General features: G+C 43.4%; 1 protein-coding gene across 1 annotated transcript; it reads left to right on the plus strand.

Annotated features, from left to right (window-relative positions):
* The first annotated feature begins 5,658 nt into the window (after window positions 1–5,658).
* On the plus strand, window positions 5,659–43,344 carry LOC120998974 (cysteine-rich secretory protein 2-like). The gene is made up of 5 exons (XM_040429850.1): window positions 5,659–5,721; window positions 6,389–6,505; window positions 9,503–9,593; window positions 10,274–10,419; window positions 43,246–43,344. The coding sequence occupies exons 1-5, from the start codon at window positions 5,659–5,661 to the stop codon at window positions 43,342–43,344; spliced, it is 516 nt and encodes a 171-aa protein (XP_040285784.1).
* Window positions 43,345–72,089: the final 28,745 nt, after the last annotated feature.

The raw sequence follows: 72,089 nt of genomic DNA on the forward strand, positions 1-72,089 counted from the left end.
TAGAGCTTTCATTGAGTGGTATTTCATTGCTACTGACATTTTTACTTTTTTTGTTATTAATCGAAATTAACCGAAATTTTTGCAAAAAAATGAAATTTTTCCCTTTCTGTTGTAAAATTTTTCAAACAAAACTACATTTCTATATAAATTTTTCTCTAAATTTATTGTTCTACATGTCTTTGATAAAAAAAATGCAATAAGTGTATATTTATTGGTTTGCGCAAAAGGTATAGCGTTTACAAACTATGGTACAAAAATGTGAATTTCCGCTTTTTGAAGCAGCTCTGACTTTCTGAGCACCTGTCATGTTTCCTGAGCTTCTACAATGCCCAGACAGTAGAAACACCCCACAAATAACCCCATTTCGGAAAGTAGACACCCGAAGGAATTCGCTGATGGGCATAGTGAGTTCATGGAAGTTTTTATTTTTTGTCACAAGTTAGCGGAAAATGATTTATTTATTTTTATTTTTATTATTTTCTTACAAAGTCTCATATTCCACTAACTTGTGACAAAAAATAAAATTTTACATGAACTCACCATACCCCTCACGGAATACCTTGGGTTGTCTTCTTTCCAAAATGGGGTCACTTGTGGGGTATTTATATTGCCCTGGCATTTTAGGGGCCCTAAAGCGTGAGAAGAAGTCTGGAATCCAAATGCGTAAAAAATGCCCTGTGAAATCGCAAAGATGCTCTTTGGAAATTGGGCCCCTTTGCGCACCTAGGCTGCAAAAAAGTGTCACACATGTGGTATTGCCGTACTCAGGAGAAGTAGGGCAATGTGTTTTGGGGTGTCTTTTTACATATACCCATGCTGGGTGAGATAAATATCTCTGTAAAAGACAACTTTTCCCATTTTTTTATACAAAGTTGTCATTTTACAGAGATATTTCTCTCACCCAGCATGGGTATATGTAAAAAGACACCCCAAAACACATTGCCCTACTTCTCCTGAGTACGGAGATACCACATGTGTGACACTTTTTTGCAGCCTAGGTGCGCAAAGGGGCCCAAATTCCAAAGAGCATCTTTGCGATTTCACAGGGCATTTTTTATGCATTTGGATTCCAGACTTCTTCTCACGCTTTAGGGCCCCTAAAATGCCAGGGCAGCATAAATACCCCACAAGTGACCCCATTTTGGAAAGAAGGCACCCCAAGGTATTCCATGAGGGGCATGGCGAGTTCATAGTTAGCGGAAATAGTTTTTTTTTTTTTTTCTCACAAAGTCTCCCTTTCCGCTAACTTGTGACAAAAATGTTCAATCTTTCATGGACTCAATATGCCCCTCAGCGAATACCTTGGGGTGTCTACTTTCCGAAATGGGGTCATTTGTGGAATGTTTATACTGCCCTGGCATTTTGGGCGGGGCTAAATTGTGAGCAACCCTGTAAAGCCTAAAGGTACTCGTTGGACTTTCGGCCCCTTTACGCACCTAGTCTGCAAAAAAGTGTCACACATGTGGTATCGCCGTACTCAGGAGAAGTAGGGAAATGTGTTTTGGGGTGTCGTTTTTCATATACCCATGCTGGGTGAGAGAAATATCTCAGTAAATTGACAACTTTGTATAATTTTTTTTTTTTAAGTTGTAATTTACAGAGATATTTCTCACACACAGTATGGGTATATGTAAAAATACACCACAAAACACATTTCCCTACTTCTCCTGAGTGCGGCCATCCCACATGTGTGACACTTTTTTGCAGCCTAGGTGTGCAAAGGGGCCCAAATTCCAAAGAGTATCTTTACGATTTCACAGGGCATTTTTTTTACGCATTTGGATTCCAAACTACTTCTCACGCTTTAGGGCCCCTAAAATGCCAGGGCAGCATAAATACCCCACAAGTGACCCCATTTTGGAAAGAAGGCACCCCAAGGTATTCCATGAGGGGCATGGCGAGTTCATAGTTAGCGGAAATAGTTTTTTTTTTTTTTCTCACAAAGTCTCCCTTTCCGCTAACTTGTGACAAAAATGTTCAATCTTTCATGGACTCAATATGCCCCTCAGCGAATACCTTGGGGTGTCTACTTTCCGAAATGGGGTCATTTGTGGAATGTTTATACTGCCCTGGCATTTTGGGCGGGGCTAAATTGTGAGCAACCCTGTAAAGCCTAAAGGTATTCGTTGGACTTTCGGCCCCTTTACGCACCTAGTCTGCAAAAAAGTGTCACACATGTGGTATCGCCGTACTCAGGAGAAGTAGGGAAATGTGTTTTGGGGTGTCGTTTTACATATACCCATGCTGGGTGAGAGAAATATCTCAGTAAATTGACAACTTTGTATAATTTTTTTTTTTTAAGTTGTAATTTACAGAGATATTTCTCACACACAGTATGGGTATATGTAAAAATACACCACAAAACACATTTCCCTACTTCTCCTGAGTGCGGCCATCCCACATGTGTGACACTTTTTTGCAGCCTAGGTGTGCAAAGGGGCCCAAATTCCAAAGAGTATCTTTACGATTTCACAGGGCATTTTTTTTACGCATTTGGATTCCAAACTACTTCTCACGCTTTAGGTCCCCTAAAATGCCAGGGCAGTATAAATACCCCACAAGTGACCCCATTTTGGAAAGGAGACACCCCAAGGTATTCCGTGAGGGGCATGGCGAGTTCCTAGAATATTTTTTTTTTTTGGCACAAGTTAGCGGAAAATGATTTTTATATATTTTTTTCTTATACAAAGTCTCATATTCCACTAACTTGTGACAAAAAATAAAATTTTACATGAACTCGCAATGCCCCTCACCAAATACCTTGGGGTGTCTTCTTTCCAAAATGGGGTCACATGTGGGGTATTTATATTTCTCTGGCATTTTAGGGGCCCTAAAGCGTGAGAAGAAGTCTGGAATATAAATTTTTTACGCATTTGGATTCCGTGAGGGGTATGGTGAGTTCATGTGAGATTTTATTTTTTGTCACAAGTTAGTGGAATATGAGACTTGTGACAAAAAAAAAATAATCTTCTATGAACTCGCCATGCCCCTCAAAAGTGATCTTTATAGCGCCGCAGCAATTTTACGGTGTTTTTGCAGTGATCAGAAAAAAAATAATTCTGTCACTGCGGTGGGGCGGACTGAACGCAAGTGTGCGCACAAGATCAGGCCTGATCGGGCGAACACTGCGTTTTTGTAGAGCCTATAGAACATGTCCTATTCTTGTCCGCAATTGCGGACAAGAAAAGGCATTTTCTATATACTTCTGGCAATGTGCGGATCCGCAAAATGCGGAAAGCACATTGCCGGTGTCCGTGTTTTGCGGATCCGCGGTGTCCGTGTTTTGCGGATCCGCAAAACACATACGGACGTCTGAATGGAGCCTTACAGGGGGGTGATCAATGACAGGGGGGTGATCAGGGAGTCTGTATGGGGTGATCACCCCCTGTAAGGCTCCATTCAGACGTCCATATGTGTTTTGCGGATCCGCGATCCGTGGATCCGCGGATCCGCAAAATACATACGGACGTCTGAATGGAGCCTTACAGGGGGGTGATCAATGACAGGGGGGTGATCAGGGAGTCTATATGGGGTGATCAGGGGTTAATAAGGGGTTAATAAGTGACAGGGGGTGTAGTGTAGTGGTGTTTGGTGCTACTTGCAGAGCTGCCTGTGTCCTCTGGTTGTCGATCCAAGCAAAAGGGACCACCAGAGGACCAGGTAGCAGGTATATTAGACGCTGTTAACAAAACAGAGTCTAATATACCTTTTTGGGGTTAAAAAAAATCGCATCTACAGCCTGCCAGCGAATGATCGCCGCTGGCAGGCTGCTGATCCACTCATTTACCTCCCGATCCTGTGAACGCGCGCTCCTGTGTGCGCGCGTTCACAGGAAATCTCGCGTCTCGCGAGATGACGCGCCAGCGCGTCAAGGAAGAACGAATTGACCACCTCCGGAACGCAATCCTGCGTTAGGCGGTCCGGAGGCGGTTAATTGGCCCTTTTATTCGATCCTTCTGCTTTAATAACTTGTCCCACATTTCCGCTCCATCCAATTGCAGCCATTGACCTCCCTTGGATGAGGTCTCCTTTTCTCATGCTCAGACTTCACATTCATGGAGGAGGAACAGAGATTGTCCATTCTGCTGGGGGAAATGGAGAACACAGTGGCCAAAGCCAGCACAATATATTACTGCCTGCCATAGACTGAGAGAAGCCTGGCATGTAACAGACTCTTATACCCCCAATCCTGGATGTGCCCCATCCCTAACCCCCAAACCTTTTTATTTCCCACTTGCTTAGGCAATACTAAAATGTATTTAGTCCTGCCAATAAATCTGATTTGAATTAGATAGATAGATAGATAGATAGATAGATAGATATGAGATAGATAAACAGATAGTGTATTTTTTTCTTTACTATCCATGCAAGTAATTTAGGCAATTAGGGATTTATTCTTATTCAGCTTATATGTAACTAATTGTACTTTTTCAGCTAATTTAAGCTCCTAATTGGTGAGGGTTAGAGATGAGCGAATTTTAAAAAAATTCAATTCGCCGGTTCGCCGATTTTTTGGGGAAAAATGTGTCTCGATCCGAATATATTCGCAGTGAATTTTGTTAAAACACAGCTATTACCTGGCTGCAGAGAGCCTTTATAGTGGTGTAGAACTTTGTAGCTTGCATTAACACGCATAGTGAGTCTGCTGTGGTGAAACAATACTGTGAGTCAGTATGACATGCAGATGACAGGTGTCGCTCTTAGAATCACTGCACATTTCACTTTTATTTGGGCAGTCACGGGGGAAAAAATGACCAATTAACTCAAGTATGAACTCAGCTTTACAGGTCGATATTAGCGCCAAGAAGAAGCGCACTCTTTTTACACCGTCGTCAGCTGATTCCACACAGATGTTTACAGAACCTTTTCTATTGAACGCTTATACAAGTAGAGTCCACCGACAGAGTTGAGAAGATGTCAGCAGTAAGTTTGTATTGACGTCACTCTTTTGCCCCGTCCTCTGATCTGTCAGAACAATAACCCACAAAAAACGGATCCTGTCTGTGAAGCATCCGCCTTCACTCGGTCAGAATTTGGTCAATAATCCATTAGTATTGCTAATGCCAAAAAATACAGGAGTGGATCCAAAACAGAGATGACACGTGAACTGAATATTTGCAAGTCTTCTGTGTTTTGTAGCCACTCCTGCTTTTGGCTACTAAATCATAAGCCAATTCTGATGGGACCATACAGGCCTTAAAGCTGCTACACAGAGAGGATCCATTGTGCGTCTCATTTTTCCTTCCTTCTGACAGATCAGAAGAAGGGTCAAATAAATGATGATGTCAGCCAAGCCAAAAAGGCAAAATAGTGGCCCAGTCATGAAGTGGGGAGGGTGAAAACAGCATGAAAGGTCCACAGAGTGGCCCTATGGCATAGTGGTGAGGTGGAAGCATCATCAGGAGACCACAGAGTGTCCCAATGACAGAATCTGGAGGTGGTGGCAGCATCAGGAGGCCACAGAGTGGCACAATGACAGAGTGTGGTGGTGGCGACAGCATAAGGAGTTCACTAACAGTTCACTAACCCCTAGTCCAAAATACAATCATATCAGATCCGCCAACAATAGTGTGCTTATAGCTTCCAGACAGGGAACTGGAAATGGCTGAGATTATTAATGTAACAAGTGATTTTCTTGATTCTGTTCCAGCTTAAGAGATGAATTTGGTGACGTTCCTGATACCATGTCTGACGATATTATTTCAACAAGCTATTGGTCAGGTAATTCTATAAAATTTATTCCGAAGTGGACTTCATGTAACGCAGTGTAGTGAATAGAGCTGATTAGTGCAGGACTGCTGTCGTTTACTTTAAAAGAAGCAACTCTGCAGTAACCAGCTCATTCCACTACATAACTGTGCACTAGAGATACCACAAAATGATGGATCTGTTGAGGTGCCATTCAGATAGTGATGGCCTATGCTGAGGAGAGACCATCAACTGTAAAGTCCTGGACCATCGCTTTAAAAATAACCCTCTATTATCCTTCATGGAAATGTGTTGATAAACAGGGCAGTACCATTCTACCTTGTCAAGGAAGCCATGCTAAACATGCCAAGGCCAAGTAGGAGTACCGTAGATGCCAGGGATGACCACTAATCACACTGTTCACATTAAAATGATTGGTTAAACCCATTTAAGGAGAGATATGAACAATACAAGAAAAAAAAATAGCATTTCTCTAATAATTTTTCCCAAATCCATCCTGATGGGCAGATGAAGCAGATTTTGAATAGCTTTCTTAACTCTACACGTCTAAATACCAAGTTGACTTTGCTTAGCATAGGACTGTAGATCATACCAGAGTATTCCTAGATATCATCTACTATTTACACCTGGTACACCTGGTACAAATCTACTATTTACACCTGGTTGCGATTTTCTGCAGGATGAAGCCTATCGAAAACATTCATGTGACAATGAAGACATAAAAAAAATCATTATCAACACGCACAATGAGCTAAGAGCAAAAGTGGACCCTTCTCCAAGCAACATGCTGAAATTGGTAAAGCTTTATGTCATTCCAACTGGTTTATTCTTCATAACAGACAATTGTAATTGTGCAAAGTATCCAGGAAAGTGTGCTCCCTTGGGTTCTTGAAGGACCAGGCGTTTGCACCTTAGTCTTCATCAACTAATGGCTGGCCACCTTGAGGTACTTAAGGCACCTTGCCTTAGTGGAAGGTGCCTGAGAAATAGGTTCTAATCTGCTAGTATCCTGCTAAGATGTGCTTTTATAAGTTCGTCTGCCTGTTTACTGACTTCCGCCTGTTTTCCAGATTTGACCATTCGCTGCCCGATCCGACCTCTGTGTAATCTGTTCAGACCCTGAGCTCCTTGCTCTCATCTTTGACTGTTTATCATATTGCACATACTCTGCCTGTTCTGACCTTGGGTTTTCCCTGACAACAGTTTTACCTGATACCTTGGTGCTCTGCATCAGTGTCTCGACCCTATGGGTTAGCAGAAACTTTAACAGAGACTATTCCAAGCGGTTTTGGCCTGGTATTTCCCCTGTAGCAAAGAATGAGTCCCTGTACAGGGGTTAAAGGGTGAAAATCATTGATAAGCCCCAAGACAAATCTGTTCAAGTGATGCAATGGGTGGTAGTCCAGCACCCACAAAAGTAGTTAAAGGGATTGTCTAGTTGGAAAGACTCATTTTCAGAACGCTAGTAGAAAAACCTTTCTTAAAAGACCTAGGGGGTCATTTACAATCAGAAATATGCAGATTGCAGAGCAAAGGTTATTTGCGACCCAATCTGTGACTTTTCCCCGGTAACCCCAGGTCTAAAAATGTGGACATGGTGGGTAAGGGGACGGGCAGGCAGCTCCATCTCATTCATCATTTTCTACGTCTGTTTGGTCTAAATGTAAGCCAGCAAGGAAGCTGGCTTATGTTTCGACTGGCGCTGGATATGAGGTCGGCGTCTCTACATAGCTTATGTGGATCCACCGCCAGCGCAGGGGCTTATTAAGACTGGCGTCCTCTGCTCATGATCCTCATCCCATGGCCAGAATGGTAAGTAATTACAAGGAGTGTCTGTTGCTCTGTAGGACCAGTCCTGTCCTGCATTACACAGACAACTTATTGATTTGAATAAACACTGTGTAATGCTTTAATTCTCTTGTGGAGGTGCTGCAGGGAAACTGAACACTTAATAACAGATTACAGTGGAAGGTTCCAGCATGGGGGCACCTTGTAAATAGCTTATTGTCAATGGAATTTTCTAAAAAGATAACACCTAGAAAGACAGGGCCTAATACAGTTTGGATCTCTTAATTAATGCTCAAGCCCTAATATTCTCAAGAATGGTTGAGGTCCCAGAGGTTGGACCCCAATCAATCATAAAGATATGGCAAATACAGTAGGCTCTGCCACTGAGGACTGTTAAAAACTATGATCATTAAGATTAAGTCACGTGGTAACACAATTAGGGATGAGCGAATCGAATTCGCATGAAACATCCGAAGTCGATTCGCATAAAGCTTCGTTCTAATAGTGTATGGAGCAGGAGCTCCATACAGTATTACAATATATTGGCTCCAATGAGCCGAAATGATTGCTTTGAGAAGTCTCGCGAGACGTCACGCAATAAATTCATAAATTAATTTGTACTGTAAATAAACATTTCCCAAACTCAGGTTTTGTTCCAAGGTACCACTTGGAACCGAACCCGAGTTCGGGAAATGTTTTTTTACAAAAATTAATTTATGAAGTTATTGCGCGAAGTCTCGCTCATTGAAGCCAATACATTCTAATATTGTACAGCATTGAAACGAAGTATTATGCGAATCGACTTCGGATGTTTTCCTCATCATCCCTAACCACAATCATACATCAGGGTATCACTCCTTCATCCTATGTCTTTTAAGGTAAGCCTTGTATTGTAGTATAATATTTAGGTGGTTATGGGTTCAAACATTGGAAAGTGCAGTCCTACATTGAGGAATACAGTTTGCTGAGGTCAATTATTTGGGGCCTTGGGTTGATTTAATGGTTTCAAAGCAGCCAAATCTGAGTGCCAAAATTAAATTACTGAGAGCAGTAGGAGTTGTGGCCATAATTCAAGTTTGGCTTCCCAGTAGTCCATGGGATTTTGGATCTGGGGTAACAGGATACAGTCCAAGTATGTCATTACCTGCTGGTTCTGCTCCATGTCCTGCTGCTGCTGGGTGGTTTCTTCTGTAGGCTGGTGAAGAAAAATGCTCATCGGAGACTCAAGACTTAAAGAGGACCTTTCACTAGAATAGAAAATCTAAACTAAGTATACAGACATGGAGATCGGCGCCCGGGGATCTCACTGCACTTACTATTATCCCTGGGCGCCGCTCCGTTCTCCCGCTATGCCCTCCGGTATCTTCGGTCACTAAGTTATGGTAGGCGGAGTCTGCCCTTGTTCTGCTGTAGCACTGGCCAATCGCAGAGCAGAGCTCACAGCCTGGGAGGTTCTTTTCTCCCAGGCTGTGAGCTCTGTGCTGCGATTGGCCAGCGCTACAGCAGAACAAGGGCAGACTCCGCCTACCATAACTTAGTGACCGAAGACACCGGAGGGCATAGCGGGAGAACGGAGCGGCGCCCAGGGATAATAGTAAGTGCAGTGAGATCCCCGGGCGCCGCTCTCCATGTCTGTATACTTAGTTTAGATTTTCTATTCTAGTGAAAGGTCCTCTTTAAGTTGCTGCTGATGGAGCTGGTGCTTCTCTTGAACCACCCACCCCTACTCAAATATCATCCCATAGCAGAGAATGAGTGACCATATACAAATATCATCTAACAGTAGAGAAAAAGTTATGGACACAGTTGAAGTAGGTAAGTCACACTGGACAGAAGTGATACGAATAGGCACCAAACCAGCAGAGTGAGACATGCCACCATAGTTGAAGATAGAAGTAGGAATGGAACATGAGCAACTGTCTGCTATATCTGTCCCATGGGAAGTCTTTCACCTTTATTTTTTGCCTGGTGGTTGATGGTTTACAGTTCTGTTTTTTTCTTTAAGGTATGGGATGACGAAGCAGCAGCAAATGCATTAAAGTGGGCAAAGAAGTGTAAACATTGTCACAGCTCACCAGATGAAAGAGAGATCTCCGGTACGTACTGAATATATCTGTTCTCGAATTTAGACTAGACGAGCGTTTATAGGAGATCACAAAATCATTAATATCTTACTCCCAGAAAACCCCATTAACGTTGTCTTAATAATTGTGCCATGAAGCACCCAAATAACAGTATTGTGCATAAATAAAACTGCCAGATAGTACATCTAAACATCAGGCACAAACATCAGTCATCAAAACAAAACTGCCATACGAAGTGCAAATCACAAAAAAAGGCGCCATACAGTACATAAAATGGAAGTGCCACACTGTATATTGCACACAAACAGTACCAGCCATGGCCTAAATATTAGTCCCAAATAATATCAACATAATGGTCACATATAATATGTAAATTAGAGTACCAATAAAGCCCACATAATACAGCCAAACCGTGCACACATAACATGGTCATACGATATCTAAATAGCAGTTGTATGCAGGGTGCAAATAACAATGCTAGTGTCAAAATAATAGGGCCAAGCAGGGTACATATCTGTGAAAATATAGTCTATACACCCATTATGCAGCATACTTTAGGGGATCACAACTGTATGCAGTGGCTCATGATCGCCACACGCTACTCCATTAACACCTACTGTCAGCCGCTTTTAGTCTTCCTTTAAGTGGCATAACAATCAGAAATCTACTACAGGTTATGATTTTGCTTTCAGAGTGTGATTGCGGGGAAAACCTATACATGACCAACAGGCTGTACAACTGGACTAAGATTATCCAAGGCTGGTTTGATGAGAAAAAAGACTTTAAACATGGAACTGGTGCAACATCAAAAGGCGCTTGCATTGGCCATTATACCCAGGTAGGTTGTAGGATCTATACTGGTGCATGTGCCTACCTAAACTGTGTATTAATCTGTGTTTGCTACTACTACCAATACCACTAATACTACCACTAATACTACTACTACTACCACTACTACTACTACAACTACCACTACTATTACTACTACTACTACTACTACCACTAATACTACTACTACCACCACTTCTACTACTACAACTACTACTACTACCACTACTATTACTACTACTACTACTACTACTACTACTACTAGAGATGAGCGAATCGAAGTCGGCGAAGTGGAATTCGATCCGCATTTCAGGAAAAATTAAATTTGCACCGAATCCGAATTTCCTCACGCCTCGTGGTAATAAATCACATTTGGCTGCTGCACATGTTAGGACATGTAGCAAGGAACTCTGGGAAAGTGTTATCACCCACAATGACATGCATGCAGCCAATCAGCAGCCAGTCAGCCCTGTGATGTCACAGCTAGTGGCGTATCGTGGGTTGACAGCACCCGGGGCAAGCAAAGTATTGTGACCCCCCAACCTGTGGCCACACCCCTTTTTACAGATAATGTAGTAGATATCACCTGCAGTCCTATGTAACACCACAGATAACACAGTGATAACTCTCTGAGTACAGATAATGTAGTAGATGGGTGCGAGCCCCCAGAATTCAGAACACGCACAATGGGACCTGAAGTCTGGGGACAGGCTACTACAGTGTGGGCCAAATTCTATATTCACCCCCCATCACTACAGAATATACAGGGTAATAGTGCCCCATACCTCTTACATCCAGTGATGTCTCCTTTGATGTAGATGTTCTCTTTCATCATCTTCTCCTTTCAGACCAGACCACCATTTTTCAGCCATTTCTCGTCTCTGCAGTTTGACAAAAAAAAAAATTAGTTTTCTACTTTTCCATCATCCTCCCATCTTCTGGACAAATTATCCTACCACCCCCAATACTGTGCCACTGTGCTCCCCAATATTATACTGCAGAAAACGATCAACTCCCTGATAATACTAGTACTACACAGATAATGCCCCCTTCAATAATTATTGGCACACGGTGCCCTAAAATAACTGTGCCCAGTAAATAGTGCCCCTAAACACTAATAGTGTAAACATAACGTCCCCCAAAAATAATTGTGGTAAGCTGATACTGTGCCAAGGTGCCCCCACAGTAATAGTGTTCCCAAAAGTCCCACCAATAGTAATAATTCTCTGCTAGAGCACACATTGTAGTAATAGTCCCCAACATGTCCCCACTGTGCCCCAGAAGTAATAATGTTACCATTGTGCCCATACTAGTAATCAGGTTCCCCATAGATCCCCAGTAGTAATAAAGCCCATCATAATGCCCCCCAGAAGTAATAATTATCCTTATAATGTGCCCAAAAATACCCCCTTTTAATGCCCCCAGTTGAGCTAATGTCCCCATAGTGTACCCATAGTGTGCCAGTATAAAATACCCCTAAATAGTGCCCCCAGTAAATGCCCCCATAGTGCTCCTCTCCCCCTCCTTCCTCCTAGTGCCCCCCATAATGTACCAGTATAAAATGCCCCATATATAGTGCCCCAGTAGATGCCCTTAGTGTCCCTCATAATTTGCAAGTATAAAATACCCCTTCTTAGTGCCCCCCATAGATGAGCCCATAGTACTCCTCTCTCCCCTTCCCCATGGTACACACCATGTGTCCCAGTATGAAATGCCCCTATACAGAGCCCTCCATATAAAATACCTCTTCGTTGTGACCTCAGTAGAAGCCCCCATAGTGCCCCCCAAATGAAATACCCTTTCTTTGAGGCCCTGGTAGATGTGGAATTCCCCCCACAGTTCCCCCAGTGCCCCCAATAATGTGAAAGTAGAAGTGCCCCCATAGATGCCCCCATAGTGCCACCCAATAATGTGCCAGTAAAAAGTGCCACCAAGTGCCTCTCAGTAGAAGCCCCCATAGTGATCTTCTCCCCCCTTCCCCCATAGTGCCCCCCATATAAAATACATCTTCTTTGTGGCCTCAGTAGATGCCCCCATAGTGTCCCAATAATGTGCCAGTAAGAAGTGCCCCCAGAGATGCCCCCATAGTGCCACCAATAATGTGCCAGCAAGAAGTGCCCCCATAGATGCTCCCACAGTGCCCCCCAATGATGTGCCAGTAAGATGTGCCCCCATAGATGCCCTACAATAATGTGCCAGTAAGAAGTGCCCCCATAGATGCCCCCACAGTGCCACCCAATAATGTGTCAGTAAAAAATGCCACCAATAATGTGCCAATAAGAAGTGCCCCCATAAATCCCCCCACAGTGCCCCCCAATAATGTGCCAGTAAGAAGTTACTCCATAGATGCCCCCCAATAATATGTCAGTAAGAAGTGCCCTATAGATGTCCCCAATCATGTGCCAGTAACTAGTACCATATAAAAAATAAACACTTATACTTACCTTCATCAGGCTGGCAGCGATGCGATGCAGGCCTCTTCCGGCCTGTGTCCCACGCTGTACGGCTCAGGCAGCGCACTGACGTCATTGCGCTGCCTGCCCCGGCCTCTGATAGGCTGCAGGCCACAATAGAAGCGCTCATCTCCCTGTGCCCTGCCACCACCGCCCCCCACTTGTCACCATGGCCGTGCCGCCTGAGCCAATCGCCTCACTTTGCCTAATTGGCATTGCAGCCCTGCTAGTGCCCCCTGGAATTTTGCGACCGGGGCAATGGCCCCCCAGCCACCCCCTATGCTGCACCACTGGTCACAGCCCTATAAATAGCCTCAGCCATCTTGGATTCTGTAATTTTCCAGTGTACTTAGTGCAGGGAGAGACGTCAGCAGGCGCTAGGGACAGTGCTAGGAAAGACTTTATTGTGCTAAAAAAACTATTTAGAAGTTCAGGAAAAGGATAGTGAGGCATCATCTACACTATAAAAGGAGAACAGGGTGCAATAGGAGAGTGTACAGCCTGGGTAATAGGAGCAATTCTATTACACCTTGCTGCACTTATTGAGGATCCAAATTGCTATTATACTGCTGCTTTTAGGTTTGCACTATATGATACATCAGTAATTCCAGCAAACATTGCTTGTTATTGGGATGCAAGTGCTGTGTTGCAGGGTTTATTTATAGGAAATATACATACGTCATATTAACCGTTCTGGGGTGCATTTAAATTGTTCTACAGTTTCTTTTGGGGTGTATTAGTGTAAAAAAAGGACGTCTTATTTGAGGTTCTGCGGTGCAGTTTCATTGTATTACACACTTTTTTAGAGTGTTTTAATAGTATAAAAAGTACGTATTATTTGCCGTCCTATGGTGTAGTTACAGTGTTATTTTTAAATTATTTTTATTAGTTTTCAGTTAAGAACAACAAATGAAATCCATCACGTTTGCATGAATGTGTAAGAAGTTACAGAGTAAGGTACAGATGACACCTGCAGATAACCTGTTACATAGAATCAAAAACACTGCCAAGTCATGTGATTCGAGACAGAAACAGAAATCGAAAAAGACATTTGCAGTTTGATAAATTGATAAATGAGGAGTGTAATAAGTCTAAAAGCGAATATTAGTACTAACATAATCCACCCTTGCGCTGCTTTCCGTGCCACCTATTAATTGAGATCACCATAATTATTAATGGATTTTCACAATTACGTCACTAGTAGAGATCATTCACAGTATATTTGAGGAAGCTAAAAATAAAAATAACAAACCAACTTTATTGGAAAAATACAACACAGGTTAAAGAGACGCACAGGACTGGAGAAAAAATTAGGACGAGGTGCTGCCAGTAAAAGAGGATCCGCCCTTCCTCTAAAGTGAATAAATAATGGTAAAAGATATACTGGGCACACTCACTTATGTAGAATCATATATTTATTTATGGACATATAAGGTAAAATACAGTCAATAATTCTAAAAACACATATAAAATATAGTCAGGCAATATAAGAACACATTAGTACAATAAATAATAAAACACATAGATATAGAATAAATAGTTGGATTGAATGATACCAGCCGTGGATAGGCTGGGGATGATAAGGATCAGTCCATATAATGAAAAAAGTGAAGAAGAATAAATATGGATAAATAATAACCCAACTGATGGCTTGAGCTAGTAAGGTGACTAGCTTCACAATGTCCTGTAAGGTTCACAGTCCTGATTCGCTAGAAGAGGATAATATAACTGAGATCAAAAGCACTTCACCTGAGTGAGTACACTTGCGGCGTCCCGCTGAATACTCACTGTGCTGTGCAGTTCTTTGTGCTGATACACATGGAGACAAATGTCGTTTTCGGCTACTCCTGTAGCAACTAAAGGATACTGTGTCTTCTCTCCGTGCCCTTGCGATCCTCTGGCTACCGCTCCGTAGTGGCAGGAAGCCGGTCAGCGCTGGGACTCACAAGTACTTTTCCCCTCGTCAATTCAAGCACGTACTTCTTAGGGTTGCTCCGGGGGGCTCCTCACCAAACGCGTTTCGGGGTACTTGCCCCTTCTTCACCACTGAAGAAGGGGCAAGTACCCCGAAACGCGTTTGATGAGGAGCCCCCCGGAGCAACCCTAAGAAGTACGTGCTTGAATTATCCAGAGCCGTGCAGTAATGAAAAGCCTTTGAGAACTCCGTTCTTACCAACCCCTGACACGCCGGGATTTACAAGCGCAAACATACGAGGAGTGTGTCGCATATCAAATCGACGAGGGGAAAAGTACTTGTGAGTCCCAGCGCTGACCGGCTTCCTGCCACTACGGAGCGGTAGCCAGAGGATCGCAAGGGCACGGAGAGAAGACACAGTATCCTTTAGTTGCTACAGGAGTAGCCGAAAACGACATTTGTCTCCAAGTGTATCAGCACAAAGAACTGCACAGCACAGTGAGTATTCAGCGGGACGCCGCAAGTGTACTCACTCAGGTGAAGTGCTTTTGATCTCAGTTATATTATCCTCTTCTAGCGAATCAGGACTGTGAACCTTACAGGACTTTGTGAAGCTAGTCACCTTACTAGCTCAAGCCATCAGTTGGGTTATTATTTATCCATATTTATTCTTCTTCACTTTTTTCATTATATGGACTGATCCTTATCATCCCCAGCCTATTCACGGCTGGTATCATTCAATCCAACTATTTATTCTATATCTATGTGTTTTATTATTTATTGTACTAATGTGTTCTTATATTGCCTGACTATATTTTATATGTGTTTTTAGAATTATTGACTGTATTTTACTTTATTGGAAAAATGCTTATAAAATAACTCGGGGAACCACACTTATATATCTCTCTGGAGAAATGATACCATAAATCAGAACAATACAGAGTATTACCAATTACTTCACCTGAATATCTCTCTTCAAACCCTGCTGTTCCTAAGACCTATTGGTATCACTGGTGAGGGTACCTATGGAGGTATCTTGTCTCATATCAGTGGACCCTGCTATTATGGTCAGTGCCCTACAATCTGTCACGGGGTTCCGAAGGTGCACTCGGTCCCCCATTGCCCGCAGAACTGTTGCTTAGCTTTTGGAATGAGGTTCTGTGTTTGACCTCATTCCCAGGGCGGCTTTACTAGCTGGGTGGCTCCCTGCTCCTAGTCTGCCTTGAGCGCCGAGCTGATCACTCGGTGCTCGACTGGTTGGTCTGTCGGTCATGTGACGCTGGCCACGTCACATGACCCTCACTCCCCACTATAAATACAGGCAGCCTGCTGGCTACAGGTTGCCTGTTCATTTCTAGGTTCCTGGCTATTTGTTGGACTGCTGAATACTTACCTGATCCTGTTCCCTGACCATCCTTTTGCCTGCTCCTCCTGTACTGCGCTTCCGTCCTGGTATTGTGACCTCGGCTCCCATCTGACTACTCTCTTAGGACTCCTCTTGTACTTCTCTGCTCTCCTGGTATTTATGACCCCGGCTTCTCCTGACAATTCTCTGCTTGCTCCATTTGTACTTTGCAGCTTTCCTGGTATTGACTCGGTCCGTTCACGTCCTGTTGTTTGTCTGTCTGTCATCCCTGCACTTACTCCAAGTTAGGGATTGCCGTCCAGTTGTCCCCTGTCATTAGGACTCGCGAGGCAAGTAGGCAGGGCCAGGGGTAAGGGTGGAGCGCAGTGGTCACTTCCCTCCCCCCCTGTGTGTGTGTGTACGCGACCGTTACACAATCACCCCTTCCTTTTAGTTTTTTATTGATCCTCCCTAAGCAGTAGTGACGATGATAATTGCTAAGGTGGAAATGGTATATCCCTCACCAAAAAAAATATTAAAATAGAAGCTATTTAGCTGCCTGTAAAATGTTCATCGCGTCTGTTAATGCTGGCAGTAGCTAACTCCGACTCTACGCGTTTCTGCTTATTGCCTCAACCTCATCAGGAGACATTTAACTAAATTGCCTAGCACTACTTCATACATTACAGACAAACAAACAAACACAAACACATGCGCGCCACCTCTACATGCGGCTGCGCATTCGGCACTATTGCAGTAAAGCGGCAGTGATTTATCGGTATGGCTCCACTTCTAAACTCCGGTTAGGCCAATTAACTGCCTCTGTATCTGGGAGGTAGGAAAACTAATATAATCCACCCTTGCGCTGCTTTCCGTTCCACCTATTAATTGAGAAAGAACGAGTAACAGAACAAGGAAAGTTAAATAATACAAGGGGGAAGACAAGGGACAGATGGGGGGAAGGAGGGAAGGGGGGGGGGAGCTGTTAGTGTGGCACCAAGATCCTCAAATAGCCAAAGGAAGACAGCTTAAAAGACTGATTAGTATCCGTTAGTAGGATATACTATCAGTATAGCCTGGCTAGGAGACAATGAGTAAATTTTCCAGCGATTGGTAACCCAACCAAAAGTATAGATGAATAATGAGAAATGAAATATAGAGACAAAAAAGAAAGGAAAAGTAGAAGTCTTGTAACAGAGAATATTCTTTTGTAGCCCTCCATTCCACCCATGGCGCCCATATAAAAGTATATTTGTGATGAGTCCTTTGCACCCAGTAAGAAAGTTCTTCTTGTCTGGAAAGGGCTTCAATCTTATCGAGCCAGAGTGGGATGGAAGGGGTAATACTAGACTTCCAATTGGAGGCAATCAATCGCGCTGCCGCCAACTAAACTCTCATTAAGGACTTCTTTGGGTTTGTGAGCTTATCAAGTAATGAAGTTAATAGAGCAGTTTTGGGGCATACAGGTAGTTGAGTTTTACCTAACCTGAAAATTTCATAAATTTTGTCAAAAACTGATTTCCAAAAAATCAGTGAGCAAAGGGCAGGACCACCATATATGCAAAAATGTGCCTTTATCAGCTTGGCATCTGCAGTATAACTCGGAAGAGGAACCATACATCATTTTTAACCTAGCAGGCATCAAGTACCACCTAGTGAGAACTTTATAGGCGTTTTCTTGCATGGTAAGGCATCTAGAGGTAAGTTTGGGTGCCGCTACTATATTCTGTAGGTCTTTGTTTAAGAATTTCTCGTCTAGGTCCCTCTCCCCTTCTCTTATAAAATAAAGAGAAGCTGGAGAATCTATTTTGAGTAAGTTCTGACATATAGCGGAAATTATTTTAGTAGGGTGTTGAGTCTAGGATAGGAACTTCTCAAACCAAGTGAGCGTGGATGCCTGTTGGCTATGAGATAAAGCTTTCTTAACCCCTTAGTGACCACCCATGCCCTTTTTTACGATGGTCAAATGTGATCGCGGGGTGTTCGATGTGTGTGAAGGCTGGCTGGGGTCTCGTGTGGGTCCCAGACCAGCCTTGAGTAATTTACAGCAGGCTGCAGCTCTCTGGCGCAGCCTGCTGGTCAATGTCAGAATAGCACTGACATTAAAATACAATGCACTATAGGGATAATGCATTGCATTTTAAAATCAGTCAAAAAGCTGTCTGTTATAGTCCCCTTGTGGGACTATTAAATGGTTAAAAAAAAACAAAAAAAAAACATTTATTCAATTAAATAAATCCCATAAAAAAATGATGCTCTTTTTTCCATTGAAAGTATGCTTTACAATGAAAAAAAAAAAAAATTAAAAAAACATCTCCCCCATATGTTTGGTATTGCCGCATCCGTAATGACTACATAAATATAACATAAATAATCCCCTATGGTGAACGCCTTAAAAAAAATAAAAAAACAGACAGAATTGCTCATTTATTCTTAGTTGCCACTGAAAAAATGTAATAACAAACAATTAAAAAGAGACATTTACTCCAAAATTATACCAACGAAAAATACAAGTCATCCTGCAAAAAGCAAGCGCTCACACAACTCCATAAAAATAAAAATAAAAAAGTTATGGGTCTTAGGAAGTAGCAATGCAAAAACATTTTTTTCTTAAAAAAAAAAATGGGATTTCATTGCACAAAAGTGGTAAAACGTAAAAAAAAGATATGTAGTTGGTATCACTGTAATCGTACTGACCCAGAGAATCAAGAAATTATATTTATACCGAAAAATGAATGCCATAAAATTTGTAATGTAAAAATGCAGTGGCAGTATTGCTGTTTTTCCCATCTCCCTCCCAGAAAGAATTAATAAAAGTTCATCAGAAAGTTATGTGTAACCCAAAATGGAGCCATTAAAAACTACAACTTGTCCCACAAAAAACAAGCCCTCATTAAGCTATATAGATGGAAAAATAAAAAAAATTATAGCTTTTGGAACTCGACGATGAAAAAAAAAGAAAAACGCTTGGTCAGTAAGGCCCAAAACAGGCTGGTCACTAAGAGGTTAATAGAGGATCTAATGTATTCATATTGTAGAGAATTGAGGTTTGTTAGTTGGAACTTAGTTATTATAGTGGGCTGATCTAAAATTGCTCCGTCTTGGTCTAATAGCTCCTCTGTTAGAGCCACTGAGTTACGTATTTGGGGTTGTAAAGAAAAATAACCTCTGCCCGAGAAAAGTAAACAGTCTCCTATAGTTAGTAGAGGTGAGGGGAATCTGGAACATACGGTAGCTCTCTTATCTCTGGATTTTTCCATATCACTAGTGTTGCTAATAATAGAGTGTTATCTTTTGGAATCTGTTGGATGTCTGAGGAGTTGTAGAAAACATGGGCTCTTAACGGGTATGTGGCAAGACATTCATCCAATAATATCCAATGTTTGTGAATTGGTCTTCTGACCCAATCAATCACTCTGCCAAGGTGGACTGCCCGATTGTATCTTTTTATAGAGGGGAAACCAATCCCTCCTTTATTGAATGGGAGTAGAAGAATCTTATTAGATATCCTGGGTTTCACCTTAAACCAAATGTAGGAGGAGCATAGATTGCGAAAGGAGTCAAAGAAACTACAAGGAAGTTTTATTGGCAGAACTTGTAGTCAGTATGATATTTTGGGGACTATTAAAAAGTTAAACATGTTTCGACGTCCCAGCCATGAGATGAATGACGGAGACCAGGAGCTAAGTACTGTATGTCTGGTATAGATTTTAGCAATGGGATATAGTTGAGGTCATATAATCTGTTTGGCTCTGGAGAGATATTAATTCCCAAAAATTTGATGGAAGAAGTTGTCCATTGAAAAGGGGAATCTACACATAACTCACATAGCTTTTTGGATGGTAAATTTATTCCCATAGTTTGAGATTTTGATATATTTATTTTAAAGCTCGAAATGTAACCGAAGGAGCTAAAAATCTCGACAATGTCCGGAAAATCCTGTAAGGGGTTGGAAACCATTAGTAACAGGTCATCTGTAGTGATGGACGAACATCGGCCGGGATGATTCGTGAACGCGATCAAATGTTCGCGAAATGCAAGTTTGTGGCGGGCCCCATTCACTTTAATGGCAGGCAAACTTGAAAAAACTTCAGGTCATATTTGCAGCCACAAAATACTTAGTAGAAGTGCACAAATAGTCCTACAACATGGACAGTGACATACTACACTGCGTGCAGAATTATTAGGCAAATGAGTATTTTGACCACATCATCCTCTTTATGCATGTTGTCTTACTCCAAGCTGTATAGGCTCAAAAGCCTACTACCAATTAAGCATATTTGGTGATGTGCATCTCTGTAATGAGAAGGGGTGTGGTCTAATGACATCAACACCCTATATCAGGTGTGCATAATTATTAGGCAACTTCCTTTCCTTTGGCAAAATGGGTCAAAAGAAGGACTTGACAGGCTCAGAAAAGTCAAAAATAGTGAGATATCTTGCAGAGGGATGCAGCACTCTTAAAATTGCAAAGCTTCTGAAGCGTGATCATCGAACAATCAAGCGTTTCATTCAAAATAGCCAACAGGGTCGCAAGAAGCGTGTGGAAAAACCAAGGCGCAAAATAACTGCCCATGAACTGAGAAAAGTCAAGCGTGCAGCTGCCAAGATGCCACTTGCCACCAGTTTGGCCATATTTCAGAGCTGCAACATCACTGGAGTGCCCAAAAGCACAAGGTGTGCAATACTCAGAGACATGGCCAAGGTAAGAAAGGCTGAAAGACGACCACCACTGAACAAGACACACAAGCTGAAACGTCAAGACTGGGCCAAGAAATCTCAAGACTGATTTTTCTAAGGTTTTATGGACTGATGAAATGAGAGTGAGTCTTGATGGGCCAGATGGATGGGCCCGTGGCTGGATTGGTAAAGGGCAGAGAGCTCCAGTCCGACTCAGACGCCAGCAAGGTGGAGGTGGAGTACTGGTTTGGGCTGGTATCATCAAAGATGAGCTTGTGGGGCCTTTTCGGGTTGAGGATGGAGTCAAGCTCAACTCCCAGTCCTACTGCCAATTTCTGGAAGACACCTTCTTCAAGCAGTGGTACAGGAAGAAGTCTGCATCCTTCAAGAAAAACATGATTTTCATGCAGGACAATGCTCCATCACACGCGTCCAAGTACTCCACAGCGTGGCTGGCAAGAAAGGGTATAAAAGAAGAAAATCTAATGACATGGCCTCCTTGTTCACCTGATCTGAACCCGATTGAGAACCTGTGGTCCATCATCAAATGTGAGATTTACAAGAAGGGAAAACAGTACACCTCTCTGAACAGTGTCTGGGAGGCTGTGGTTGCTGCTGCACGCAATGTTGATGGTGAACAGATCAAAACACTGACAGAATCCATGGATGGCAGGCTTTTGAGTGTCCTTGCAAAGAAAGGTGGCTATATTGGTCACTGATTTGTTTTTGTTTCGTTTTTGAATGTCAGAAATGTATATTTGTGAATGTTGAGCAGTGTCACTTTAAGTGCTCATAACTTTAAAACGCTTTGACTTATCCAGGCCATTCTGAGATTGTTTTTTTGTCACATATTGTACTTCATGACACTGGTAAAATGAAGTCAAAAAAATTATTTTTTTTGCACAAAAAAATACCTAATTTACCAAAAATTTGAAAAAAATTAGCAAATTTCAAAGTTTCAGTTTCTCTACTTCTGTAATACATAGTAATACCCCAAAAAATTGTGATGACTTTACATTCCCCATATGTCTACTTCATGTTTGAATTGTTTTGGGAATGATATTTTATTTTTTGGGGATGTTATAAGGCTTAGAAGTTTAGAAGCAAATCTTGAAATTTTTCAGAAATTTACAAAAACTCAATTTTTAGCGACCAGTTCAGGTCTGAAGTCACTTTGCGAGGCTTACATATTAGAAACCACCCAAAAATGACCCCATCTAAGAAACTAAACCCCTCAAGGTATTCAAAACATACCTTTTACATACATTGTTAACCCTTTAGGTGTTGCACAAGAGTTATTGGCAAATGGGGAGGAAATTTGAGAATTTCATATTTTTGTCAAATTTTTCATTTTAACCCATTTTTTCCACTAACAAAGCAAGGGTTAACAGCCAAACAAGATTGTATCTTTATTGCCCTGACTCTGCCGTTTACAGAAACACCCAATATGTGACCGTAAACTACTGTACAGCCACACAGCGGGGCGTAGAGTGAAAGGTGCGCCGTTTGGTTTTTGGAAGGCTGATTTTTATGGACTGGTTTTTTGACACCATGTCCCATTTGAAGCCCCCTGATGCACCCCTAGAGGAGAAACTCCCTAAAAGTGACCCCATCTAAGAAACTACACCCCTCAAGGTATTCAAAACTGATTTTACATATGTCGTTAACCCTTTAGGTGTTGCACAAGAGTTATTGGCAAATGGGGATGAAATTTGAAAATTTCATTTTTTTGCCTAATTTTCAATTTTAACCCATTTTTTCCACTAACAAAGCAAGGGTTAACAGCCAAACAAGATTGTATCTTTATTGCCCTGACTCTGCCGTTTACAGAAACACCCCATATGTGGCCGTAAACTACTGTACGGGCACACAGTAGGGCGTAGAGTGAAAAGTGCGCGGTTTGGTTTTTGGAAGCCAGATTTTGCTGGACTGGTTTTTTGACACCATGTCCCATTTGAAGCCCCCTGATGCACCCCTAGATTAGAAATTCCATAAAAGTGACCCCATCTAAGAAACTACACCCCTCAAGCTATTCAAAACTGATTTTACAAACTTTGTTAACCCTTTAGGTGTTGCACAAGATTTAATGGAAAATAGAGACACAATTTCAAAATTTCACATTTTTGGCAGATTTTCCATTTTAATATTTTTTTTCCAGTTACAAAGCAAGGGTTAACAGCCAAACAAAACTCAATATTTATGGCCCTTATTCTGTAGTTTACAGAAACACCCCATATGTGGTCGTAAACTGCTGTACGGGCACACGGCAGGGTGCAGAAGGAAAGGAATTCCATACGGTTTTTGGAAGGCAGGTTTTGCTGGACTGTTTTTTTTGACACCATGTCCCATTTGAAGCCCCCCTGATGCACCCCTAGAGTAAAAACTCCAAAAAAGTGACTCCATTTTAGAAACTACGGGATAGGGTGGCAGTTTTGTTGGTACTAGTTTAGGGTACATATGATTTTTGGTTGCTCTATATTACACTTTTTGTGCAGCAAGGTAACAAGAAATAGCTTTTTTGGCACGTTTTTTTTTTTTGTTATTTACAACATTCATCTGACAGGTTAGATCATGTGGTATTTTTATAGAGCAGGTTGTCGCGGACGCGGCGATACCTAATATGTATACATTTTTTTTTATTTATGTAAGTTTTATACAATAACTTCATTTGTAAAACCAAAAAAATGTTTTAGTGTCTCCATAGTCTAAGAGCCATAGTTTTTTCAGTTTTTGGGCGATTATCTTGAGTAGGGTCTCATTTTTTGCGGGATGAGATGACGGTTTGATTGGCACTATTTTGGGGTGCATATAACTTTTTGATCGCTTGCTATTACACTTTTTGTGACGTAAGATGGCAAAAAATGGCTTTTTTTACACTGTTTTTATTTTTATTTTTTTACGGTGGTCATCTGAGGGGTTAGGTCATGTGATATTTTTATAGAGCCGGTCGATACGGACGCGGCGATACCTAATATGTATACTTTTTTTTTATTTATGTAAGTTTTACAGAATGAGTTCATTTTTGAAAAAAAAAAAATCATGTTTTAGTGTCTCCATAGTCTAAGAGCCATAGTTTTTTCAGCTTTTGGGCGATTATCTTGAGTAGGGTCTCATTTTTTGCGGGATGAGATGACGGTTTGATTGGTACTATTTTGGCGTACATGCGACTTTTTTGATCACTTTTATTACCTTTTTTGGGAAGTAAGGTGGGCAAAATTTCAATTTTCTCATAGTTTTTATTTTTTTATTTTTATGGCGTTCACCGTGCGGGGAAAGTAACATGACCATTTTATAGATCAGGTCGTTACGGACGCGGCGATACCTAATATGTGTAGTTTATTTTATTTTTTTAATTTTTATTCAGTGATAAATGTTTTTTTTTTTATCTTAACTTTTTTCACTTTTTTTTACATTTTTGTGACCCAGACCCACTTGGTTCTTGAAGATCCAGTGGGTCTGGTGTCTGTATAATACAGTACAGAACAATATATATTGTTCTGTACTGTATTTTACTTACACTGAACAGATCTGTGCTTTTAGCATAGATCTGTTCAGCACCATGGACAGCAGGACGCCTGAGCAGGCGTCCTGTTGCCATGGGAACCCTCCCCGTCTGCTCAGAACTTCGCAGACGGGGAAGGGTAAGCAAGGGGCTGAGGGGGGCTCTCTGGGGGCTCTCTCCCTCTCCATCGGGGGGCTGCAAAGGCACAGCAGCCCCCCGATGGAGAGGGAGGGAGCTCCCTGACCGATGACAGTTAACTTTTTCCATACAGCGGTCCGTACGGACCGCGGTATGGAAAGGGTTAAACGGCTGACATCTTCACAGATGTCAGCCGTTTATACCAGGGTGCCAGCAATGTGCTGGCACCCTGGTACAACCACTAGAAGCCAACGATCGTTCATGGGAGGCGGGCGGGGGATCGCGATCCCGCCTGCCGCACCGCCCGCCTCCCGCAACGCCCCCACCGCCTGCGTGCAGGAGTGCAGGGGGGGGGTGAAAAATATTTATTTTCAGCAAACCGCAGGTCTGAATTGACCTGCGGTTTCTGGGATCGCCGATACGGGGGGGTCAAATGACCCCCCCCCTGCATTGTTACGGGATGCCGGCTGAATGATTTCAGCCGAAATCCCGTTCCAATTAACCCCTGGGGCGCCGGAATATAGATTTTAAGTCAGGACGTACCGGTACGTCCTGGGTCCTTAAAGACTCGGGAAATAGGGCGTACCGGTACGTCCTAGGTCCTTAAGGGGTTAAAGGGAAATTCTCAGAAATGTGCCCTGCTGGAGCCTAGAAAGATTTTATTTTAGGCCACGGGAGTACGGGCCTTAAAAATTAGGCATTCACCTGACATAAAAGAAATTGTGATTATGTGGCTCGAGGTATATTATGCGATCAATGGATCAAAATTTTACTATAGGCCACTGGAGTACAGGCCCCAAACATTAGGCATTCACCGGACAGAAAAGAACAAGTAATTATGTGGCTGGAGGTATATTAGACGGTCATTGGATATCAATTTTACTGCAGGCCAGTGGAGTACAGGCCCCAAACATTAGGTATTCACCGGTCTAAAAATAACAAATAATTTTGTGGCTGGAGGTATATTAGACGGTCATTGGATATTAATTATACTGCAGGCCAGTGGAGTACAGGGCCCAAACATTAGGCAGTCACCGGACAGAGAAGAACAAGTAATTATGTTGCTGGAGGTATATTAGATGGTCATTGGATATCAATTTTACTGCAGGCCAGTGGAGAACAGGCCCCAAACATTAGGAATTTACCGGACAGGAAAAAACAAGTAATTATATGGCTGGAGGTATATTAGACGGTCATTGGATATAAATTTTACTGCAGGCCATTGGAGTACTGGCCCCAAACAATAGGCATTCACCGGACAGAAAAGATCAAGTGATTATGTAGCTGGAGGTACATTAGGCGGTCGTTGGATAAAAATTGTAATGTAGGCCAGTACAAATATATCAAATACATAAGTTTAAAAGAACTAAAAATATAAAATAGGATTAAATACATGGCTAACAAAATCCCCCCTCTTGAATAAACCCCAAATGATAATAGATTGCATTCGATAACACGTGGTCTTAACAGGTTTTGAATTCCTCCAAGGCCCCAATAATTAGGCATTCACCGTACAGAAAAGATCAAGTGATTATTTGGCTGGAGGTGTATTAGACGGTTATTAGATATCAATTTTACTGCAGGCCAGTGGAGTACAGGACCCAAACATTAGGCATTCACTGGACAGAAAAGAATAAGTAATTATGTGGTTGGAGGTATATTAGACGGTCATTTGATATCAATTTTACTGCACGCCAATGGAGTACAGGCCCAAAACATTAGGCATTCACTGGACAGAAAAGAACAAATAATTTTGTGGCTGGAGGTATATTAGACAGTCATTGGATATCAATTTTACTGCAGGTCAGTGGAGTACAGGCCCCAAACCATAGGCAGTCACCGGACAGAAAAGAACAAGTAACTATGTTGCTGGCGGTATATTAGATGGTCATTGGATATCAATTTTACTGTTGACCAGTTGGATTACAGGCCCCAAAAATTATGCATTTGACATTCAAAAAAGATCAAGTAATTATGTGGCTGGAGGTATATTAGACGGTCATTGGATATCAATTTTACTGCAGGCCAGTGGAGTAAAGGCCCAAAATATTAGGCATTCACCGGACAGAAAAGATCAAGTGATTGTGTAGCTGGAGGTACATTAGACGGTCGCTAGATAAAAATTGTATGTAGGCCAGTACAAATACATGTCAAATACATATATTTAAAAGAGCTAAAAATATAAAATTTGATTAAATACATGGCTAACGAAATCCCCCCTCTTGAATAAATGGCAAATGATAATAGGTTGCATTCGATAAGACGTGGTCATCATAGGTGTTGAATTCCTCCGATGCCCCAACAATTAGGCATTCACCGTACAGAAAAGATCAAGTGATTATTTGGCTACAGGTGTATTAGACTGTCATTAGATATCAATTTTACTGCAGGCCAGTGGAGTACAGCCCCCAAACATTAGGCATTCACCGGACAGAAAAGAACAAGTAATTATGTGGATGGAGGTATTTTAGTCGGTCATTGGATATCAATTTTACTGCACGCCAGTGGAGTACAGGCCCTAAACATTAGGCATTCCCCGGACAGAAAAGAACAAGTAATTATGTTGCTGGAGGTATATTAGATGGACATTGAATATCAATTTTACTGCAGGCCAGTTTAGTACAGGCCACAAACATTGGGCATTCACCGGACAGAAAAGAACAAATAATTATGTGGCTGGAGGCCGGTGTATCGCAGGCCTCAATCTATATTTTGTGGAGGCCAGTGTATCACAGGCTTTAATCTATATTTGGTTAAAGCCGGTATATTAATCCCCTCTATCAAGACTTTATGGAAACAGGTATATAGAAACCCTTAATGAATAATTGTTGGAAGATGGGATATCAAACCCCTTAATCGATATTTGGCGGAAGCCGGTGTATCGCAGGCCTCAATCTATATTTGGTGGAAGCCGGTATATCAATCACCTCTATCAAAATTTTGCGGAAACAGGTATATAGAACCCCTTAATAAGTATTAGCTAGAAGCCTGGACATTAAACCCCTTAATCAATATTTTGTGGAAGTCGGTGAATTGCAGGCCTCAATCTATATTTGGTGGATGCCGTTATATCAATCCCCTTTATTAAGATTTTATTATAACAAGTATATAGAACCCCTTAATGAGTAATTGCTGGAAGCTGGGATATCAAACCCCTTAATCGATATTTGGTGGAAGCCAGTGTATCGCAGGCCTCAATATGAATTTGGTGGAAGCCAATATATTGATCCCTTCTATCAAGATTTTTTGTAAAAAGGTATAGAGAACCCCTTAATAAGTATTAGCTAGAAGCCTGGACATTAAACCCCTTAATCAATATTTTCTAGAAGTCTGTGAATTGCAGGCCTCAATCTATATTTTGTGGAAGTTATATAGAACCTCTTTTTGAGTATTTTCTGGAAGCTGAGATATCAAACCCTATAATCAATATTTGGTGGAAACTGGTGTATCGCAGGACTCAATCTATATTTGGTGGAAGCCGGTATATTAATCCCCTCTATCAAGATTTTATGGAAACAGGTATATATAACCCCTTAATGAGTATTTGCTGGAAGCCAGGATATCAAACCCCTTAATCATAATTTGGTGGAAGCCGGTGTATTGCAGGCCTCAATCTATATTTGGTGGAAGCCGGTATATCAACCCCCTCTTAAGATTTTATGGAAACAGGTATATAGAACCCCTTATTAAGTATTTGCTGGTAGCATGGATATAAAACCCCTTAATCAATATTTGGTGGAAGCTGGTGTATCGCAGGCCTCAATCTATTTTTGGTGAAAGCCGGTATATCAATCCCCTCTATCAAGATTTTATGGAAACAGGTATATAGAACCACTTAATGATTATTTGCTGGAAGCTGGGATAGCAATCCACTTAATCAATATTTGGTGGAAGCCGGTGTATCGCAGGACTCAATCTATATTTGGTGGAAGCCGGTATATCAATCCACTCTATCAGTATTTTATGGAAACAGGTATATAGAACCCCTTAAAAAGTATTTGCTGGAAGCCTGGATATCAAACCCCTTAATCAATATTTGGCGGAAGCCGGTGTAACACAGGCCTCAATCTATATTTGGTGGAAGCCGGTATATCAATCCCCTCTATCAAGATTTTATGGAAACAGGCATATAGAACCACTTAATGATTATTTGCTGGAAGCTGGGATAGCAAACCACTTAATCAATATTTGGTGGAAGCCGGTATATCAATCCCCTCTATCAAGATTTTGTGAAAACAGTTATATAAAACCCTTTAATGAGTATTTGCTGGAATCCTGGATATCAAACCCATTAATCAATATTTGGTGGAAGCCGGTGTATCTCAGGCCTCAATCTATATTTGGTGGAAGCCGGTATATCAATCCCCTCTATCAAGATTTTATGGAAACAGGTATATAGAACCCCTTAAAGGGATTCTGTCACCTCTCATAACACAAATTCAGATTTTAAATCAGTCATGCTCCACAGCTTACCTTGAATCGGTTGTGCTGTTCTATATTGTAATCCGTCCAGTAGTTTTGCAGAAAAACGACTTTTATAAAACCCTGAAGGTGCCCAGAGGGGCGTTATGGTCCCCTTTGTGTGCCCAGTAACGCCCCTTTTACAGTGCCCAAAACGCCTTCCTCCAGAATCCCTAACCGCCCACAGCGTCTCATCCCTCTCCTCCCCCTCCCTGACGGCCGAGCGAAGTCTCGCGCGAGCATCGGACGTCACTGGGCTCGGTGCATGCCGATGTATCACAGGCCTCAATCTATATTTGGTGGAAGCCGGTATATCAATCCCCTCTATCAAGATTTTAAGGAAACAGGTATATAGAACCCCTTATTGAGTATTTGCTGGAAGCTGGAATATCAAACCCCTTAATCAATATTTGGTGGAAGCCGGTATATCAATCCCCTCTATCATGATTTTATGGAAATAGCTATATAGAACCCCTTAATGAGTATTTGCTGGAAGCTGGGATATCAAACCCCTTAATTAATATTTGGTGTAGGCCAATGTATAGCAGGCCTTAATCTATATTTGGTGGAAGCTGGTATATCAACCCCCTCTATCAAGATTTTTTGGAAATAGGTAAATAGAATCCCTTAATGTGTCTTTTCTTAAAGCCAGGACATCAAACCCCTTAATCAATATTTGGTGGAAGCCGGTGTATCAATCCCCTTTATCAAAATTTGATGGAAATAGGTGTATAGAACTCCTTATTGAGGATTTGCTTGAAGCTGGAATATCAAACCCCTTAATCAATATTTGGTGGAAGCCGATATATCGCAGGCCTCAATCTATATTTGGTGGAAGCCGGTATATCATTCCCCTCTATCATATTTTTATGGAAACAGGTATATAGAACCCCTTAATGAGTATTTGTTTGAAACTGGGCTATCAAACCCCTTAATCAATATTTGGTGGAAGCCGTCATATCAATCCCCTTTATCAAGATTTTAGGAAAACAGGTATATATAACCCCTTAATGAGTATTTGCTGCAAGTTAGGATATCAAACCCTTTAATCAATATTTGGTGGAAGCCGGTGTATCACAGGCCTCAATCTATATTTGGTGGAAGCCTATATATCAATCCCATCTATCAAGATTTTATTTAAACAGGTATATAGAACCCTTAATGAGTATTTGCTGGAAGCCTGGATATCAAACTCCTTAATCTATATTTGGTGGAAGCCGGTATATCAATCCCATCTCTCAAGATTTTATGAAAACAGGTATATAGAACCCCTTATTGAGTATTTGCTGGAAGCTGAAATATCAAACTCCTTAATCAATATTTGGTGGAAGCCGGTGTATCAATCCCCTCTATCATGATTTTATGTAAATATTTATATAGAACCTTAATGAGTATTTGCTGGAAGCCAGGATATCAAACCGCTTAATTAATATTTGGTGGAAGCCCATGTATAGCAAGTCTCAATCTATATTATGTGGAAGCCGGTATATCAATCCCCTCTATCATGATTTTATGGAAATATTTATATAGAACCCATTAATGAGTCTTTTCTTGAAGTCAGGATATCAAACCCCTTAATCAATATTTGGTGAAAGCCGATGTATCGCAGGCCTCAATCTATATTTGGTGGAAGAAGGTGAATCGCAGGCCTCAATCTATATTTGGTGGAAGCCGGTATATCAATCCCCTTTATCAATATTTTACGGAAACAGGTATATAGAACCCCTTATATCTTGAAGCCAGGATATCAAACCCCTTAATCAATATTTGGTGAAAGCCGATGTATCGCCTCAATATATAATTGGTGGAAGCCGGTATATCAATCACCTCTCTCAAGATTTTATGGAAACAGATATGTAGAACCCCTTAATGAATATTTGCTTATAGCCTTAATTGATATTTGTTGGAAGCCGGTGTATCTCAGGCCTCAATCTATATTTGGTGGAATCCGGTATATCAATCCCCTTTATCAAGATTTTATGGAAACAGGTATATAGAACCCCATAATGAGTATTTGCTGGAAGCTGGGATATCAAATCCCTTAATTAATATTTGGTGGAAGCCCATATATAGCAGGCCTCAATCTATATTTAGTGGAAGCCGGTATATCAATCCCCTCTATCAAGATTTTATGGAAATAGGTATATAGAACCCCTTAATAAGTCTTTTATTGAAGCCAGGATATCAAACCCCTTAATCAATATTTGGTGGAAGCCGGTGTATCGCAGGACACAATCTATATTTGGTGGAAGCCGGTATATCAATCCCCTTTATCAATATTTTATGGAAATAGGTGTATAGAACCCCTTAATAAGTATTTGTTTGAAACTGGGCTATCAAACCCCTTAATCAATATTTGGTGGAAGCCGGTGTATCACAGTCCTCAATCTATATTTGGTGGAAGCCGTCATATCAATCCCCTTTATCAAGATTTTATGAAAACAGGTATATAGAACCCCTTAATGAGCATTTGCTGCAAGATGGGATATCAAACCCCTTAATTAATCAATATTTAGTGGAAGGCGGTGTATCACAGGCCTCAATCTATATTTGGTGGAAGCCGGTATATCAATCCACTCTATCAAGATTTTATGAAAACAGGTATATAGAACCCCTTAATGAGTATTTGCTGGAAGCCTGGATATCAAACTCCTTAATCAATATTTGGTGGAAGCCGGTATATCAATTCCCTCTATCAAGATTTTATGGAAACAGGTATATAGAGCCCCTTATATCTTGAAGCCAGGATATTAAACCCCTTAATCAATATTTTATGAAAGTCGATGTATTGCAGGCCTCAATCTATATTTGGTGGAAGCCGGTATATCAATCACCTCTAACAAGATTTTATGGAAACAGGTATATAGAACCCCCTAATGAGTATTTGCTGGAATCGGGTATATCACACCCCTTAATCAGTTTTTTTTTTTGGGGTGGCCACAGGAATATCACACCAGTTGCTGTCCCTGCTCCACACAGCAACCTCTCCCTACAAAAGACAGAATGTAAAATGGCTGCCAGATTGGGTTTATTTATAGAATAGGGTTTTGTCCATGTGTTGGAATGTCTCAATTGGCTGTCCTGTCCCACCTGATGGATGTATCATTTGCCAAAGTTCTGCACAATGCTAAAGAATATGGTGCCAGCTAACATCGCCGTACAGTTAGGTCCATAAATATTGGGACACCGACACAATTGTAACATTTTTGGCTCTATACACCACCACAATGGATTTTACAGGAAATTAACAAGATGTGCTTTAATTGCAGACTGTCAGTTTTAATTTGAGGGTATTTACATCCAAATCAGGTGAACGGTGTAGGAATTACAACAGTTTGCATATGTGCTTCCCACTTGTTAAGGGACCAAAAGTAATGGGACAGAATAATAATCATAAATCAAACTTTCACTTTTTAAAACTTGGTTGCAAATTTTTTGCAGTTAATTACAACCTGAAGTCTGGAACACATAGACATTACCAGACACTGGGTTTCATCCCTGATGATGCTCTGCCAGGCCTCTACTGCAACTGTCTTCAGTCCCTGCTTGTTTTTTGGGCATTTTCCCTTCAGTTTTGTCTTCAGCAAGTGAAATGCATGCTCAATCGGATTCAGGTCAGGTGATTGACTTGGCCATTGCATAACATTCCACTTCTTTCCCTTAAAAAACTCTTTGGTTGCTTTTGCAGTATGCTTTGGGTCATTGTCCATCTGCACTGTGAAGCGCCGTCGAATGAGTTCTGAAGCATTTGGCTCAATATGAGCAGATAATATTGCCCGAAACACTTCAGAATTCATCCTGCTGCTTTTGTCAGCAGTCACATCATCAATAAATACAAGAGAACCAGATCCATTGACAGCCATACATGCACACGCCATGACACTACCACCACCATGCTTCACTGATGAGGTGGTATGCTTAGGATCATGAGCAGTTCCTTTCCTTCTCCATACTCTTCTCTTCCCATCACTCTGGTAAAAGTTGATCTTGGTCTCATCTGTCCATAGGATGTTGTTCCAGAACTGTGAAGGTTTTTTTTTTTGCAAACTGTAATATGGCCTTCCTGTTTTTGAGGCTCACCAATGGTTTACATCTTGTAGTATACCGTCTGTATTCACTCTGGTGAAGTCTTCTCTTGATTGTTGACTTTGACACACATACACCTACCTCCTGGAGAGTGCTCTTGATCTGGCCAACTGTTGTGAAGGGTGTTTTCTTCACCAGGGAAAATAATTATTCGGTCATCCACCACAGTTGTCTTCCGGGTCTTTTGGTGTTGCTGAGTTCACCGGTGCGTTCTTTCTTTTTAAGAATGTTCCAAACAGTTGTTTTGGCGGCGCCTAATGTTTTTGATTTCTCTCTGATGGTTTTGTTTTGTTTTTTCAGCCTAATGATGGCTTGCTTCACTGATAGTGACAGCTCTTTGGATCTCATCTTGAGTTGACAGCAACAGATTCCAAATGCAAATAGCACACTTGAAATGAACTCTGGACCTTTTATCTGCTCATTTTAATTGGAATAATTAGGGAATAATACATACAATATTTATAGACCTGACTGTATGTTCGCCTGTTCAACAAACTGCGAACGAGCAAAATTCGCCGCTAAACGACCGTCAGGCGAACCGCAAGGCCATCTCTAGTCATCTGCAAAAGCCGCTTGTTTAATCTCTAAATCTCCACAGATCAATCCTCTTATCTCACAAGTTTGTCTTATGTATTGTAAGATGGGTTTAAAAGTAATTATGAAAAGAATCGGGGAGCAGTTACATTGTTCTACAGGTTTTTTGGGGGTATATAAGTGTAAAAATAAAGTACATCTCATCTTCCGTTCTGTGGTGCAGTTACTTTGTACTACAGCCTTTTTTGGGGTGTAAAAGTGTAAAATAAGGACCTCTTATTTGCCATTCTGTGGTGCAGTTACATTGTACTACAGCCTTTTTTGGTGTGTATTAGTGGAAAAAACAAGTACGTTTTATTTGCCGCTCTGCAGTCAAGTTACATTGTTCTACAGCTTTTTTTGAAGTGTATTAATTTCCTTTCAATTTAATTATTTTATCTGTATGTCAGACAGACAAGTGACATGCCCTTCAAAGGGAAGAGGCAGTGGCTAAAATGTTTCTGTCGCAGGCAGCAGAAGAAGGGGGGGTGGCAGCAGGAGTTGCAGCGAGAGGCCTGAGTTCCTGGTGTCATCTAGCGGTTATGTCTTAACCAGCAACCCAGCGGTGCTTAAATGGTTGATGCAGTCTTCTACTTTGTGTGACGTCAGACACCCCCAGCCAAGAGTCGGTGGGTTCTTCGGATACAATGCTTAGATGGCATGGCCCAGGAGCAGGCCCTGTGCCCTCACCTGTCCTCAACCTGCCTTTGTCCTTTTCGGTTCCCTCTGCTAGAGAAGTATTATATGCTGTAGGCTCTGCTCCACTTTTCAGCGAGAACAAGCTACTAGAGGACAGTTAGCAGCTACTGCCCAGCCAAGATCGGGAGGAGAGATTTGCCGCTTCCTCTGGTAGGCAGGCAAGTAGCGATGATGAGAGTCGCATGGGAGCTGATGTTGCAAGCTGTCAGGCTCCTGGCCCTGAGACCATTGAGGGGGACATGAGTGACATGCAGAAAGAAGTGGATGATGATGAAGCCGATCGAAATTGGGAGCCAGGTGAAAAAGGGGCTTCATCATCATCAGGAGAAGAGGGTGGCAGCTTGCGCGTGAGGCAGCGGTTGAGCCAGCAAGGTGGTAGCATGGCTGGGAGTCAGCAGGGTGGCAGCAGTGGGAGGTCGGGAATCAAACGTGCCCGAAGAAGACCGCCTGCTTTGTAGGAGACTACCTGCCTGGGAAGTAGAGGTGCAGAGGTTTACAGAGACCGTGGTAGCAGGCAGTTAGTACGGATTGTTGGGGGGAAAATGCCATACTCAGCAGTGTGGCAATTTTTTGTTAAGCCACCAGAAGAGGTGAACATGGCCATTTGCCGAATTTGTTGGCAGAAGGTAAAGTGTGGGCAGGGTGCCAATGTTGGAACGACGGCCCTGCATCAACACATGCAGCATCACCATAAAGTGGCCTGGGAGAACCGTGGCTCCGATACGGTGGTCCAGCCTGCTGCAGCAACCGCTGCATCACCCATCGGCATGCACCCAATTTCATGCAGTCAAGGCTCCACCACTTCAGCCAAAGAAAACTGTCTGTCCTTCCCATCATCTGCTGGTCCTGATGCTCCTGCTCCTCCTACTCCTCGTCAGTCATTCCATCAGCAATCGAACACCAAAGTGATTGCCAAGAAACAACAGTATGTGTCCACTCATCCAACGGCGCAGAAGCTAAACATGCTCCTGGCCAAGTTGCTGGTGCTGCAGTCTCTCCTCAACAGTATGTCACTAGGCCACTCTGTGGTCTCCTCATGCTGCTGCCACCACACCGCTATGCCACTGGGCAACTCTGTGGTCTCCTCATGCTTCTGCTACATCAACACAATGTCTCTGGGCCACTCTGTGGTCTCATCATGCTTCTTCTACCTCAACACTATGTCAATGGGCTACTCTGTGGTCTCCTTATGTTGCTGCCATATCACTACTCTGTGGTCACTCATGCTGCTGCCACCTCATTACTATGTCACTGAGCCACTCTGTGGTCTCCTCATGCTGCTTTCACTTCACTTCTCTTTGGTCTCTTCATGCAACTGCCAACTCACTTCTCTGTGGTCTCCTCATGCTGCTGCCACTTCACTACTTTGTGGTCTCCCCTAGCTGCTGCTACCTCAACACTATGTCAATTAGCCACTTTGTGGTCTCCTCATGCTGCTTTTACCTTAACACTATGTCAATGACCACTTCTACTAAAAAATACTTCTACTAAAAAAAACAATACTAGTACGACAATAACAACTGCAATCGCCAAAACTACCACTACTACTTCCACCACTGATAATAGTACTAATACTACCAGTACTACTATTAGTAATACTATCACTAAAGACTTCTACTACTACCACTACTACTACCACTTTTACTACTATTACTACTACTACTACTACAACCAATATACAACTACTACTATTACTCCCACCTTTACAGACTACTTCTACTATTACTACTTATACTACTACTATTACAACTACTTCTATATCTTCTTCATCTACTACTACTACTACTACTACTACTACTACTAATACTACTACTACTATCACTGTCACTACTTGTACTTTTACTAAAACTATTACCACTACTGCTACAACTACTATTACCACTCTTATTACTATTACTACTACTACTAGTTATGCTTCTACTGCTGCCACTACTACCAAAACTACTAATATTTCTACTACTACTACTACTAATAATAATAATAATAATAATAATACTATTACCACTACTAACAACTACTTATACTACTACTACTACTACTGCCACTACTACTACCACCATGACAACAACTATTACTACCACCACCTCCACTAATACTGCCACTAATATTACTAATACTAGTGCCACTGATACCACTACTACTATCACTACAACCAGTACTAATACCACTTCCACCTCTATTACTACCACTACTACTATCACTACTACTACTACCACCACCACCACCACCACTACTATCACCAGCTCCACCACCACCACCACCACTACCACTACTTCTACTACTGTTATTAAAATCACTACTATTACTACCACAACCACCACTACTACTACTGATACCATTACTACCACTACTACTAGTAATACTATTACCACTAATATCACTACTACTGCTGCTGCTACTACTACTACTACCACTTCTACTACTAATATTACTACTACTACCTCTACCACTAGTGTTGAGCGCGAATATTCGAAAATCAAATTTTTTTCGCGAATATCGGCACTTCGCTAATTCGCGAATATTTCGAATATAGTGATATAAATTCGATATTTCGAATATTCTTTTTTTTTTTTTTTTATTGTTATATTTTTTTCTTTGACACTTCCCTAAAGTTGTTCTTACCTGTCCTTCGGATTCCTGGCTTCCTGACTGCTCCAGTCAGTGCCCGTTGCCGCTTCTGCAGACTTCTGTGCTCATGGAGCGTCCCATCACCATGGGAACGTCTCCATATACTAGAATGTACTGTCGGATTTGAGAATTACGTTGAAATCGCAATTCGATTATTTCAAGTTATAATAATCGAATTTCGATTTTAACTTAGCACTGCTATATTCCATATGCCTAATATGGAATATAGCAGTGCTAAGCTAAAATCGAAATTCGATTATTATAACTTGAATTAATCGCATTGCTATTTCAATAGGAGAGTAGCCTTTAAGTTAAAATCGCAATACACGATTATTTAAATCGCATATTAATCGCAATAACAAGAATAATGACGAATATTCGATTTCGACGAATATAAAACGAATATTCTATCAAATATTCGCGAATTTCATCGAAATCGAATATGGCACCTGCCGCTTATCACTATCTACCACCACTACTACTACTACCACCACCACTACTACTACAACTACCACTACTACAATAACCACCACTAATACTACTACTACCACCACCATTACTACTACTATCTTTAGTACAACTACTTTTACTGCTACTAATACTACTACTTCTACTACTTATATTACTACTACTACCACTACTACTGCCTTCATTACTACCACTACTATCACAACCAATACTACTACTGCCACTATTACAGCTACTACCACCAATATCACTACTACTACAACTTCTAATACCACCACCACTACTACCACTAACACCATTACTACTACCACTGTTACTACTACTAATTTTACTAATACTACTACTATAACACTACAACCACTGCTGCTGATACTAATACTATTACTACTTCTACCACCACTGCCACTACTACTACCATACTACCACTACTATTACTTCCTCTATCACTACTTCCACTACTAGTACTATTACCATGACAACCAATTCTACTACCATTACAAATACTACTATAAAATTACTACAAGCACTTCTACTACTACTACTACTACTACTACTACTACTACTACTACTAATACTACTACTACTACTACTAATAATAATAATAATAATAATGCCACTATCACCACTATTACTACTACCCCTACAAGTACTACTACTACTACAACTACTACCACTATTATTGCTACCACTACTTAAACCACTACTAATACTAGTAGTACTACTAAAACCACTACTAATACTAGTAGTACTACTAAAACTACTTTTACCACTACTACTACTACTACTAAAACCAACACAACCACTACTACTACCACTGATACCGCTACTACTACTACCACAACTTCTACTACCACCACTTCTACTACTATTACTACAGCAACCATTACTACTACTATCACTAATAAAACTTCTACTACTACTGCTACTACTACTACTACTACTACTACCACCATTGCCACTACTACTACCAATAAAACTACTGTCACTAATACTACTAACACTACTCTTACTACTACTACTACTTCTGCCACTACTACTACCACAACTACTAATACTGCTACTACCACTGACACTACTACTACTACCACTACTAATAATACTACTATTTCCACTACTACTACCCATACCGCTACTACGACTATTACTACTACCACAACCATTACCACTATTACTGCTACCACTACTAAAACCTCCACTACTACTACTACCACTACCACTACCACTTTTACTACCACCATTACTACTTCTAAAACCCAAGCACTACTACTATCACTACCAAAACTACTACTACTACTACTACAACCACTACCAATGCAACTACCACTACCACTACCAACACTACTACTTCAGCTAATACTATCACTACTACCACCACCACAACTAATACACCTACCACTACTACCACTTCAACTTTAACTACTACTATTACTACCACTACTACTACTACCACCACCACTACTGCTATTAATGCAAGTACTACTATCACTACTACTAATACTACCACCACTATTACTACCACCACCACCACTACTACCACCAACATTACTACAGCTACTACCACTGATACCACTACTACTAGTAGTACTACTACCACCACCACAATTTCTACAATTACTATTACCTCCACCACTACTACCCCCACTCAAACTACTACTACCAACACTACTACCACTTTTACTACTACTACCATTGCTAATACTACTACCACTACTACCACTACTACTACTACTAAAACTACCACTACTACTACAACTACTACCACTACTACTTCCACTACTACAACTAAAACTACTACTATCACTGCCACTACTAGTACTTTTACTACTACTATTACCACTGCTGCTATTGGAATTACTTCTACTACCACTACAACTACTATTACTACTGCAGCAACAACTACTACTAACACCACTTCTACTACTTCTGCCTCTGCTTATACTTCCACTACTATTACTACTACTATTTACTACTTCTACTACTACTATTACTATAACTACCACTACTATTACTACTACTACTACTACTACTACTACTACCACCACCACTACTATTACTACTACTACTACTACCACCACCACCACAACCACCATTACTACTACTTCTACTACTTCTACTACTACTACTACTACTATTACTACCACCACTACTACTACTATTTCTACTATCACCCTCATTACTACTACTAATACTACCACTGATTCCACTTCTACTACTAGTGTTACTATTAACACTACTACTACCAGCAATATAACCACTTCGACAACTACCACTACTACTACTACAACTATTACTACTAATACTACTTCTATTACCACAACTAACTACTACTACTACTACAACTACTACTGCTGCTATCACCACCACTACCACCACCACCAACATTACTACTGTACTACTACTATTACAATTACTACTACTACTGCCACTATTACCTCCACTACTATTTATATTACCACTGCTACTATTACTGCCATTACTACTACTAATACCACCACCTCTACTACTACAACTACTACTTCCACCAACACTACTACCAATACTACTACTAATACCACTGCTACTACTACTATTTTAACTACTACAACTACTAACACTACAACCACTGCCACTATTACTACTACTATCACCACCACTGCCACTACTACTACAAAACTACTACTACTACCTCTACTATTACTACTAATACTACCACCACTACTACTAATACAACTACCACCATTACTACTACTACCATTACAACTATTACCACTACTACTACTACCACCACCACCATTACCATCACTACTACTTCCACCACTACCACTATTATTGCTACCACTACTACTACATACACCAGCACTACTACTACTACTACTACTACCACTGGTACCACTACTACTAACACTACTACTAGTATTACTAATACTACTACCACCGCCACCACTACCACCACTCATACTACTACTACTACCACTACTACTACTACTACTACCACCACTACAAAAACTACCACTACTATTACTACTTCTACTACTGCTAGTACTTCTACTACCACTACTACTACTGCTATTACCACTTCTAACTACTACTTCTACTACTTCTACCACCACCACCACTACTACCACTACTACTATCACCCCCACTACTACTACTACTACTACGACCACCTCTACACTACTACTTGTACCACTGATACCACTACCACTTACTAGTATTATTAATATTACTAATACCACTACCACCAATACTACTACCTCTGCTACCACTCCTACTGCCACCACTACTACTATAACTACTACAACTACCACTACTACCATTACCACCACTGCCACTACTACTACTACTATGACGATTAACTACTAGTATTATTACTACAGCTACTACTACTACCATTCATCATACTACTACCTCCACCACCACCACTTCTACCACTTCAAATACCACTACCTCTACTACTACCACTACTACTACTACTACTACTACTACTACCACCACTACTACAACTACCCTTACCACTTTTACAACTACTACTATTACCACTACTTTTTACTATTACTGCTATTACCACTACTAACTACTACTACCATCACCATTACCACCACTACTACTAATTACTTCTACTACTACTACCAATACCACAACTACTACATCTACTGCTACTGCTACTACTACTACTACTACTATTACCACTACAACTGCCATAGTACCACTACCACTACTACCAGTATTACCACCACTACCAGTACTATCATGACTTTTACTATTACTGTTCTATCTGGATCTACTTTGTGAAAGGCTCTGTCCACACTTGCATCTGGCTTCCATGACTCACTGACAGATCCGTTGTACAATGGGCACCAGCAGCGCCTGATGGAACCCATAGAATTCCCCTGGGCTTCTACCGATTTGCATCCTTTTTCATGTCATGTCAAGAGGAGAATAGAACTGCCTGCAGTTGTCACCTAATCTTCATGTACTACATGACTGCTGCTGTATACACAGGATACAGTACATAATTGTCCTGCCTCTGACTGCAGTATTTTTAATATCCACTCGTTGGTTGCTTTTGGATTTTCGTCTATACAGATGTAGCAATTATTAACTTGACGCTTATAAGGTGATAAACACACAGTTGTAGCAAAGGACTTTTTCAATTGCTTTTGTTACGTTAAAGGTATATCCTATATTTTTCAAACCAGCACCAGGGTCTGAATACAATTGTAATTGCAACTAATTGAAAATTTTGTATAACCACTTTTTATTTATTTTCTTTATTTTTTTACAATAAAATATATCTGTACACAGTCACCTGGTTCTTTTCCTTATTGCTCTGTCCACCTTGATAACATGGCTCAGGTGGTAATACATTCTTAGTTCCATCCTTCAACTGCCACCAGCCATGTCTACAGTTAGAAGCTGCGACAGTTAAAAGGAGAGAGCAACTGCAGACAGGATACACCCGTGATCAGTGATAAGGAAAAAGTTGCAACAGAAAGGACCTTGCCCCTTGAGCCGTGATAGAAAAAGAGTTGCAGCAGAATGGACCTACCCATGAGTTGTGATAGGGAGGGAGCTGCTGTAGAATGGACATGCCTCCTGGGCTGTGTTAGGGAGACAGCTGCAGCAGAAAGGACATGCCTCCTGACCTGTGATAGGGAGAAAGCTGTAGGTGAAAGAAGATATACCCCTGAGCTGTGATAGGGAGAGAACTTCAGCAGAAAAGACATATCTCTCTGAGCTGTAATAGAGCGCTAAAGCTGAAAGGACAAACCCCAGAGCTGGCAGCTATAAATAAATATAACAGAGCAACTGGAGCAATGAGTTGGGAGATCTCTGGATCCATGTGACCAATGGGCTGGTTCTAGCTTTCTTAGAAAAAGATTGTCATGTACTGTATGATGTCAGATTTTCATAATATACATTAATCATGGTCCAAAAACACACTTGGAAACCCAGCTTTTAATCCAAATTAAAACCAGAATTTGCAAGCATATTTCAGATGTTCCCCACCATGAGAGCCGCAACGTGTCTGCGGTCAGTCTGCACTTTGCGGTTATGCATGGTCGGAATACGTCTGGACTTAGGGCACAGGACATAGAAAGTGTTACAATACCTGCAAAGAGGAGGAGATCATAAGAGAAAATTACTGAATAGGGAGGCATATTGGATGTTCCAACTAGCAACCTGTCATCCAACTGGTCTCAATAAGAGACATGATTTAATATTGCAATATTAATGGAGTTTATTTTTTTTTTGAAGTTTTAATAAGATTTTATTCAGCACAATCACTATTTTATATCTGTGCACATATGTCCTTTTGATTGCCTGTCTTGCTCCAACCATGTGACCTGCTAATTGCGGGGCCAGGTGGTGGGAGAGCATATATAGTGCATTCACTGAGTGTATAGTATGTCATGATGAAGGACCCAGAATAGAGGTGGTCTGAAAAGCGTAACTACTACATTTCCTGTAACAGAGGTTTTTAAACCGTTGAAATAAAGTTTCCCTGCTTTTGGATTAAGAGCTTGATTTCTGGTTTTTGGACTATCGTTTGAACAGCCAAATCCAGAGGCTCTTGTCCGTGCTCTGCATAGCAGGAAGCAGGTGAGAGCTGCTTTTTTCACCATTCCACTATTCATTAATCATGGCATAACCCCTTTAAGTGTCATTTTAAAGTTTGCTGCAACAGTGTATATAATGCATTGTCAAGTTAATGTTTGCTACATCTGTATTTCAAAATATGGTAAAGGAGAGCACCATCCTTGGTGATATTTCCAAGACCTGGACCCTCAAGATGAGCCAACAGACAAATCAGTGCTGTAGATCTACTTCTGTTCTTTTGATTATGCGTTTGTGTGTCTGTTTACTTTGCATTCTAATAAGCTCCTTTCTTTCCTCATTTCTTTCAGCTCGTCTGGTACAGAACCTATAAAATGGGTTGTGCACTAGCTTATTGTCCCAAGCAGGAAATGATTTACTATTATGTTTGCCAATACTGCCCTGCGTAAGTAAATTGCAGTAGTAGTCATTTCATAAATTCTAATCTATTGATATCTGTAGATGCATTGTTTAGCTAACAGAGCAATCTAAGTCTAAGCCAGAGGTGTAATGTGAAGCTCCTGGTCTGAAATAAAAAATTTGTTAAAGGGCCCCCCACCTACCATACGCCTCTTATAATACTAGAGTCATTGTATTTTTCTCCTTTAGTTAACAGGAACTGGTTGTGACTGCCATCCTATGGTTCTTCTGAATGAAGTAACAAATTGCTAAGGTTTTTTTTCACTGCAAAAATGTTCTCCTGAATGGAAACCTAATGGATACTATTTTAGTCAATGAGGTCTGTTAGGCTCCGTTTGCTTTAGCTATGTGCCGAATCTGGCACTTCTGTTATTATCATTCTTCTGCTCCTATAGCAGGGCAGAAGAATGTAAAAACAGAATGCAGATGTGAAAACATCTTTACTAGTCACAAAGGGCAGCAAAGCTCCAGATCCTCCTTCGGATGAGTGTCCCTCAGAAGTGTTGGCCTCAGTGTCAGCTTCCTTCTCCAGGGAGATCCCTATGTTGGTCTCTACAGCCAACCAGACTTCTTTAAAAGATCCTCCAGTTCTCTCAGAGCAAAGCGTCTTTATTTCAGTAACCCCCTAGGATGCTGGCTGCAACATTAGCTTTTTTGTTTTAAATTGTGAGGAAGTTAAAAAATTTACAGAGTACCACAAAAACGTGCACTAGGATGCATTCTTTGGCAATCTATCTCTGTAAGAGATGGGGCCCCAATGAATCAATCCCCATTCCTCAGAGCCAGAAGGCCCTGCAAGAGTCAAGGAACAGTGGCCATCCGAAGCCAAGCTAAAGCCAGTCTAACACTGGCTTCCACGCCCAGGTGTTGGCCAAGAGCGTCAGCCGAGGTTCGGCACTTCCCTATAGAAGGAAGCCAGGTGGTTGGCATGGGGGTGAGGACCCTGATAGCCACACATAACCCTCCTATACCTCAAGGGGATGCCCTTAAAGACACACACAAAAGTCCTAGTGACAAACAAAGGTGGAATGTAAATGCACAGTAAAACGCAAAAAATAAATAAGTGAATTTGTGCCATGAGGGCCTGGACATTCGGACGGAATTCTAAAAATTCCTCATCTTGCCTAGACGTAAGGCCTAGACATGGAGAGGTGAGTGTGCTCAAAATGTGAGAAAGTAAAATACGTGCAAATGTGTCATCACTCAATGGGCCCCCACCCCCAGTGAGTTCAGGCACTCCAGGGTCAGCACTCCTGAGGCACTTTCTGCACCTTTGACTTTCAAATAACTTGACCGATGGCTGCGTTCTGGAGGGTTTATGTTACCTACAGGTAGCCATCAGCTAACTTGCTCTATGTGTAGATCCATTCCATCTCAGTGGTCCCACAACAAACCGCTGATAACCTATAGTACAATTGATCTTAGCCAAAAAGCCACAGCATCAGCTCCACTAAGGTCTACCTTCAGATTTTTAGAAGATACTTATCACATCTCTAGTTAACGTCCTTAAATCACTGAGGGGTGATGAGCATCTTCTGCAGTTTTTAGTTGTTCCTCAGCAAAGAAAGTTGCATTCATCAATCAGGGGACCACATATGCTGTGCAGCCCAGAAAATGTACAGCATCCCTAAAGTCCACTATTTGTGGGAGGTCATCAGGAGGGTCATAACATTACTCAGCAAGGTTGTAGACAGACAGGCTTAATAGATTCAATTCAATCTCCCCCTGCGGAGATATTGTCATTACATAGGGAATGCAAGTAATAGCTAGAACAGACATGTCAGGAGAGGGGACAGACTCTCTTTAAATTCTTCAGGATGTTCATTAACTGGGCTGATTTTTTTCGAGTGAATAGTATATGAGATAATGGGAGGGTGGGGGCGTAATGTGCTCACCATATTAAAAGTGGTATATTGAGTTGAGTGTAATGTACTGTATGATACTAACTACTTTCCTTTTTCCTGACAGAGGAAATCATAAAAATACGTTACATATTCCATATAAAGCCGGAGATCATTGTGCCGATTGTAAAGACCACTGCCACAATGGCCTGTGTAGTAAGTCATTCTTATTGATTTTTTTGGGGGGTATAAATAGGGAAAAAAGCTACAGAAACAGCATTTACTAATGATGGATAAAAGGAGGATTCAGTGCTGGCTGTATAAATCTGTATTCAGTGAGCAGACAGCAAAAATTGTATAACTTCAAGGGATTGTCCCTTTATGACTTAAATGGGTTTTCTCATTAACACAATCCATGTCCATGAATGTCATAAAGCCCCCACCCCCCTCCTGCTAAACTGTATATTTAGGAGTCAGAAACAGCAGCTCTCACTCTATAGGACTCACAATGTAACAGTGCCAGCAGCCTGCAATGACAGTTTGTCTGGATAGTACCAGTTAGCAGTGTGTTACTGGACAGTTTTCTTCTATCCAATGAGTGCTGCCAGTGTCAGACTGTTATATATATCTGCCAGACCCCAACTGGTTATATATATCTGGACCTTCATTGCAAACTGCTAGCAATTCATTCATAAATTCTGTCAGGAATAATGGACCAATGGTACAACATTAAGTCATAAGAATAGATGCCTCAGAATTGTTATTACATAGGGAATGCAAGCAGTTACTAAACCAAACATCTCAGAAGAGGGTGAGGGTCCTCTTTGAATGCAGTTGACATTTTAAACATATTTTTTTACCATTTATTTTTAAATTTGTCTCCCAAATGCAAAGTTGATCAACTTTCTAAATAGTCTAAATTAAAAGTTTCTAAATGATTTGTTGTAGAATATGAGCCATTCCTCCACCTAGCTGGCTGTTCTGCTGATCTGAAATACACATTGCTACATGCTGTGGAGACTGTCTCTGCTCTCCCCTCCCATCTCTCAGTATTAAAATACATTTAAATTTTCATTGAGTACAGATCACATAGGGAGGAAAGCATAAACAGCAGACGGAATGAATCACACACAGACTTTGTTTCTTCTAAAATAGAAAGAATAGTACCCAAAATAGACTAAGCAAGGGAAGGAGGAAAGCATAGACCTTATAGTGTGTCTGTCAGCACAAGAGAGAGGGCATCCCTTATAAACTGTTAAAGAAAAATAGTAGTAAAGGAACAAAGCTGTACTGATAGATAAAAGCTAGTAACGGAAGAAGCATCCTATATGCACTGAGCTCATATCCAGCATGAATTACTAGAAGAACACAACAACAGGAGAAAAGTCTGAAACTAGAAGCTGGTTCTAAAATGAATGGAGGAATGACGATTTATTTAATTTCTGTGTCAAAGTTGTTTATAGCTTGTAAAAATCTCTAAGGATATTTACATTAAAAAAAAAAGTAAAATGAAGTTTCAAAAGTAGAATTTCAAAAAAAAAATGCTGTAGGCTTCTCACTTGAGGGTAGAGTGGGAGGAAAATTGAATCACTGCAGTTCTTTAATCCCTCTTGGTATCGAGAGATAGGTTTGAGACAGACAGATACTGGAGAAAGAAAGAGAAAGAAAAGAAAGAAAGAAAGAAAGCTATCTTGCTCAACAGGGAATGATAAGCTGTGTGTGCTTCTGTAATGGACACATGCTAGCTAATAAAGTCCTGTGATCACGGCAGCCTCAGCACTGATTCAAGCAGGCAGTGTCTTTCAACACAGTTTGTGTGTGGAGGAGATAAATATAACGTGAGATTGTAGACCTGTATATACTGTGACTATGAATGGGATGCACCTCCACTATATGTTCCGCTGTATCTGCACTATAGCAATCAATAATAACAATACTGTGCCCACATTGCTGAGAAAGATTATTTCTTATTATATACAAATGAGCCTCTAGGAGCGAAGGGGGCATTATCGTTACTACTAGAGGCTGTGCTCTTTCTGCAACTGCACTGCCTTCCCCACTTTCTAAATTGAGACTTTCCATGAGGATCTCAGAGCACTGTAAACTTACCCCGACCTGGGTCTATTTTAGCTGGAAAAATATAATTTCATACAATGTAGCAACTGTTTTGGTTCATTTCAGCAAATCCCTGTATATATTGTGATGACTTTGAAGAATGCAAAGATTACAAGGAGTTGTGCAATTCGTCGGAGGAAGACATACCTAAGGAGTTTAGGATTCATAATATCTGTAAGGAGACTTGTAGATGCCTCACAGAGATCCATTAATCACCATAATGTCAGGCAGATCAACTAACATATCATATACCAATAGATGAATATTTGCAGACCTTATTTACCCATATTTGCATAGGGACACAATTGTTAAAAATAAAGAAGAATAAAAGTCTGTTTCTGCTTTATTGAGTTATTAGAATATTATTTGATTTACAATGCTACTGTATCTATCTCATATCTATCTTTATATCCATTATCTATCTACTGTATCTATCTCATATCTATCTATCTATCTATCTATCTATCTATCTATCTATCTATCTATCTATCTATCTATCTATCTATCTATCTATCTATCTACAGTATCTATCTATCTATCTATCAACAGCATCTATCTATCTCTCGCATACAGTATATCTATCTATCTATCTATCTATCTATCTATCTATCTATCTACAATTGAGACCATAAGTTTACATACACTTTATAAAAATAAACATATGCATGTTTTTCTCAATATCTGACATGAAATCAGAATAAACCTTTCCTGTTTTTGGTCAATTAGGATTACCATAATTATTATTTGCCAAATGCCAGAATAATGAGAGAGAGAATGTTTTAAGGCATTTTTATTAGTGTTGATCGAGCACCAAAGTGCTCGGGTGCTCGAGTAGAACACCTCGGGATGCTCGGGTGCTCTACCAAGCACCCGAGCACAATGGAAGTCAATGGGAGAACCCGAGCATTAAATCAGGTACCCTCTGCTCTGAAGAGGAGAGGGTGTCTGGCTCACTGGAAAATGTCAGAAATTGATGGAAACACCACTGAAATGGTTCGGGAAGGTTGTCTGGATGCATCTTGGACTCCTAGTTCGCTGCTGGGAACGATGTTGTCCGAGTAGTATGCCACTTTTACAGACTGACAATAATACGCACCAAACCGAAGATAAAATCGATTTTACAGGAAAATTTAATTGTATATAAAGTGCAAGTGCTGCCAAAAATTACAAGGAAGAGGCACTCTGACACAACCTGTATATCACATAAAGGAGGGCCTCATTCACATTGTGGTACAATTGTTCAGGTAGTGGGACTCCTACACTCATAAAGCCTATGCACTAAGTGAAAGGGCTGCCAAAAATTACAAGGAACCGGCATTCCAATTGACACACCCTTGAAAAATTATGATTGATGGCCTGCTGGTGACCATCAAAAACATTAGGAGCAAGGGCCTGCTTTTGACCCTGTAAAACATTAGGAGCGAGGGCCTGCTGCTGATATCACCATCTTAAAAAAATTGTGGGCGAGGGCCTGCTGCCGAGCTGACCATCTAAAAAATTTTGTGGGCGAGGGCTGGCTGCCGAGCTGACCACATAAAAATTTTGTGGATGAGGGCCTGCTGCCAAGCTGAGCATTTAAAAAAAAATTGTGGATGAGGGCCTGCTGCCAAGCTGCCCATTTAAAAAATGTTGTGGACGAGGGATTGCTGCTGAGTAGGGTTGAGCGAACCCGAACTGTAAAGTTCAGGTTCGTACCGAATTTTAGAATTTTTGGACCCCGGACCCGAACCCGAACATTTCAGTAAAAGTTCAGGTTCGGTGTTCGTCGATTTCTCTGCGCTTTTTGAAAGGCTGCAGAGCAGCCAATTAACAAGCGTTTAACTGTCTGACCGTAGAAGCCATCACAGCCAAGCCTACTAATGGCATGGCTGTGATTGGCCAGAGCAGCATGTGACCCAGGCTCTATAAAAGCTTGAGTCACATAGCGCTGCACGTCACTCTGCTGTTACAAGTGTAGGGAGAGGATACTGCTGGACTGGTGATTTCAGGGAGAGAATAAGAGTGAATCTAACTCAGCGATCTACATACAAATAGTTGTTTGGGTGCAGGGCACAATCTTTTTACCCTGCCCTGAGCCCATTGACCAAAAAAATATAACTTTTATCCGCCTGTTAGTTATGTGGGCGGCAGGGGCGGCAGGGGCGGCATTTTATGCAAGCTCAGTGCACCAACACTGCATCTGAGCTTTTGGGACATTAAAAAATCACAATTTTTTGGGCAATATACAACATCTGGATTAGTCAGTGTACAATTTAAGCTAGAAATACAGCCATCATTTTCTGGGGTTTAAAACACACTTTTTTTTGCCAAAAAACAGTATTGTCCTGTACTGCAAGTGTTAAATTCAAGTTTAATATATACAACTTTCATATTCTGTTACCAAAAAAACACTTTTTGGGCAATATACAACATCTGGATTAGTCAGTGTGCAATTTAAGCTAGAAATACACCCATCATTTTCTGGGGTTTTAAAAACACACTTTTTTGCCAAAAACCACTATTTTCAGGCCTTGCAGCATCAGCACGTGTGAAATTACAGGCTTATATACCGCTGCCATATTGAGTTATTAAACAAACACCCGTTTGGGCAAAAAAAGTTTATTTGGCAGCCTTTGCTGCATATGTCATTGTGAGATACACCCTTAATACATTTGGGTTAGATTCATAGATTTGAAATATCGCCATTTGGTGCACCAATATTGAATTCAGGCCTACAGTGGTTCAGGCCGTGTGAAATACTCCCTTTACATACAGGGGCTTGATTCAGGCATTTGAAATACAGCCATTTTGGGCAAAGAAATCTTTAATTCAGGCCTACACTGGTTCAGGCCATGTGAGATACACCATTTACATTTACAGCCATTTTGGGCAAAGAAATCTTTAATTCAAGCCTACACTGGTTCAGGCTGTGTGAGATACACCCTTTACATACAGGGGTTTGATTCAGGCATTTGAAATACAGCCTATTTTGGGCAAATAAATCTTTAATTCAGGCCTACACTGGTTCAGGCCGTGTGAGATACACCCTTTACATACAGGGGTTTGATTCAGGCATTTGAAATACAGCCATTTTGGGCAAAGAAATCTTTAATTCAGGCCTACACTGGTTCAGTCCCTGTGAGATACACCCTTTACATACAGGTGCTTGATTCAGGAATTTGAAAAACAGCCATTTTGGGCAAAGAAATCTTTAATTCAGGCCTACACTGGTTCAGGCCGTGTGAGATACACCCTTTACATACAGGGGTTTGATTCAGGCATTTGAAATAGAGCCAATTTGGGCAAACAAATCTTTAATTCAGACCTACACTGGTTCAGGCTGTGTGAGATACACCCTTTACATACTGTCGTTCTATTCTACTCTTAATTAAACACCCAATAAGGGCAATATCCTAAATTCGAGAAATATGAGGAGAGCGTCAAATAAGGTACGTGGCCCAGGTCGTGGTGCTGCTGGTGGAGCTCCTGTTGCAGGGAGAGGACCTGGTCGATCTGTGCCAGCTACACACACAAGTGAAAACCCTTCCTCAGGTGCGAGAAGGCGACAGAACCTGCATCGGTATTTGGTCGGGCCTAATGCGGCTCTACGAATGGTGAGGCCTGAACAAGTACAGGCGATAGTAGATTGGGTTGCTGACAGTGGATCCAGTTCATTCACATTGTCTCCCACCCAGTTTCCTGCTGAAAGACCACAGTTGGCACCTGCAGCCGATGTCCATCAGTCTTTCACTTCACCCCTTTGCAAATCAGCCAAGCAGTCTGAGCCCCAAGTCATGAAGCAGTCTCTTCTGCTTTTTGATGACTCTGTTAGCAGGGTTTCCCAGGGCCATCCACCTAGCCCTGGCCCAGAAGTGGAAGAGATTGAGTGCACCGATGCCCAACCACTTATCTTTCAAGATGAGTACATGGGAGGACCATCGCAGCACGTCTCGGATGATGACGAAACACAGGTGCCAACTGCTGGGGCTTTCGAAAGTGTGCAGACCGACAAGGAAGGTAGGGGTGAAGACTGGGTGGAAGATGATGTGGAAGACGATGAGGTCCTCGACCCCACATGGAATCAAGGTCATGCGAGTGACCTATGTAGTTTGGAAAAAGAGGCGGTGGTTGCACAGAGCCACCAGCACAGCAGAAGAGGGAGCAGGGTGTGAGATACACCCTTTACATACAGGGGTCTGATTCAGGCATTTGAAATACAGCCTATTTTGGGCAAAGAAATCTTTAATTCAGGCCTACAGTGGTTCAGGCCGTGTGAGATACATCCTTTACATACAGGGGCTTGATTCAGGCATTTGAAATACAGCCATTTTGGGCAAAGAAATCTTTAATTCAGGCCTACACTGGTTCAGGCCGTGTGAGATACATCCTTTACATACAGGGGCTTGATTCAGGCATTTGAAATACAGCCATTTTGGGCAAAGAAATCTTTAATTCAGGCCTACACTGGTTCAAGCCGTGTGAGATACACCCTTTACATACAGGGGTTTGATTCAGGCATTTGAAATACAGCCATTTTGGGCAAAGAAATCTTTAATTCAGACCTATACTGGTTCAGGCCGTGTGAGATACACCCTTTACATACAGGGGTTTGATTCAGGCATTTGAAATACAGCCATTTTGGGCAAAGAAATCTTTAATTCAGGCCTACACTGGTTTAGGCCCTGTGAGATACACCCTTTACATACAGGTGCTTGATTCAGGAATTTGAAAAACAGCCATTTTGGGCATAGAAATCTTTAATTCAGGCCTACACTGGTTCAGGCCGTGTGAGATACACCTTTTACATACAGGGGTTTGATTCAGGCATTTTAAATACTGCCAATTTGGGCAAACAAATCTTTAATTCAGACCTACACTGGTTCAGGCCGTGTGAGATACACCCTTTACATACTGTTGTTCTATTCTACTCTTAATTAAACACCCATTTAGGGCAATATCCTAAATTCAAGAAATATGAGGAGAGCGTCAAATAAGGTACGTGGCCCAGATCGTGGTGCTGCTGTGGAGCTCCTGTTGCAGGGAGAGGACCTGGTCGATCTGTGCCAGCTACACGCACAAGTGAAAATCCTTCCTCAGGTGCGAGAAGGCGACAGAACCTGCATCGGTATTTGGTCGGGCCTAATGCGGCTCTACGAATGGTGAGGCCTGAACAAGTACAGGCGATAGTAGATTGGGTTGCTGACAGTGGATCCAGTTCATTCACATTGTCTCCCACCCAGTCTCCTGCTGAAAGACCACAGTTGGCACCTGCAGCCGATGTCCATCAGTCTTTCACTTCACCCCTTTGCAAATCAGCCAAGCAGTCTGAGCCCCAAGTCATGCAGCAGTCTCTTCTGCTTTTTGATTACTCTGTTAGCAGGGTTTCCCAGGGCCATCCGCCTAGCCCTGCCCCAGAAGTGGAAGAGATTGAGTGCACCGATGCCCAACCACTTATCTTTCAAGATGAGTACATGGGAGGACCATCGCAGCACGTCTCGGATGATGACGAAACACAGGTGCCAACTGCTGGGGCTTTCGAAAGTGTGCAGACCGACAAGGAAGGCAGGGGTGAAGACTGGGTGGAAGATGATGAGGTCCTCGACCCCACATGGAATCAAGGTCATGCGAGTGACCTATGTAGTTTGGAGGAAGAGGCGGTGGTCGCACAGAGCCACCAGCACAGCAGAAGAGGGAGCAGGGTGCAAAAGCAGAGCGGCTGTCCTCTAGACCAGTGGTCCCCAACCTTTTTTGCACCAAGGACCAGTTTCATGCAAGACAATTTTCCCAGGGACCGGGTGGGGGGGAAGGGGGCGGGGGTTCTGGGGCGGGGCTTAGGGGGTAGGTGGGACTGACTGATTCACATGCATAACAAAACACAAGGTGCATATTAAAATATATAACACTATATAACGACTATATAAACTGACTATGGTCTCTGTTGCACTGGTCTCTGCTGCACTGGTCTCTGCTGCACTGGTCTCTGCTGCACTGTACCGTATTTTTCGCCCTATAAGATGCACCTAGTTTTAGAGGAATACAAGAAGAAAAAAATATTTTTCATTACACCTCAGGTCAGACCAGCAATCAGACCCCCAGTGTTAATCAGTCCTCAGATCAGACCCCCAATGGCTCATATCAACCCCCAAACCTTTAGCCATCTATCAGCCCCCAATGTCAGCCATAAACCCCCCCAATGTCAGCCATAAACCCCCCCAATGTCAGCCATAAACCCCCCCAATGTCAGCCATAAACCCCCCCAATGTCAGCCATAAGCCCCCCAATATCCGCCATAAGCCCCCCATTAGACCCCCAATGTCAGCCATAAGCCCCCCATTAGCCCCTCATGTCAGCCATAAGCCCCCCATTAGCCCCTCATGTCAGCCATAAGCCCCCCATTAGCCCCTCATGTCAGCCATAAGCCCCCCATTAGCACCTCATGTCAGCCATAAGCCCCCATTAGCCCCCCAATGTCAGCCATAAGCCCCCCATTAGCCCCCCAATGTTAGCCATAAGCCCCCCCATTAGCCCCTCATGTCAGCCATAAGCCCCCCATTAGCCCCTCATGTCAGCCATAAGCCCCCCATTAGCCCCTCATGTCAGCCATAAGCCCCCCATTAGCCCCTTATGTCAGCCATAAGTCCCCCATTAGCCCCTCATGTCAGCCATAAGCCCCCCATTAGCCCCTCATATCAGCCATAAGCCGCCCATTAGCCCCTCATGTCTGCCCCATGTCCCCCAGGTCAGCCATCAGCCCCCAGTGCAAATAAAATAAAATAAAAAATAAAAAAACACTTACCTCTCCTGCTCCTGGTCACCATCGCGATCCTCTTCATTCTTAATTCTGCTGTCGGCTGGCTGTGTACAGCGGCGCACAGTGTGAGGTCACAGAGAGACCTCACGCTGTGCGCAGCACTGCACAGCCGATAGCCGAGCCGAGGACCAGGAAGTGGTGAGTACAGATCCTTCACCGCTTCCTGGTCCTTCTGTACTAATGAAGCGCTTCCATAATGAAAGCTCTTCATTAGTACAGCGTTAAAGACTGCCCTGATCGCCGGTCCTGGGCCGCGGCCCGGCGGTTGGGGACCGCTGCTCTAGACAGTACGCCTGCTACTGCCCACCGTAGCAAGGGACCGAGCACACCAAAGACAGCTCCAAGGAGTTCCCTGGCATGGCAGTTCTTCAGACAATGTGCTGACGACAAGACACGAGTGGTTTGCACGCTGTGCAATCAGAGCCTGAAGCGAGGCATAAATGTTCTCAACCTGAGCACAACCTGCATGACCAGGCATTTAAGTGCAAAGCACGAGCTGCAGTGGAGTAGACACCTCAAAAACCAAGAAAGGTCTCTGGCTCCTCATGCTTCCTCTTCTGCTGCAGTTTTAGCCTCTTCATCCACCTCTGAAGTGACAGTGCCACCTGCCACCCCGCAAACAGAGGATCTGCCAGCAACACCAACACCTGGGTCACCAAGCATCTCCACAATGTCCCACGGAAGCGTTCAGCTCTCCATCTCCCAAATGCTGGAGAGGAAGAGGAAGTACCCCACTACCCACCCGCGATCCCTAGCCCTGAATGCCAGCATTTCTAAATTACTGGCCTTTAAAATGCTGTCATTCCATCTGGTGGATACGGATAGTTTTAAAGGCCTTATGGCGGTGGCTGTCCCACAGTAAGTCGTGCCCAGCCGCCACTACTTTTCAAGGCGAGCCATCCCTTCCCTGCACAACCAAGTAGGGGACAAAATCAGGTGTGCACTGCGCAACGCAATCTGTGGCAAGGTGCACCTGACTACGGATACGTGGACCAGTAAGCACGGTCAGGGTGTTATATCTCCATTACTGCACACTGGGTAAATGCAGTGGTGGCTGGGCCTGAGGCGGATAGCAGTTTGGCGCATGTCCTTCTGCAATGAGCAGGACACTGGGTCATTGGGGCTGCTATGCAGTGGGTCAGATTTAGGTGTAACTAAGTTTGTGACGCCAGTTGCAGCTTGCGCAGGTACTGTAGAAGGGCCCTTTAAGATGGTATAGCTCATGTACTAGGTTAGGAATGCCAGAGGGGGATATTGTCTCTGTATTGTGTCAACGGTGTCTCCTACCTTAGTACGGCCGGACTCCTGTATCCTGGCTCACATGCAACAAAATTGAGTGCTGTAAATAGGAGTAATGGAGGAATGATGGAATTCCACACAGAGAATAGGGTCCAACTTGTCTTTACTTGAGGTTATCTTATGCAGCTCTAGATCCATACAGTTATACCTTTTTTGCACCAAGGACCAGTTTCATGCAAGACAATTTTCCCAGGGACCGGGTGGGGGGGAAGGGGGCGGGGGTTCTGGGGCGGGGCTTAGGGGGTAGGTGGGACTGACTGATTCACATGCATAACAAAACACAAGGTGCATATTAAAATATATAACACTATATAACGACTATATAAACTGACTATGGTCTCTGTTGCACTGGTCTCTGCTGCACTGGTCTCTGCTGCACTGGTCTCTGCTGCACTGTACCGTATTTTTCGCCCTATAAGATGCACCTAGTTTTAGAGGAATACAAGAAGAAAAAAATATTTTTCATTACACCTCAGGTCAGACCAGCAATCAGACCCCCAGTGTTAATCAGTCCTCAGATCAGACCCCCAATGGCTCATATCAACCCCCAAACCTTTAGCCATCTATCAGCCCCCAATGTCAGCCATAAACCCCCCCAATGTCAGCCATAAACCCCCCCAATGTCAGCCATAAACCCCCCCAATGTCAGCCATAAACCCCCCCAATGTCAGCCATAAGCCCCCCAATATCCGCCATAAGCCCCCCATTAGACCCCCAATGTCAGCCATAAGCCCCCCATTAGCCCCTCATGTCAGCCATAAGCCCCCCATTAGCCCCTCATGTCAGCCATAAGCCCCCCATTAGCCCCTCATGTCAGCCATAAGCCCCCCATTAGCCCCTCATGTCAGCCATAAGCCCCCATTAGCCCCCCAATGTCAGCCATAAGCCCCCCATTAGCCCCCCAATGTTAGCCATAAGCCCCCCCATTAGCCCCTCATGTCAGCCATAAGCCCCCCATTAGCCCCTCATGTCAGCCATAAGCCCCCCATTAGCCCCTCATGTCAGCCATAAGCCCCCCATTAGCCCCTTATGTCAGCCATAAGTCCCCCATTAGCCCCTCATGTCAGCCATAAGCCCCCCATTAGCCCCCATATCAGCCATAAGCCGCCCATTAGCCCCTCATGTCTGCCCCATGTCCCCCAGGTCAGCCATCAGCCCCCAGTGCAAATAAAATAAAATAAAAAATAAAAAAACACTTACCTCTCCTGCTCCTGGTCACCATCGCGATCCTCTTCATTCTTAATTCTGCTGTCGGCTGGCTGTGTACAGCGGCGCACAGTGTGAGGTCACAGAGAGACCTCACGCTGTGCGCAGCACTGCACAGCCGATAGCCGAGCCGAGGACCAGGAAGTGGTGAGTACAGATCCTTCACCGCTTCCTGGTCCTTCTGTACTAATGAAGCGCTTCCATAATGAAAGCTCTTCATTAGTACAGCGTTAAAGACTGCCCTGATCGCCGGTCCTGGGCCGCGGCCCGGCGGTTGGGGACCGCTGCTCTAGACAGTACGCCTGCTACTGCCCACCGTAGCAAGGGACCGAGCACACCAAAGACAGCTCCAAGGAGTTCCCTGGCATGGCAGTTCTTCAGACAATGTGCTGACGACAAGACACGAGTGGTTTGCACGCTGTGCAATCAGAGCCTGAAGCGAGGCATAAACGTTCTCAACCTGAGCACAACCTGCATGACCAGGCATTTAAGTGCAAAGCACGAGCTGCAGTGGAGTAGACACCTCAAAAACCAAGAAAGGTCTCTGGCTCCTCATGCTTCCTCTTCTGCTGCAGTTTTAGCCTCTTCATCCACCTCTGAAGTGACAGTGCCACCTGCCACCCCGCAAACAGAGGATCTGCCAGCAACACCAACACCTGGGTCACCAAGCATCTCCACAATGTCCCACGGAAGCGTTCAGCTCTCCATCTCCCAAATGCTGGAGAGGAAGAGGAAGTACCCCACTACCCACCCGCGATCCCTAGCCCTGAATGCCAGCATTTCTAAATTACTGGCCTTTAAAATGCTGTCATTCCATCTGGTGGATACGGATAGTTTTAAAGGCCTTATGGCGGTGGCTGTCCCACAGTAAGTCGTGCCCAGCCGCCACTACTTTTCAAGGCGAGCCATCCCTTCCCTGCACAACCAAGTAGGGGACAAAATCAGGTGTGCACTGCGCAACGCAATCTGTGGCAAGGTGCACCTGACTACGGATACGTGGACCAGTAAGCACGGTCAGGGTGTTATATCTCCATTACTGCACACTGGGTAAATGCAGTGGTGGCTGGGCCTGAGGCGGATAGCAGTTTGGCGCATGTCCTTCTGCAATGAGCAGGACACTGGGTCATTGGGGCTGCTATGCAGTGGGTCAGATTTAGGTGTAACTAAGTTTGTGACGCCAGTTGCAGCTTGCGCAGGTACTGTAGAAGGGCCCTTTAAGATGGTATAGCTCATGTACTAGGTTAGGAATGCCAGAGGGGGATATTGTCTCTGTATTGTGTCAACGGTGTCTCCTACCTTAGTACGGCCGGACTCCTGTATCCTGGCTCACATGCAACAAAATTGAGTGCTGTAAATAGGAGTAATGGAGGAATGATGGAATTCCACACAGAGAATAGGGTCCAACTTGTCTTTACTTGAGGTTATCTTATGCAGCTCTAGATCCATACAGTTATACAGCATTAAGTCTAGGGTCCCAGCAGGTATTGGCAATATGTGGCAGGAATCATATTCATATTGTCACGGCTGTATGTGAGCAACAAGAGTATACACAGTAAAAAGAGCTACTGACCGGACCCAAACTAGGGAGGATAAAGGGTGACCCCTGTCAGACCCTCAAAGCTCTCCCTATGCTGCTAAAGCACATGCCCGGATCCAAATGGCGGAACGAGGCATGCCCACGTACCTAAGACTGATGACCACTGTAACCCCTACAATAGTGGAAGGGGCACGGCCACCGGTGCCCTGCTCAGTATATGGAGGGAACCGTGGCCACCTCAGATCCAGTCAGAAAATAACCAGGTACACAACAATGTCTGCACACTTAGCTGAAGGTGCTGTAGCCGCAGAGAAGACGGATCCAAGGACAGCTGGCAATATCCGGAGTGCTTGCTGCAGCAGAACACAGGTCCAGTGAACTGATAGCTACAAGTGAAGATACTCAAGCAACAGCTACAACTGAAATGAGAAATATAATCCACGCCCTACAATAGGAGGAGGGGTGATTTAAAGGCAGGGAAATCAACCGCAGGAGGAACAGCTGGGAGGAAGGAAACAGAAAGTAAAGACTTCATCACAGGGGCGGAGAAACAGAGCAGTGAGAACTCCTCCAAACTCTAGTAGTGACATCATCACAGGGGTGGAGAAACAGAGCTGTGAGAACGTCCCAAAGCTCTGGTAGTGACAGTACTCCCCCTTCCCCTCTACGCGTGGACTCCGGACACCCAGGACCCACCTTCTCAGGATGAGCCCTATGAAATGCCCTGATGAGGCGAGTGGCTTTAATGTCCGACACCGGAACCCACATCCTCTCCTCAGGACCATAACCCTTCCAAAGAACAAGGTACTGAAGAGAACCGCGAGAGTCCACAATTCTGGAAACCTCAAACTCCAGATTGCCATCAACCAAAATCGGAGGAGGAGGCAAAGAGGAGGGTACCGTGGGCTGGACATATGGTTTTAAGAGAGATCTGTGAAATACATTATGTATCTTCCAAACCCGTGGAAGATCAAGACTAGAGTTGAGCGAACACCTGGATGTTCGGGTTCGACGAGTTCGGCCGAACTTTCGAAAAATGTTCGGGTTCGGGATCCGAACTCGACCCGAACTTCATCCCGAACCCGAACCCCATAGAAGTCAATGGGGACCCGAACTTTTGGGCACTAAAAAGGCTGTAAAACACACCCGGAAAGGGCTAGAGGGCTGCAAAAGGCAGCAAAATGTAGTTAAATCCCCTGCAAACAAATGTAGATAGGGAAATGATGAGTTAACATAAAATAAATAAAAATTAAACAATATTAATTGGAGTGAGGTCCCATAGCACAGAATCAGGCTTCAAGTCACCCACCAATGGAGAAGGTCACTTACTATTATTTTGACCACAGCACCCAGACAAAGGAGAGAGGTCCCACAGCAGAGAACCAGGCATCATATCACCCACCACAGGAGTAGGCCACCATTTAGTTACTTTGACCCCTACACCCAGACGGAGGAGAGAGGTTACACAGCAGAGAATCAGGCATTTAGATCACCCACCACAGGAGTAGGCCACCATTGAATCAGACCCCGGCAACCATGTCAGATGGCACAAGCATAAGCTTTATATCAATCAGCACAGGAGAAGGCGACTTTGACAGACTTTGACCCCTACACCCGGACGGAGGAGAGAGGTTTAAAAGCAGAGAATCAGGCATTTAGATCACCCACCACAGGAGTAGGCCCCAATTTAATGGGACCCCGGCAACCATGTCAGATGGCACAACCATCAGCTTCATATCAATCAGCACAGGAGAAGGCGACTTTGAAAGACTTTGACCCCTACACCCAGACGGAGGAGAGAGGTTTCACAGCAGAGAATCAGGCATTTAGATCACCCACCACAGGAGTAGGCCCCCATTGAATCAGACCCTGGCAACCATGTCAGATGGCACAACCATCAGCTTTATATCAATCAGCACAGGAGAAGGCGACTTTGAAAGACTTTGACCCCTACACCCAGATGGAGGAGAGAGGTTTCACAGCAGAGAATCAGGCATCATATCAACCACCACAGGAGAAGCCACCATTTAGTTACTTTGACCCCTGCACCCAGGAAGAGGAGAGAGGCACCACAGCACATATTCTGGCATCATATCAGCCACCACAGGAGAAGCCACCATTGAGTTACTTTGACCCCCGCACCCAGGAAGAGGAGAGAGGCACCACAGCACATATTCTGGCATCATATCAGCCACCACAGGAGAAGCCACCATTGAGTTACTTTGACCCCCGCACCCAGGAAGAGGAGAGAGGCACCACAGCACATATTCTGGCATCATATCAGCCACCACAGGAGAAGCCACCATTGAGTTACTTTGACCCCTGCACCCAGGAAGAGGAGAGAGGCCCCACAGCACATATTCTGGCATCATATCAGCCACCACAGGAGAAGCCACCATTTAGTTACTTTGACCCCTTCACCCAAACAGAGGAGAGAGGTTCCACATCAGAGAATCAGGCATCATATCAACCACCACAGGAGTAGGCCCCAATTTAATGGGACCCCGGCAACCATGTCAGATGGCACAACCATCAGCTTCATATCAATCAGCACAGGAGAAGGCGACTTTGAAAGACTTTGACCCCTACACCCAGACGGAGGAGAGAGGTTTCACAGCAGAGAATCAGGCATTTAGATCACCCACCACAGGAGTAGGCCCCCATTGAATCAGACCCTGGCAACCATGTCAGATGGCACAACCATCAGCTTTATATCAATCAGCACAGGAGAAGGCGACTTTGAAAGACTTTGACCCCTACACCCAGATGGAGGAGAGAGGTTTCACAGCAGAGAATCAGGCATCATATCAACCACCACAGGAGAAGCCACCATTTAGTTACTTTGACCCCTGCACCCAGGAAGAGGAGAGAGGCACCACAGCACATATTCTGGCATCATATCAGCCACCACAGGAGAAGCCACCATTGAGTTACTTTGACCCCCGCACCCAGGAAGAGGAGAGAGGCACCACAGCACATATTCTGGCATCATATCAGCCACCACAGGAGAAGCCACCATTGAGTTACTTTGACCCCCGCACCCAGGAAGAGGAGAGAGGCACCACAGCACATATTCTGGCATCATATCAGCCACCACAGGAGAAGCCACCATTGAGTTACTTTGACCCCTGCACCCAGGAAGAGGAGAGAGGCCCCACAGCACATATTCTGGCATCATATCAGCCACCACAGGAGAAGCCACCATTTAGTTACTTTGACCCCTTCACCCAAACAGAGGAGAGAGGTTCCACATCAGAGAATCAGGCATCATATCAACCACCACAGGAGTAGGCCACAATTTAATGGGACCCCGGCAACCATGTCAGATGGCACAACCATCAGCTTCATATCAATTAGCACAGGAGAAGGCGACTTTGAAAGACTTTGACCCCTACACCCAGACGGAGGAGAGAGGTTTCACAGCAGAGAATCAGGCATTTAGATCACCCACCACAGGAGTAGGCCCCCATTGAATCAGACCCTGGCAACCATGTCAGATGGCACAACCATCAGCTTTATATCAATCAGCACAGGAGAAGCCACCATTGAGTTACTTTGACCCCTGCACCCAGGAAGAGGAGAGAGGCCCCACAGCACATATTCTGGCATCATATCACACACCACAGGAGAAGGCCTCTTTCAGTGATTTAGGCCTTTGGACCCAGACAGAGGAGAGAGGCACCACAGCACATATTCTGGCATCATATCAGCCACCACAGGAGAAGCCACCATTGAGTTACTTTGACCCCTGCACCCAGGAAGAGGAGAGAGGCACCACAGCACATATTCTGGCATCATATCAGCCACCACAGGAGAAGCCACCATTTAGTTACTTTGACCCCTTCACCCAAACAGAGGAGAGAGGTTCCACATCAGAGAATCAGGCATCATATCAACCACCACAGGAGTAGGCCACAATTTAGTTTATTTGACCCCTGCACCCAGGAAGAGGAGAGAGGCCCCACAGCACATATTCTGGCATCATATCACACACCACAGGAGAAGGCCTCTTTCAGTGATTTAGGCCTTTGGACCCAGACAGAGGAGAGAGGTCAGAGATTAGCTTCATATCCCCCAGCACAGCAGAAGACCGCTTTATTTGACTTAGGCCTCAGCACCCAGACAGAAGACAGAGGTAGCATGGCAGAGGTTATGGCTTCATGTCACCCGTTAGTTTAACCGGCCACTTTCATCTGGTTAGGCCCCGGCGCCCAGACAGAGAAGAGTTTCATTCAACTGTGGGTTTCATAAAATTTGTATCAAATAAAGAAGTGGCCCGTAGCACAACAAGACATGTTTTAGGCAGTTAATAAGGACTACTCTGCACAAGGGAGGGACAGGTCCTGTGGGATCCATGCCTGGTTCATCTTTATGAAGGTCAGCTTGTCCACGTTGGCTGTGGACAGGCGGCTGCGCTTGTCAGTAATGACGCCCCCTGCCGTGCTGAATACGCGTTCAGATAAAACGCTGGCCGCCGGGCAGGAAAGCACCTCCAAGGCATAACATGCTAACTCTGGCCACGTGGACAATTTCGAAACCCAGTAGTTGAATGGGGCCGAACCATCCGTCAGGATGTGGAGGGGTGTGCAGACATACTGTTCAACCATGTTAGTGAAATGCTGCCTCCTGCTAACACGTTCCGTATCAGGTGTCGGTGCAGATAGCTGTGGCGTGGAGACAAAACTTTTCCACATTTCTGCCATGCTAACCCTGCCCTCAGATGAGCTGGCCGTGACACAGCTGCGTTGGCGACCTCTTGCCACTCCTCTGCCTTCACCTTCCACCTGTTCCCCTGTGACATGTGGGAATGCTCTCAAGAGCGCCTCTATCAGCGTGCGCTTGTACTCGCGCATCTTACGGTCGCGCTCCAGTTCAGGAATTAAAGTGGGCACATTGTCTTTATACCGGGGATCCAGCAGGGTGGCCACCCAGTAGTCTGCACACGTTAAAACGTGGGCAACTCTGCTGTCGTTGCGCAGGCATTGGAGCATATATTCGCTCATGTGGGCCAGGCTACCCATGGGTAAGGACAAGCTGTCCTCTGTGGGAGGCGTATCGTCATCGTCCACCGTATCCCCCCAGCCACGCACCAGTGATGGGCCTGGGCTGCCACCCCGCTGTGAACTTGCGTCATCCTCGTCCCCCTCCACCTCCTCCTCCTCCTCGTCCTCCAGTACAGTGCCTTGGCTGGCGACTTGTGAACCTGTCCTCTGCTGCTTAAACAAACCTCCCTCTGAGCCACTTCGAACAGACTGGCCCGAAAGTGTTAGAAACGAGCCCTCATCCTCCTCCTCCTCCTCCACCTGGGCCACCTCCTCTAACATCATTGCCCTAAGTGTTTTCTCAAGGAGACATAGAAGTGGTATTGTAACGCTGATAACAGTGTCATCGCCACTGGCCATGTTGGTGGAGTACTCGAAACAGCGCAGCAGGGCACACAGGTCTCGCATGGAGGCCCAATCATTGGTGGTGAAGTGGTGCTGTTCGGCAGTACGACTGACGCGAGCGTGCTGCAGCTGAAACTCCACTATGGCCTGCTGCTGCTCGCACAGTCTCTCCAGCATGTGCAAGGTGGAGTTCCACCGGGTGGGCACGTCGCATATGAGGCGGTGAGCGGGAAGGCCGAAGTTCCGCTGTAGCGCAGACAGGCGAGCAGCGGCAGGATGTGAACGGCGGAAGCGCGCACAGACGGCCCGCACTTTATGCAGCAGCTCTGACATGTTGGGGTAGTGGTGAATGAACCTCTGCACCACCAAGTTCAGCACATGCGCCAGGCAAGGGATGTGCGTCAAACCGGCTAGTCCCAGAGCTGCCACGAGATTTCGCCCATTATCGCATACCACCAGGCCTGGCTTGAGGCCCACCGGCAGAAACCACTCGTCGGTCTGTTGTTCAATACCCCGCCACAACTCCTGTGCGGTGTGGGGCCTGTCCCCCAAACATATGAGTTTCAGAATGGCCTGCTGACGTTTACCCCGGGCTGTGCTGAAGTTGGTGGTGAAGGTGTGTGGCTGACCGGATGAGCTGGTGGAAGCAGTGGAGGAGGAAGCCGAGTAGGAGGAGGAGGCTACAGGAGGCAGAGAATGATGCCCTGCGATCCTAGGGGGCGGAAGGACGTGCGCCAAGGAACTGTCCGCCGGGGGCCCAGCCGCCACTACATTCATCCAGTGTGCAGTTAGTGAGATATAGCGTCCCTGGCCGTGCTTACTGGTCCACGTATCTGTGGTTAGGTGGACCTTGCCACAAATGGCGTTGCGCAGTGCACACTTGATTTTATCGGACACTTGCATGTGCAGGGAAGGCACGGCTGTCTTGGAGAAGTAGTGGCGGCTGGGAACCACATACTGCGGGACAGCCATGGCCATCAGCTGTTTGAAGCTGTCTGTGTCCACCAGCCGGAATGACAGCATTTCAAAGGCCAGCAGTTTAGAAATGCTGGCGTTCAGGCCAAGGGCTCGAGGGTGACTCGGGGGGAATTTGCGCTTCCTCTCTAAGGTTTGAGATATTGAGAGCTGAACGCTGCTGTGTGATATAGTGGAGACGCTAGTTGACGGTGGCGGTGGTGGTGGTGTCGGTGGCACATCCTCTGTTTGCTGCTCGGCAGGTGGCAACATTCCTCTCGAGGCGGAAGCCGAGGCAGCAGCGGTAGAGGGAGCAGGGGGAGCCTCAGCGAGTGCCTGGTTTTTAAGGTGTGTACCCCACTGCAGTTCATGCTTTGCATGTAGATGCCTGGTCATGCAGGTTGTGCTGAGGTTCAGAACGTTAATGCCTCGCCTCAGGCTCTGATGGCAGAGCGTGCAAGTCACTCGGGTCTTGTCGGTAGGACATTGTTTAAAGAAGTGCCATGCCAGGGAACTCTTTGAAGCTGCCTTTGTGGGGCTGGGTCCCTGTTGGCGATGTCCAGTAGCAGGCGAACTCTGGGGGCGGCGGCTCGTCTGCTTTGGCCCCCTGCTCCCTCTTTGGCTTCGCTGTTGTCTCGGTCTCACCACTACCTCTTCCTCTGAACTGTGAAAGTCATCGCCACGACCTTCAGTCCATGTGGGGTCTAAGACCTCATCGTCCTCTGCATCGTCTTCCACCCAGTCTCCCTCCCTGACCTCCTCCTGTTCAGTCTGCACACTGCAAAAAGACGCGGCAGTGGGCACCTGTGTTTCGTCATCATCAGAGAGTCGGTGACTCTGCTGTGGTGGTATTCCCATGTCCTCTTCATCTGGAGACATAAGTGGTTGTGCGTCAGTGCATGGTATGTCTTCCTCCACTGGGGAAGGGCTAGGTGGACGCCCCTGGGAAACCCTGGAAGCAGAGTCTTCAAACAGAAGAAGAGACTGCTGCATAACTTGTGGCTCAGACCGTTTCCCTGATATGCTTGGGGGTGATGTGACAGACTGATGGGCTTGGTTTTCAGGTGCCACCTGTGCGCTTTCCGCAGAAGACTGGGTGGAAGACCATGTGGTGAACGTGCTGGAAGCACTGTCGGCCACCCAATCGATTAATGCCTGTACCTGCTCAGGCCTTACCATCCTAAGAGCGTCATTGGGCCCCACGAGATATTGCGGTACATTCTGCCGGCTAGTTGAGGGAGTTCGTTCCCTACTGTGTGCGCCTGGGGCCGAACGGCCACGTCCTCTACCAGCAACAGAGGCTCCACGGACACCACCACGACCGCGTCCTCGTCCCTTAATAGTATTTTTCTTCATTGTTGCGATTCAACTCGCACCACAATGAAATATATTATTTTTTATAAGCAAAATCCCCTCACTGGAATACTTTCAGTCTTTTGACTGTATGGATTACAGATGGAATGACTGTTATATGTGAGTACCGCTTTCTTTGACAGATTCTAGTATGGGTACATATATGTTTTCCCAACCCCAGCACATTAGTTTGCTAATTCCAGATGTATGAAACGCAGGCCTAACTGTATCTAGTATATTGAACGCCAGATAAACTAACTTGGCCTTTTTTAAATAAAAAAAATTCCCTCACTGGAATACTTTCAGTCTTTTGACTGTATGGATTACAGATGGAATGACTGTTATATGTGAGTACCGCTTTCTTTGACAGATTCTAGTATGGGTACATATATGTTTTCCCAACCCCAGCACATTAGTTTGCTAATTCCAGATGTATGAAACGCAGGCCTAACTGTATCTAGTATATTGAACGCCAGATAAACTAACTTGGCCTTTTTTAAATAAAAAAAATTCCCTCACTGGAATACTTTCAGTCTTTTGACTGTATGGATTACAGATGGAATGACTGTTATATGTGAGTACCGCTTTCTTTGACAGATTCTAGTATGGGTACATATATGTTTTCCCAACCCCAGCACATTAGTTTGCTAATTCCAGATGTATGAAACGCAGGCCTAACTGTATCTAGTATATTGAACGCCAGATAAACTAACTTGGCCTTTTTTAAATAAAAAAAAAATTCCCTCACTGGAATACTTTCAGTCTTTTGACTGTATGGATTACAGATGGAATGACTGTTATATGTGAGTACCGCTTTCTTTGACAGATTCTAGTATGGGTACATATATGTTTTCCCAACCCCAGCACATTAGTTTGCTAATTCCAGATGTATGAAACGCAGGCCTAACTGTATCTAGTATATTGAACGCCAGATAAACTAACTTGGCCTTTTTTAAATAAAAAAAAAATTCCCTCACTGGAATACTTTCAGTCTTTTGACTGTATGGATTACAGATGGAATGACTGTTATATGTGAGTACCGCTTTCTTTGACAGATTCTAGTATGGGTACATATATGTTTTCCCAACCCCAGCACATTAGTTTGCTAATTCCAGATGTATGAAACGCAGGCCTAACTGTATCTAGTATATTGAACGCCAGATAAACTAACTTGGCCTTTTTTAAATAAAAAAAAAATTCCCTCACTGGAATACTTTCAGTCTTTTGACTGTATGGATTACAGATGGAATGACTGTTATATGTGAGTACCGCTTTCTTTGACAGATTCTAGTATGGGTACATATATGTTTTCCCAACCCCAGCACATTAGTTTGCTAATTCCAGATGTATGAAACGCAGGCCTAACTGTATCTAGTATATTGAACGCCAGATAAACTAACTTGGCCTTTTTTAAATAAAAAAAATTCCCTCACTGGAATACTTTCAGTCTTTTGACTGTATGGATTACAGATGGAATGACTGTTATATGTGAGTACCGCTTTCTTTGACAGATTCTAGTATGGGTACATATATGTTTTCCCAACCCCAGCACATTAGTTTGCTAATTCCAGATGTATGAAACGCAGGCCTAACTGTATCTAGTATATTGAACGCCAGATAAACTAACTTGGCCTTTTTTAAATAAAAAAAATTCCCTCACTGGAATACTTTCAGTCTTTTGACTGTATGGATTACAGATGGAATGACTGTTATATGTGAGTACCGCTTTCTTTGACAGATTCTAGTATGGGTACATATATGTTTTCCCAACCCCAGCACATTAGTTTGCTAATTCCAGATGTATGAAACGCAGGCCTAACTGTATCTAGTATATTGAACGCCAGATAAACTAACTTGGCCTTTTTTAAATTAAAAAAAAATTCCCTCACTGGAATACTTTCAGTCTTTTGACTGTATGGATTACAGATGGAATGACTGTTATATGTGAGTACCGCTTTCTTTGACAGATTCTAGTATGGGTACATATATGTTTTCCCAACCCCAGCACATTAGTTTGCTAATTCCAGATGTATGAAACGCAGGCCTAACTGTATCTAGTATATTGAACGCCAGATAAACTAACTTGGCCTTTTTTAAATAAAAAAAATTCCCTCACTGGAATACTCTCAGTCTTTTGACTGTATGGATTACAGATGGAATGACTGTTATATGTGAGTACCGCTTTCTTTGACAGATTCTAGTATGGGTACATATATGTTTTCCCAACCCCAGCACATTAGTTTGCTAATTCCAGATGTATGAAACGCAGGCCTAACTGTATCTAGTATATTGAACGCCAGATAAACTAACTTGGCCTTTTTTAAATAAAATAAAAATTCCCTCACTGGAATACTTTCAGTCTTTTGACTGTATGGATTACAGATGGAATGACTGTTATATGTGAGTACCGCTTTCTTTGACAGATTCTAGTATGGGTACATATATGTTTTCCCAACCCCAGCACATTAGTTTGCTAATTCCAGATGTATGAAACGCAGGCCTAACTGTATCTAGTATATTGAACGCCAGATAAACTAACTTGGCCTTTTTTAAATAAAAAAAATTCCCTCACTGGAATACTTTCAGTCTTTTGACTGTATGGATTACAGATGGAATGACTGTTATATGTGAGTACCGCTTTCTTTGACAGATTCTAGTATGGGTACATATATGTTTTCCCAACCCCAGCACATTAGTTTGCTAATTCCAGATGTATGAAACGCAGGCCTAACTGTATCTAGTATATTGAACGCCAGATAAACTAACTTGGCCTTTTTTAAATAAAAAAAATTCCCTCACTGGAATACTTTCAGTCTTTTGACTGTATGGATTACAGATGGAATGACTGTTATATGTGAGTACCGCTTTCTTTGACAGATTCTAGTATGGGTACATATATGTTTTCCCAACCCCAGCACATTAGTTTGCTAATTCCAGATGTATGAAACGCAGGCCTAACTGTATCTAGTATATTGAACGCCAGATAAACTAACTTGGCCTTTTTTAAATAAAAAAAATTCCCTCACTGGAATACTTTCAGTCTTTTGACTGTATGGATTACAGATGGAATGACTGTTATATGTGAGTACCGCTTTCTTTGACAGATTCTAGTATGGGTACATATATGTTTTCCCAACCCCAGCACATTAGTTTGCTAATTCCAGATGTATGAAACGCAGGCCTAACTGTATCTAGTATATTGAACGCCAGATAAACTAACTTGGCCTTTTTTAAATAAAAAAAATTCCCTCACTGGAATACTTTCAGTCTTTTGACTGTATGGATTACAGATGGAATGACTGTTATATGTGAGTACCGCTTTCTTTGACAGATTCTAGTATGGGTACATATATGTTTTCCCAACCCCAGCACATTAGTTTGCTAATTCCAGATGTATGAAACGCAGGCCTAACTGTATCTAGTATATTGAACGCCAGATAAACTAACTTGGCCTTTTTTAAATAAAAAAAATTCCCTCACTGGAATACTTTCAGTCTTTTGACTGTATGGATTACAGATGGAATGACTGTTATATGTGAGTACCGCTTTCTTTGACAGATTCTAGTATGGGTACATATATGTTTTCCCAACCCCAGCACATTAGTTTGCTAATTCCAGATGTATGAAACGCAGGCCTAACTGTATCTAGTATATTGAACGCCAGATAAACTAACTTGGCCTTTTTTAAATAAAAAAAATTCCCTCACTGGAATACTTTCAGTCTTTTGACTGTATGGATTACAGATGGAATGACTGTTATATGTGAGTACCGCTTTCTTTGACAGATTCTAGTATGGGTACATATATGTTTTCCCAACCCCAGCACATTAGTTTGCTAATTCCAGATGTATGAAACGCAGGCCTAACTGTATCTAGTATATTGAACGCCAGATAAACTAACTTGGCCTTTTTTAAATAAAAAAAAAATTCCCTCACTGGAATACTTTATGGCTTTTCACTGTATGGATTACAGGTGGACTGGTATTAGTAGGGGTGACACAAGCACACCCAAGTCCCTGATGTAGGATTTCTATGGCACAGACCACTATTACAAGTGATTAATGGACGTTGGGAGAGATTGTGCTGCAGCACTAGTCCCAAGATGGCCGCCGCCTATCAGCCAAGTAACATGTGCCACAAAATGGTCTGCACAACCTTTAAAAAAAATAGCCTTGGACTGTGCTGCTAAATCGCTATTGGTCTGAATCCCAGGTGTAGATGTCTGACTTGTTTGGAGCTTTGGAATGCACACTGTGGCAGCTTCTGCTGCAGCACTACAAGTCGCAAAATGGCGGCCGGCGGTCAGCCCAGGTACATGTGGATGGAAAAATCACTCTGGCCACTCTAAAAATAGCCAATCCCTATCAAAAAAGCAGCTCAGCTGCAGTTGTTCAGATGAATCACAGGTGGAGGAGAGAAATTTGCTTCCAGTTATTCAATTATCCCTGCCTATTCTCGCCCTAGCATCAGCTGCGTCTATCCCTGTTCTATTCACATCGGGAGTGAGCACGTCCCGACGTGCGCACAAGCTTATAAAGAGGCTGAGTCACATGCTGCACTTGGCCAATCACAGCCTTGCCAATAGTAGGCATGGCTGCGATGGCATCTTAGGGCAAGTAGTATGATGCATGTTGATTGGCTGCTTTGCAGCCTTTCAAAATGCGCCAAAATACATGCCGATCGACGAACCCGAACCCGAACTTTTACGAAAAAGTTCGGGTTCGGGTCCGTGTCACGAACACCCCAAAATTCGGTACGGACCCGAACTATGCTCGAACTGTTCGCTCAACACTAATCAAGACGGAAGGCAACAGGATTGATGACTGACAAGATTTTATAAGGCCCAATAAACTTGGGACCCAATTTCCAGGAGGGAACCTTCAGTTTAATATTTCTTGTAGACAACCACACCAGATCACCCACATTCAGGTCCGGACCAGGCACACGTCTCTTATCAGCCACACGCTTATACTTCTCACTCATCTTTCTAAGATTACTCTGAATCTTTTGCCAAATGGTAGACAAAGACGAGGAAAATCTCTCCTCCTCAGGTAAACCAGAAAGAGCCCCTCCCGAGAATGTCCCAAACTGCGGATGGAACCCATATGCACCAAAGAATGGTGACTTATCAGAAGATTCTTGACGACGGTTGTTCAGAGCAAACTCAGCAAGAGGGAGAAATGAACACCAATCCTCCTGGTTCTCTGCCACAAAACAGCGCAAATATGTCTCCAGATTCTGATTGAGGCGCTCAGTCTGACCATTCGACTGCGGGTGAAAAGCAGAAGAGAAGGACAGCCGAACCCCCAGGCGAGAACAGAAAGCCTTCCAGAACCTGGACACAAACTGCGTGCCTCTATCGGAAACAATATCAGAGGGAATGCCGTGCAATTTAACAATATGGTCGACAAAAGCTTGCGCCAACGTTTTAGCATTGGGTAAACCAGGGAAAGGTACGAAATGAGCCATCTTGCTAAAACGGTCCACCACCACCAGGATCACCGACTTCCCCGAGGAACGAGGAAGATCCGTGATAAAGTCCATGGACAGGTGTGTCCAAGGACGGGAAGGTATGGGTAAGGGGAGAAGGGAACCCGAAGGCCGTGAACGAGGGACCTTAGCGCGAGCGCACGTCTCACAAGCAGCCACAAAACCCTCCACCGACTTACGAAGAGCCGGCCACCAAAATCTCCGAGCAATGAGATCTACCGTGGCTCTACTCCCGGGGTGACCAGCAAGAACCGTATCATGATGCTCCTTGAAGAGTTTGTGACGTAGCTCAGGAGGCACGAACAACTTCCCAGAAAGACAACGGGCAGGTGCCTCAGTCTGGGCAGCCTGGAGCTCGGCCTCCAAATCGGAATATAGAGCAGAAACGACTACCCCCTCCGCCAAAATGGGACCCGGGTCCTCAGAGTTTCCTCCTCCCGGAAAACAGCGAGAGAGAGCATCAGCCTTCACATTTTTGATCCCAGGTCGGAATGTAACGACAAAATTGAATCTGGAGAAAAACAGAGACCATCTGGCCTGTCTCGGATTCATACGCCTGGCCGACTCCAAGTATGCCAGATTCTTATGGTCGGTAAAAACGGTGATAGGGTGCCTGGCCCCCTCCAACCAATGGCGCCATTCCTCGAAAGCCAACTTGATGGCCAACAACTCCCTATCTCCCACATCATAGTTTCTCTCTGCCGGGGAGAGTTTTTTAGAGAAAAAGGCACAGGGTCGCCATTTGGCAGGAGAAGGGCCCTGG

This window comes from Bufo bufo, chromosome 4, assembly GCF_905171765.1.
Source record: "Bufo bufo chromosome 4, aBufBuf1.1, whole genome shotgun sequence".
NCBI lineage: Eukaryota > Metazoa > Chordata > Amphibia > Anura > Bufonidae > Bufo > Bufo bufo.

What these genes read in the sequence shown, in the direction of transcription:
- LOC120998974 (XM_040429850.1), top strand. Translation starts at nt 5,659, where the DNA reads ATGAATTTGGTGACGTTCCTGATACCATGTCTGACGATATTATTTCAA. An exon ending in AGATGAAAGAGAGATCTCCG is followed by an intron (nt 9,594 to 10,273) that starts GTACGTACTGAA and finishes TTTTGCTTTCAG; the next exon opens with AGTGTGATTGCGGGGAAAAC. An exon ending in GCATTGGCCATTATACCCAG is followed by an intron (nt 10,420 to 43,245) that starts GTAGGTTGTAGG and finishes CATTTCTTTCAG; the next exon opens with CTCGTCTGGTACAGAACCTA.